Raw genomic sequence first — 72089 nt, forward strand, 5'->3', positions numbered from 1 at the left:
ACATTCACAGCACGCCTTGATTCAGACTTGGCACATGCCCAGTGCTCAACGGCCCTGGGGCCAGCGGTCTAGACCAGGATGGAGCCAGCGGGGCTGCAGAGGAAGGAAGGGCACATTCATACCTACTGTGTGATTGAGGAGGTGGATGCGGAGGGCAATGGAAAGGGAGGAATGGGACATGATCCCAACCTGAGAGATTTAGGAGGCATATTGACAGTCTTTTTGTGTAGGTAGTGGGTCCTGAAGATGGGATAGATATCCTGAACCTTCTGCCCTTCACTAGATACAAACCGTCAACGGCAGCAGTTTCCCAACCTGGGTGCACGGAGCCCCCTGAGGAGCTTTACAAAACTGCCTAACCCACCCCCAGAAAATCTGGTCCGATTGTGCATCAGGATTTACAATGCTCCTGGTGGTGATTACGTGCAGCTGAGTGTGAGAGCCTCGTGTCACAGCATCCATCGCCAGGAACAATCTTGGGGCATTGTCTCAGATCTCCCTGCCTGAACCTCTCTTCTGGAGACCGCCCTTTGTGCTTTGCCCATAACGCCCTGATTTAATTTATGATGTTTTCTCGTGTGTTCTTGGATTTAGGTGTCTATCTTACCCCACAATACATTTTGTTTTCTCTTCAAAAACCTGTTTATTATTTTAAAACCATAGGTATTAACAGATATCAGATATGGAAAATGAGAAGTCCCATTGCTGAGGGTCTTCAGTCTGTGGTACAAATATGATCTTGCTGGGGACACTTTAGATAGCATGGGATGTTGGAAGTGAGCGCAGAATAGGTGCTTAGTCAATGCTGAGTTGACACGGGGAGGTGCCCTCTGGTATCTCAGGACTGTTTATTGACGGGCTTTGCTGCTAAGTCAACTAGCAGGAAAGGTTAGGTACACTTTGGCAGAGGCATGAATTTCCATCTTCTGCTCTGGCCTCCAGCCCTTCCGCATCATGAAAAGGCATCTGTGCGTGTTGCAGCATAGTTTCCTTCACCTTCCTGGGAGTAGCTGCCTAGATGCTGGCAGTTTTGCGTCTTTTCAATCACCAGGCGTTCCCTCTCACAAGAGGTGTGTCCCTTCTAACTGCACTTCTGTTAACAAGCCCCTCTCACAGAAGGAAGGAGCTGAAGGAGGAGAGCAGCGTTCCAGGAATGTGTGGCCAGAGAGCACTCCCTCAGGTGTTGGAGAGCAGCTTTAGGGCACAGCCACCGGGTGGATGCAGGTGCGTGCACTCTGCATTCCCCTCCCCCGACCACAGGGCACATGCTAGCCCGGAGCGCGTGGGTCTGAGGGACCCTGCGGAATGGCAAACGCTGTCATCAGATCGCGACACACCCGGCTCAGATTCAGCCTTGTTCTGAGTGCCTCTGAAGAGCCTGGCGGGTTCCGAGTCTGATTTCTCAGCAGTGAGCACTGAGTGGAATCAGACATTCGAAGTAACTGCAAGATGAGGTGTCTGGAAGGCCTTTGAGGGGGCAGATCCTGTAATAACTAGGTTCTTCAGGTGCAGATTAGGGGCTGACATGCTGGAAAGCAGCTGTCTTTCTTGGTGCCAGAAGGCTTGCCAGCATTTCCCAGATGGTATGTTCTGGAACAGTCCAACGATATCCCGTTTCTGGAAACCTTGTCAGCCAGAGTTCTAGGTGGCGGGGGGAGGTCATGACAAGAGTGCAAAGAAAAGGCCACAAGCAGAAGCTGGAAGTGCTGCTAACCAGCTGGCAACTGGCTAGATCAAGACAGATCTGTGGATTCCGAGTCCTGAGGAAGAGTCCATATTCATTTATATCTCAGATTAGATTTGAAAACAGGTTGTTTAAAATTTAAAATGTAACGGGGCACATTTCCATGGTGATGTGAAAATTAATAAAACAGAAACCTCATTAATTTGGCGTCTCGCGGCCAGAAGGGGGAGCTCTCACGCCCTAGGAAGACGGGAGAGCCCAAGGGGAAGAAGAAAAACTTCCTCTTCTGCCCGGCAACAGCTCAGCCAATGACAAGCCACTACACTTGGAACTCCCCATCTCCTCCAATGGACTCTTTGTTTACCACCTCCCCCCCACCTTCCTCTTCCTCTCTACAAAAGGGTTTTTCCTCCCTTGCTGCTGGGACTTGCCCTGGTTGCAGACGTCAAGTTGCAATTGTTTCTCATCTGGAATAAACTCATTTTTGCTGGAGAAGTAACTGGCTACTTGTTTAAGGTCAACAGTGACAACTTTGATGTTTTTAACAATGACCCAGCCTGGCATTGCCTAATCTAGCCCAGAGTTTGAAGCAATTAAAAACATAGAGAAGGAGTGGAATTCTACCATGATCCCAGCAACAACCAAACCTGGGAAGAATTTCTGTTCACTATATGATTCAGCAGGCGGCCATGGGCCCCTCAGGAAGTGCCTCCTGCTGGTCACTCCCACCTCCCTGGACAAGTGAACCACTCAGAGTGCATGTGGCCTTTGCAACAAGAACTCTGTTCCCTTGTTTTAATTGTCAGCTAGAATGTAAATACTGTTCTTCTGGGAAGAGGCCTGCAGTGCAGCCTGTCCCACTACAGGGTAAATTGAGGAGAGATGGGGGAAAGTCCAGGCCCCAGCATCTGGCAGAGAGGCAATTCCTAAATACCCTAGCTGTAAGGACTTGACATCAACCATTTTGGGTCCCAACAGGATTTGCGATGAAGAAAAAGAAAATCCATGCTCAGACAGTGCCTTTCACTCCTCTTGTGCTTCACGCTTCTCTTCTGCCCAGACAACATGTGTAAACCTATACATGTACATAAACATGTATAGACTTCTACTTATTTGATTGTAATTGGTTGTTAATATGTTTGTCTGTCTAGGTTAAGAGTTGTGTCTGTTTCTTCTTTAGTAAGATAACAGTTGGACTAAATTGATAAATCAGTTGGTGCATTAGCTTTCATTGCTGCTGTGACAAATTACCACAAACTTAGTTTAAAACAACACAAGTTTATTACCTTACAGTTCTTCGGGTTGGAAATCTGAAAAGGGCCTCACTGGGCTAACAGCAGGATGTTGGTAGAGCTGCATTCCTTCTGGAGGGTCATAGGAAGAAGCTATTTCCTTGACTTCTCCAGCTTCTAAAGCCTGCCCATATCCCTTGGCTCATGGCCTCTCCCTCCAGCTTCAAAGCCAGCAGTGGCCAGTTAAGTCCTTCTCACGTTGCATAGCTCACGGTGGGGGTCTCACAGTGTCCCTTCTGGCTCCCTCTTCCACTTACAAGGACCTTATGATTAATTGGGCCCATCCAGTGGGTACAGGATCATCTCCTTAGTCACACAAGCTAGTTAGCAACCTTCATTCCATCTTCAGCCTAATACCCCTCGCCGTGGCAAGGTAATGGCATCACGGGTTCCGGGTATTAGGACATGGGTGTCTTTGAGAGCCATTATTCTGCTAACCACATCCACCTGTATCCTTGGCACATTGTAGGCACGAAAAGCAGATTTCTTAAATAAAATAAAGTAAAAAAAATATACCTTTATATTCAAACTCTATTGAATTGATCTAGTTTTTACTATATTGTCTCATTAACAATTGTGTCATTTTCTATCAGTGTTTAAGCCATCACTTTTTCCTCATCCTCTAAATTAAATCATTATAACAGTCGCTAAAGTTTCCAAATATACTGCTTGCTGTACAATAGGGGTTATTGTGTATCCTCAGCAGCAGCCTGCAGAAGGACAAAACAACACGCACTTAGTCTTAACATGATGACTCAGTGAGCAGAAGGCGGGCCGTGACCTCAGGGGCTGAGAGGCACCGGCTGTAATGAGACACTGGGACTCGTGTCTGCTTCCACTTACAGCTGACCAATTCTGAGTCCACTCCCTGCTTGGCAGATGAAGGTGAGCCTGAATCGGTTAAAACCGAATGGTGTTTATTGGCCACGTGGTGTATCATGATGCTGTTGGGGTGCCATGGCCTAGGAGATCTGCTTTCTCTTTAGACCAGATCTAGAAGTTGCTCCTCTTCCAGAGTACGTGGACTTCAAAACACTCCTGCTGCCACAGCATGGTAGAAAGTGCATCATGAGACCCTAAGTGCTTGCTTAGAGGAAAGAACCTGGAAGCTACACAAATAAAAAAAGAAAGCGTTCTTTGAGAACCAGGAGTCGATGGCAGGTGTCATGCAGTGCGTATTGGAAGGAAGAAAAGCTGCTTTGGGGCTTCCATTATTAAAGATGCATTTAAAGTGCACTCTGAACAGGTGCACGAGCACAGAGAGAACTTTCTCCACACAGCAGAAGAGCCCTGGTGCAGGAAAAGAACAGTGCGTGACACGTGGACAAGGGCTGGCCAAACCGTGATCACGTGAGAAAATGAGCAGTCGGAACAGAGCCATGACAGTATGTTCATGCTTAACACTTCTGGGGCATTTTCTACGTGCCAGGAACTGTGCCAGTGCTTTGCCTAGCTTATTGCATTACTGCAATGTGGTGAGGAGACTGATGCTCAGAGAGGTTAAGTAACTCTCCCCAGGACGTATAGCTGATGGACACTGAATTCAAATACAGGCGCCTGACTGCAAAGGCTATTATCCTAACCACTGCCCTGTTCTTCAACAGTCACTTAGGGAAGAAAAATTGGAAATCAGTAGTAGAAGCCACCGTATCAGTATCATTGGTTGTTGGATGTACTCATCTTAGAATTGATTCTCTAGTAAGCTGTTCCTGGTCCTGATTCTTTAAAGTAGGTCCAGCAATTCTCAGCTAATCTCTCTTTAACAACCCTTGTATTAAAGAACTGTTTGGTTATGTTTGTAGATTACAGCTGGCACAAGTGGACCCCACTAAAGATTGCATCCAGGAGTCTGCTGGGTAGACCAGTTGGCAGCACCCAGAACGTCAAGCTGCCCTGGCCAGCTTGGGGTGCTACGGAGCACGTACACACCTGTTTGGTGTTCACCAGGGATTTGGTAATGGATGGAATTCAGTTCACACCAAGGAGGAATTCTTCCATAATACCAGGAGGTGAGTCCTCCAGAAAGCGTGTCAGAAACTTTCCCTGTTCTGTGTGGTCTCATGAGAGCACGAGTCCCTGTAACTCCCTTGGTCCTGATGCAGAAGCAAGGGTCACTGTCTCAGCATCAGTAGGAACAGGAATCACTGTTTGGTGTTCCAGCCTCAGCCTTTCACTCACTCAAAGTCGCTGCTCACGTCCCCACAGGCTGTCCTCTGCTCTACTCCCCAAGACTGATTGGTGGAAGGGGTGCCCCCAGAGTGGTTCGGTGTCATGGCCCCTAACACGTAGTTACCTGCATCCCCAAGATGAGGGTGCAGCCCGTGGGGAGATTCACAGCTGACATACCTTCACCACAATGCAGATTTCTAAGTAACTGAGGTAATTAATGGACACTTTTGTTCCTTACTGCTCTAGAAGCTTTCAGTGCTGTGGACCACCCTCTCCTCCCTTGGCCTCCATAATTTTCTGTCCTGGTCTCTCTTCTCTTCTGCCCATCCCCTCACCCGCCTCGTGTCTCCAAGGGTCTGGTTCAGCCCACCTTTCCCCTCATTCAACAAGCTCCACCTACACGCTCTTGACTCTCAGATCTGCCTCACAAGCTGTGATCTCTCTTCTGAGCTTTACGCCTGAACTGGGAGTCAGCTGCACGGGCTTTCCCATCCTGGATGTTCCACTGCCGTTTCTAAGTCAGACGTTCAAACTCACCGTGGAAACCCACTTTCTGACCCGAGTTCCTCCACTCAACCCTCCTCCCTGAGCTGCATCTCCAATCACACAAGACCTCCGATTCTTTTCCTAAGTCATTTCTGAATCTGCCCCCCTCTCTTCCACTTGCAATGCCAATGCCCTCTGCAGGCTCACAGTCCCTCCCTGGGATGGTCGCTGTGACATCTGCACTGGTTGCCGCCCTGTCTTGTGTCTCTTCCACACGCCAACCTTCCACATTAGGTCATCGCGTTTCCACTGTTCCGTGTCTTTAGTAGCTCTCTAGCCAGAAGGGGGTCCTCCTCTCACCTGTCGGCTAGCCATCTGCCCTTGCTCCAGCCTCGTTGCCGGTACACCCAGGTGCACCCTGTGCCGGCACCGGTGAGTCACAGGCAGTGCCCTCAGTGTGGGGTGCCGCCTCGGCCTGCACACCTGGCACCTTCACACCTGCCTGGATGTCTGCACCTTGCTCAGCTCGTCTGCTTCTGCCCCCACCTCCAGGGTCGCCCCCAGGTCGGCTTTGTGGGGGAGGGGGCTTCCTGACCACGGCAGTCAGCTTCTCTTCCTTGCTGTTGTGCAGACGAGCCCAGATGTGCCTGGAGCAGGGCATCTGCGACTCACTGGCCTGCAGAAACCAAGTCATTGCAGGCCAGAGCCGTGTCACAGTCACTGGTTTCCCAGCCCCGAGGCTGTGCCCTGACACCCTGGGCACCGCGATGGGTGGTGGGTACATGTGTGTGTGATATATTACCCTCTGCATTTCCCTCTATTCATTTTCCTTTAAGGAAAACATAGAGAAAATGAAGGAACTGACTAAGGCTATGTGAGGGTGATGGTGACACTTATGTTCAATATCAGGTCACCTGATACTGAATTGGTTATTACCTGACCACCAGCCCTGCTCTGCTCCTTCCTCAACCTGTATTCCATTGGTGAGGCTGAGAATTCCTGCCACCAGCTGCTTGCTGCCATGACAGCTCCCACCCTTCTCATTGGCCTCTTCTCACTCTGAGAAATGCTGTTACTTGCTTTATGACGAATATCAACAAGGTCACTTTATCCATTTTCTTGGACTCAGAAGGTCAGGGTCATGTTGCTTATGGCTGAGTGTGAGAATTCAGAGATTGCATTGGCATTTGATGGGAGGCCACAAAGCAGTGTTTGAGACAACCGTGTGCACAGTCACTGCCCAAGCAGGCCATGAAAAGCTCAGGACCCTGTGTACACAAAGACGAGGGTTTTATTTGTTTGTTTTGGGGGAGGGGTGGATCAGGAGTGGAGTCCATGAACCTTCTGAGGTTGTTTGCAAAAATGTATGGGAATAAGCGTATATTCATTGTTCCCGGACAGAGTCTGTGGTTTCTCAAAGGGGTCTGTGATTCTAAAGACATTAATGTCCACTTGTTTAGAAGCCCAGGGAAGCCTAAGGGGTGAAACTAGTCGTCAGCATTAGTAGATTCAGAGAGGCATTCCCAGGTTTGCTCAGAGACTTCCAAGCCATCGTGAGACGATCCATTACTTGTACAAAGTACACACGAGCTAAGAATCGGTTGTTGAGAGTGTCAAATATTCTACACCCAGATCTGGTGTCAGCAAGTAGATAACAAAAGGAAAGAGGAGTAGGTGGCAGAAGAACAAGTGCGTGGTCACTGATCGCCCTTCTTTTTCTCCCTCCACAAATGTTGACCCATAAGTCCAAGTGTTGGAGAGAGCGCTTGGCTTTGCCCTTTCCGATGTTCTGCTGTGAGATGTGCCCCATCGCATCTGGTGTTTGTGCCATCTGCAGAGACCTGAGTGACAAGCCGTTGAGAGCATGCCGTGTCATTCTTATTCCATGAGCACAGGATTTCACACGGGGCTGGCAGACAGGATCTGCCGTAATTCTGTTGTTATGGAAGAAGGTCGTGCAGTGCTGACAGTAATAGAGTGCTCCATGGCGAAGGCTGAAAGGGCAAACGCCTGACTGCGTGGAAGGAGCTCCTGACTGCAAGAAACCTGCAGTCTGGTGAGGAGTCAGATGTGCTGGTTACAGCTTCACTTGCTGGGGGCTCAGGTCGAAATAGACCCCCAGCGCTGGGGAATGCAGGGTGGGAACAGCTCACACCACCTGGGTCTCAGGAGGGTGACATTAACTAGGCAGTTTGGGTGAATGCCCAGGGCCTTCCTTGCTCATTCAGCCCTCACTTAAACATACAGATATAACCTGCTTTTGGTTCGCATTTAACATCTTTCCCCTGCCCTAGCCACAGCCACATTGGTTTTCTTAGCTAAAACTGTACTCCTAGATATTATTATTTGCACACTATAGTTAAGAGCTCCCAGAAAGTTACATGGACTAGATTTTAACAGCTTAGTTCTCATAAGTAGCACATTATCTTCTGTTATCTCAAGCAAGCAGTGATACCATGAAGCTAACAAAAAAATACAATCTTCTGTGATTTGTGTCCTATTACGCATATTGGGGTATAAGAAAGTATTTCCAGTCCCTGTCAATCTGATCTATTGCTTGAAGTTAGGTGGGGTTCTCATCATAGCACATCATTTCTTTAATTCTAATAATTATAATAGGGGCAGATTGTGGCCAAAACCAAGATGATAGATCACAAAATATATGTAGCTTATTACAAAGCAGTGCTGGTGAGAAGTATGGTAGATTGATGACTTGATTGTGTTGTTGGCAAAAAGAGTGTTCCTAATAACAGTTTACTGTGATTACCAAATCTTGAATTTGTGTTTTCCTTATAGTTATGATGTAACAGCTTCCTAGGCAACAAATCTCAAGATTGCCATCAGAAAGGCTACAAGGTGCTCTGGCTATCTGTAGCATTCATTGTACTGTTTGCAACTTTGATGAGCTCCTCACAGACCAATTTTCCCAAAGTCTGTGAATGCCACTCCCACACAGGATGGGGACTCCTGGATGCCTCTAGAATATATCTGTGGCCATTTACCAGACTATGACCCAATGGGCCACCGCCAGGCTGACCGCAGCACATACTAATATGTGCATCTTGACTTTAAAGTTTCAGTATCTGAACTTTGTAAATTAGTAACTTTTAGCTGGGAAATTATAGCATGGAACCAGAGGTTCTCAGAATGTCTGTAAGAAGGGTGAATATTTTCTCCAAATGGTCCTTCGGACTAAGCCAGGCTTCTGGTAGCCACTGGTGCTGTATCAGCATCAAAACTCCAAAGGACGACCCTAACCAAGCACAACATCACATAAACTCCCAACATCTCAAACAGCTGACTCGTGGGGCAAACCAGATGGGAGAAAGGTCCTCGTGCGGGCAGAGGGTGGGGTTCCACACAGTTAATCAGACAGACACCTTTTGTGTGAAGGTCTGGCCGAGCTGGTTCGGAAGAGCAAACACCAACTGAATCACCAAACACTGTGACAAGGTACACGGGAGGGGCAGCTGGTCAAGGTCCCATGATGAGTGACTCAGCGGACACTTGGTAACCACACGGCACACTCTCACCAAACTGGGCCTTCCCTGGACAGCGGATGCGGGTTGAAGTGTTTCTGTGCGGGTTTGCCTCTTTCCTCATTAACTGTTCCTCCAGACCTTACAGAGTCCCAGAACTGCACCTTCCTAGGGAGCAGTGGAAGGGGAAAATTACACTCCGTTTCCTTGTCTACAAACTGGGAGTAACAAACCCTCCCTTGAAGGACTGCTGTGAGCATCAGACGTAGTGTATGTCAAGCAGAGTGCCGGCACATACACTAGTACCCTCACTCCTCGAGTGTGAAAGCAGGAACCAGGCCAGGTCACCAGGGAGCACTCCCATAGCCATTAGGCCGTGACTGTAATCTATTTTCCGTTTATAAAAGTACAAAAAGATACAATTCACCTCAACTTTAAAATATCATATTAACAGGTACCACAAGGGTTGTTGTAAAGATTGAGTTAATGCAGTAATACACTCCACACATAGCCGGGCAGGGTCAATAAACCTTAGCTGTTGTTGTTGTTATGCAAGCACATGAGGGGGACGGACCAGGAATTTGAGGACTCGCGGATCCAGTAGCTTTACTCGGATCCAGCAGCTTTCTGTGAGTGTGGTGCGAACTTGAGCAACTAAGCCCCCTGCTGGTTCCCTCCTTTGTCGGTGGTGATGGTCTTGCCACAGTTGACCCACCCAGCACACAGCAGTGTCTGTCTGTCGAATGAAACCATTTATGTAAAATACTGACATTTAAGCTGGAAACACGTGCAAATTATTTCTATGATTTTATAGGTTCCCAGCAGTCAGGGAAAAAATAGCAAATTTATTAATCGGAAAAGGTTACAACAGAGGTTTACAACAGAGTTGCTGGTTTATGTTTGTACTTATTTAAATTAAATCTCCTGACTTAATTGAATCGTTAGCATCCACCTGCCGCTGCCACTAGCGTGTGTGCTCTGGCGTCAGGAACGCTTTTGTCTCACTTTATTTACCGATGTCAATGTCTTCCACTTGCTCAGTGCAGTCTGTCAAACAGTTGGAATGTAATAAACATTTGTTGAATTGAAGTGATAATGTACTAATTTTCCTAAGAGTGAAACTCGTAGAACTTCACATACCTCGTTCCTTGCCCTGCCTCATGGGCACAGCCTTGCCTGGATTGTCACATACAAAGCTTTGGGTTTGAGGAAATGAAAGAAATTCTGTTTTCTTGTATATAATAAAGGAAGAACTTGGAGGGATTCTATCGAATGGTGAACAGTTTGAATGCACACAGATCGCAGCTCTTGAGGGTGGAGTAATGAAATCAAGGCTGTATGGTGAAGTATGCCACAGATGATGGCCGGGAACTCAGGACGTGTCTGCAGTTAGCTGAATTGAGGCTGTCGCTACATCTTTGCAGAACTCACTTTCTCATCTGCAAACTGAGATTCTTGAAGAATAGACCTTTGAGACGTGAACTTGGCCTACTGCTGACATTTAATGTCAGCATTTAATAGCTAGGAATAGTCTTAGAAACTTAGATTGATCAATGATAGGGTATTTGAATAACATTGAATTTCTTTCTTTTTTTCCCAACTTTATTGAGATATATAATTGACATATAACATTGTGTAAGTTTAAGGTGTACAAAGTGATGATTGTATATGTGTATGTGTATATTGTACATGTATATATTGTGAAATATTGACTATTTCTGTGGGTCTATATCTGGGCTTTCTATTCTGGAAATCTATTTGTCTATTCTTTTGCCAAAAGCACACTGTCTTGATAACTGTAGCTTTACAGTAAGTTTTTGGGTCAAGTAGTGTTAGTCCTCTGTCTTCTTCTCCTTCAATATCGTGTTGGGTGTTCTGGCTCTTTTGTCTCTCCATATAAAGTTTAGAATCGGTTTGCCAATATCCACAAAATAACTTGCTGGGATTTTGATTGGGATTGCACTGAATCTATAGATCAGTCTGGGAAGAACTGACATCTTCACAATATCGAGTGTTCCTATCCATGAACATAGAATATCTCTCCATTTATTTAGTTCTTTGATTTCCTTCATCAGAGTTTTTGTACTTTTCCTCATATAGATTTTGTACATATTTTGTTAGATTTATACCTAAATGTTTCAATTTTTTGATGCTAATATAAATGGTATTATCTCTTTAATCTTGTTTTATTTGTACTTTTTCTCTCTTTTCTTGATCAGTCTTGCCCTATGTTTGACAATTTGTAGTCTTTTCATTACCAACTTTTGTTTTGTTTTATACATCATTAATTTCTGCTCACTTCTTCATTTTATGTGTTCATTTATTTTGCGTTCTTTAAAAATAGGTAGAGAGGGATGCCTAGCTCATTAATTTTCAGTTTTCATGTAGAATTTTTATCATTCAGTTAAAAGTATTTCTTAATTTTTGTTGCAATTTCTTCTTCGATCCATGATGTATTTAGAAATGTGTTCTTATAATTTCCAAGCATATGTATATTTCTAGTATTCTATTTGTTATGATTTCTAGTTTTTTCTGTGTTCAAAGAATCAAATTTATGGTATAAATCCATAGAGATTTGTTGAGACCTGATTTACATGTGCTCAAGTTTCATAAATATTTCCTGTGTGCTTGAAAGAATGCATATTCTCCAAATCTAGGACGCAGTGACGTACACATCTCCATTAAGTTAATATTATTGTTTTGTTCAGATCTTCTGTTCCTTAATTATCTCATGTGTGCTTTATCTATCAGTTACTGAGACACACGCATTTCCCTCTATAGTTCTGTCAATTTTGCATTCTATATTTCAAGGTTATGCTATTAGATTCATACTCTAAAATTATCTTCATTGTGAATTAAACATTTGCTGTAATTACATATTTTGATTTATGTCTACTATATTATTTATGGTTTTCCATTTGTCTTGTTTTTTCTGTTTCTTTTTCCTCCTTTCTTGCCCTCATTTTATTAGCTTTTATGAAGCATTCTGGTTTTTCCTACTAAATTGGAAGTTATACATTCTATTTCTGTAGTTTTAATTGTTACTCTAGAAATTGTAACATGAATATTTACTTTATCAAGAAGCTCATCAGTACTTTTTTACCCTAATTCTGAAAATAGGACCTAGAACTCTAACTCTATTCCCTTTTTGATTCATAGGCTTTATTATGTGTTACAATGCAATAAAATATTATTATTATCATCATTGTTTATACACTTTCTTTGTTCTTCATTCTGATCACTTTGCTTCTGCTTCAAGGACATTCTTTAGACTTTCCTTTAGACCGTGTCTACTTACGGTAAGATTTCCCAGTTTTTCTTTTGTCTAGTCCATAAGAGATATTTTCTCTGGGCCTCGCATTCTAGTTTGGTCATATTGGTTGTTCCCCCTCGGGTTGAACATGTCGTCCTACTGTCTTCTGTCTTTTCATGTTACCATCTGACCAACTGTTGCTTTTTCAAGGTTGTCACACTTTTTCCTTCTGGTTGCTTTTATATTTTATATATATTTTATATATATATATATATACTTCATATATATATATAATTTATATTTTATATATATATATAGTATATTGTTCTCATCTTTGGTATTCTGCAACTTGACTTTGACTTCTTATTATTTAACCTCCTGGTATTGGTTGGTTTTCTTGAATATGTGGGTTGTCATCTTTCGTTGGCTCTGGGAAAATCATAGTTGTTGTTTCTTCAAATATTGCCTCCTCCCCTGGCTCCTTCTCAGGTCCATCTGGAACTCTTATTAGACAAACATTGGCTCTTCCCAACCCTACTGGTCTTCTCAATCTGTCTCCTTCATATCTCTGAACTTCTGTGTTGTGTGTTTTCCATTTGCCCCCAGATCCACTCTGTCTTTCTCTGCCCTGTGCTGTGTCCTGGGAAGCTGACCCCCACAGATGGGATCACCTGGCTCTCTCGAATTCTGCCATTGGGTTAGATCAAAGGGAGGCCCCAGCAGAAGTGAAGAGAGACTGCCCTGCGTGTTTACTTCCCTCACCCCGCTCTCCCAGCCTGAGGTTTTGGCATCACTGCATTCCCCTGCGTCTGCAGCAGCTGTCTGAGGGCCCTCCTACCGTGGTTAGTGCTGGAGGTTCTGTCATTGCCTCCCTCTCTCTCCTGGGGGCTGTGATGGCTTCCCAGAGCTTCCAGTTAACTGGTCCTTCACCGTCTTTTGTTGGTTCTTTTAACCCCACCCACATTCCTCTTCATAGTCTCTTTTTAAATCTCTATCCACTTAAACCTTTTGAGTGTGTCATCTATTTCCTGTCTGAAACAGGAACTTTAATAAATCTATCTTTCTATTTCCCACCACTGTTGGGGGTTGTGTTCTGGATAATTTCTTCACATCTACATTTCAGTTCTCTGACTTTCTTCAGCTATGTCTATTCTGCTGTTTAATCTGTCCACTCAGTTTTCATTTTCAATGATTACTTTTTTCAAATCAGAAAATTTTAGTTAAAATTTTCCAAGTCTTCTTAGTTGACCTTCCTCCTTCCCTCCCTCCCTCCCTCTCTCTCTCTCTTTCTTTCTCTGCATGTATTTAAAGCTCATGTATTACTTCTTTAAACATAAGAAAAAATATTGTTTTGTTTTCTGTGTCCAATAATTCCAGTGTCTGATGCCTTTGTGGCTTAATTTCTGTTATTTGTTGTTTCTGCTAGTTCTTGTTCCTAATGCCGTGTTTTCTTTTGGATTTAATGATATTTTACTGTGAGCTGCTCATTTTCTGTGGAACATTATTTGTAGGGCTTCTTTGAGGCCTGGCATGAAAATGAGCTCCTTCAGAGAGGACTCCGTTGGCTTTGCCAAGTCCTGTGAATTCTCCTGAGGCCCAGGTTACAACTTCTCAGGGTCTCCCTTTTCCCATTTTCTTACTATCCAGCGTGTGCCGTTTGGAGCCCAGCTTTATGGGGTGAATGCTCTATGTCTTCACTTTGGGTGGATCCAGGGCTTTATTTTAGTGCCCCTCGCAAAGGCTATAAACCACAAAGCTGGAGTTCTTCCAGGTCAACAGATGCTCTGCGCGTGGAGCCAATGCCAAGCTCCTCTGGGGACTCACCTCCCCTGAAAATGTCTGTCTAAGTAATCTTCAGATCATTTAAAGAGCATTTAATGTATTTTGGTTATCTTTTTTTTTTTTTTTTGTGAGGAAGATCAGCCCTGAGCTAACATCCGTGCTAATCCTCCTCTTTTTGCTGAGGAAGACCGGCTCTGAGCTAACATCTATTGCCAATCCTCCTCCTTTTTTTTCCCCAAAGCCCCAGTAGATAGTTGTATGTCATAGTTGCACATCCTTCTAGTTGCTGTATGTGGGGCGCGGCCTCAGCACGGCCGGAGAAGCGGTGCGTTGGTGCGCGCCTGGGATCTGAACCCAGGCTGCCAGTAGCAGAGCGTGCGCACTTAACCACTAAGCCACGGGGCGGGCCCTTGGGTATCTTTCATTGTTTTCTTTGCGCGCGCGCGTGCGTGCGTGCGTGCGTGCGTGTGTGTGTGGAAGATCAGCCCTGAGCTAACATCCATGCCAATCCTCCTCTTTTTGCTGAGGAAGACCGGCCCTGAGCTAACATCTATTGCCAATCCTCCTCTTCTTTTTCCCAAAGCCCTAGTAGATAGTTGTATGTCATAGCTGCACCATTTCATTATTTTCAATATGAGACTGATCTGGCTCCCTAGCTCACCACATGGAAGAAATGGAACTTCTTCGTTCTAAAATTTGTTATTGTGTGTGTCGCAGGTAAGGCCTGAAATTGCCTGACTCTCTTAACAGTAGGGTGAGCCTGAATTTAGTATACGTGTTAGCCAAAGCTATCCTAGATCTGCTACTTTTTCAACTTATAGCTTTTTATTTTATTTTTTCAATAATTTGGACTAGACCACATTTGCTCATACTAGCTATGGCAGAGTGGGCCAGTGAAATAAAAAGGCAAAAGAGAGCAAATTGTGCTGAGCCGATAAATGGAAACTACTATGTAGGTGAAGCCATACACACCGGGCAGCAATGTACTGCCTAAAATGTCAAATAATGGAGTTTTTATATCTTTCTGCTTTCTAGATTTGTTATTGAAAGTTATTAAAATTCTGTATGATTCAATTTTCTCCATCCAACACATAGTCATTCTAGTACTTTTCCATTTTGACTGTATTTTAACTTATGTTTACTGAATATTGACATCGTAGTCTGCCACAGAAATTTTGAAAATGAGAATAACTTAATAAAATAAAATAAGAAGCTGTCTGAATTAATCCCAATGGAAAGTGAGCAATGAAGATTGGTAACAACAGAAACAGACCATCAGGAGAAAGGAGGCAGGATGGCCTGAAACAGTAGGTGGGAGTCATTCACTAGAGTCCTCACATGTTTGCTGGAGAGTTAGGAAGGTTTACGTGTTGGTTCCCAGAGATACTGCTACATTTGTGAAGCTTTTGGTGAATAAATATTTGTGAAGAAAGTTTGTCCTGTATTAGCCAATAGGTGTGAGCCTGGGATGGAGGAACAGAAAAAGATTATTGTCTGTCCCCTGATGTGTTTGGTTATGAATTCAAATTTTCTAGTTAAATATCAGTATTTTGATATTATCTTTTATGTTGTACAATATTTGAATTATTGGTTGAACATACACTTATAGAGCAACCACTTTTGATGCCAATGTGGTGGGCATTAGTGCTGTTTGCAAATAACTCTGTTTCTCCCCCTTCCTTGTACATCCTGTCCCATGTGACTATTTCCGGCCAATGAATTGAGGCTGAAACATTTAATTGTCAAACTCTCTTTTCCCTGGCACAGCAATTGGCAACATTTGCTCTGGCGGTCTGGTTCCTTCAGTGACCATCCAGAACAGAGCCCCCTGTGGCTTATGGTGGGTGTAGAGCATACAAGAAAAATAACACGGCTGAGATCAGGGGACTACTTGTTACCACAATGTGACTTAGACTATATAGACTGATAAGTGAATATGATGTTTTTAATTCAAAATAAATAGCGGTGAAGGCACTTAACTTGCTAGTACTACAAAATTACTATTACTACTGAGGGCTGAGATGGAAACTTCAATCCTCCTCTCTCTGGAAAACTGAGAATGTTAGAATATCACGCTTTCCTTATGCAGAACTTCATAATCAATAATTAAACTTGTGACAATAACATTACATCATCAAAATCGATATTCTTGCTGTTTTTACACTGAGGGGTGGACAGTACAACCGCCTACTTAACCAGCTTTCATAAACACCAAGGGTTCAGATGTCTGTTGCAACATGAAACTTGTCATTGCTTATCTTGAGTCTCTTTTTGGGTATCGCACTGAATGTTAATCTTAAGAAATTCTGGGGGCCAGCCTGGTGGCACAAGCGGTTGGGTGCATGCACTCCGCTGCGGCCGCTGGGGGTTCACCGGTTCGGATCCCAGGCATGCACTGATACACTGCTTGTCGGGCTATGCTGTGGCGGCATCCCATATAAAGTGGAGGAAGATGGGCATGGATGTTAGCCCAGAGCCAGTCTTCCTCAGCAAAAAGAGGAGGATTGGCAGATGTTAGCTCAGGGCCAATCTTCCTCACAAAAAAAAAAAAGAAAGAAATTCTGCCTGTAGATATTTAAAATCATTTGGAAATTAACCATACAAACATAAGTACACAGATTACAAACCTTTTATTATCACCTTTTATTTTCTCTTAGAAAAGAGGTTGCAAGATTTTCATCAAACCTAAAGGTCCTGGGCCAGCCCCGTAGCTTAGCAGTTAAGTGCGCGCACTCCGCTACTGGCGGCCCCGGTTCAGATCCCAGGCACGCACCGATGCACCACTTCTCCGGCCATGCTGAGGCTGCGTCCCACATACAGCAACTAGAAGGATGTGCAGCTGTGACATACAACTATCTACTGGGGCTTTGGGGGAAAAAAAAAGGAGGCGGATTGGCAATAGACGTTAGCTCAGAGCCAGTCTTCCTCAGCATAAAAGAGGAGGATTAGCACGGATGTTAGCTCAGGGCTGATCTTCCTCACAAAAAAAATAAATAAATAAAATTAAAAAAAATAAAAGTATCTTTAAAAAGAAAAAAACCTAAAGGTCCTTCAGGGAACTGTAAAATGGAAAGAATATTTTCAACAGTGTGTTCATAAACTAGAATGATTCATACACTGGCGTTGTAATTAATGCATGAAAACATCCCTTGTCAATGGCTGCCAACAGAAGCAAGGGTGTCAGTGCAACAGCACAGGCAGCAGCAGTCCCGCCTGCCTGTCGTGTGCTAATGACAAGGACTGTGCCATCTCACAGTGTGTACACACAGTCAGATCTTCGGTGAGACACCTGTGCCATGGGACTATTTACGGCACATGACCCCAAGGGCATTCCATCACACATCTCCATTTGAATACCAAAAAAGGTAATAACTCTAAAGAGGTCAAGAACAAAGTTAGTCTTAGAAGGCAGCGCAATAGGAAAAGTGGCTTTGGATTCCATTTCCGACTGTGCCACTCAGCAGCTGTGTGACAATGAGCAAACCACTTACCCTCTCCAAAATCAGTGTTCTCATCTGTAAAACAGAGACAGTCATGCCCACTTCACTGAGCTATTGTGAGAAACACAACAGTTACGCAAGTAGTAGAGGTTTCCTGCATCGCAATTGCTATATAAGGTTCAAGGAGAATTTAACAAATAGAACAAAAATTTAGGGGATATTATTGTAACCAAGCATTTGATCAGTACATAGATAACACCCCTACTAATAACATAGGATCATTCTGCGTACTTACTATGTACCAAGCACGATGACAAACACTCTACACTTATTATCTTAGCTCCAGACTAACCCTATTCTGTAGGTTTTATTATTAACCCCGATTTACAGGTGAAGAAACTAAAGCTTAGTGAAGTTGAGAAATTTGCCAGAGATCACAGAGGGTGGAGACAGGTCTCAAAAACAGAGCCCACACTCTTAAACCATTACGTACCTCTGAAGAGAATGTTATGTTGCTACTTTTGAGGGTGGCTCTAATGCTGTCACTGCCTTCCATGGAAGGAGGGCATGTCCCTGTTGGATTCATACCTCTGTGAAGTTAAGATAACATCTGTCCTGTAGCTACATTTCAGATTCAACAAGACTCACAGAACTGGGTTGACAGACACTGTTTAAATTTAATGGTTACATTAACCAAACCCACTTGTCAAGTGTTACGGACTGAATGTTTGTGTCCCCCTCTCCAATTCATATGTTGAAGACCCAGTCCCCAATATGATGGTATTAGGCGTTGGGGCCTTTGGGAGGTGATTAGGATTAATTGAGGTCATGAAGGTGGAGCCTCCATGATGGGATTAGTGCCCTTATAAGAAGAAGAGACACCAAAGGTTCCTCTCTCCACCATGTGAGGACGCAGCAAGAAGGTGGCAATCTGCAAGTCAAGAAGAGAGTCCTCATCAGAAACCAACCATGCTGGCCCCCTGATCTCAGACTTCCCAGTCTCCAGACTATGAGAAATAATCATCTGTTGTTCAAGCTATCCAGTCTATGGTATTCTGTTATGGCAGCCCAAGCTAAGACACTAAGTAATGTCATTAAAGTGAAATTCCCCTTCTCTCAAGTTTTCAGTGTCATATTAAAGGAAAACTGTGATGAGTAAACCTTTCATTTCCTTATCCTTCAGTGAGTTGTCTTCATAACCAATCACTTCAACAACTGAAAGACACACATATGCAGACCTCCATTGTGTGGATCTGGCTTACATCCCCTTGTTCAGCATTGAGGCACCAGTGATTCATGCCAGGAGATGGTGGGTCAGCAGGCTGTAGGCCAGGAGATGGACGGAGGGTCCGGAGACTGAGGGCCAGGAGTTGAGAACGGTGCTGATGGGCAGAACTTGGCTGTGGTGGTGTGCACACCTTGTAGCCTAAGGAGGTGTCGTCCCGCCTGCTCCATGGGCTCCTCAGCTGCAGTTTTCACTTCAACATGGAATGAGCTGGATCAGCAGTTGGTTTGCTGGCTGCAGGCTCCTTTGGGGAGAGTTTGCCTCTCAGAATCCGGGCGTGCAGCCTCAGAACCTGAGACCCTCTTTGTCTCTCATCACTCCAGGGGACAGGAGTCTAAGTACCCAGGGCCTGAGGCATCTGCCCTGGCTGTCATTAAGCTAGAGGTCCAGTGCAGCTTTCTTCCCTGTGGTACAGCAGGAGTTGTGAAATGAGTGGGACTACCTGAGTAGGACAGAAGCCCGATTTCAAATGTCACAGCCCTGACTGCACCAGGAATTTACTTAGGCCAGCGTTCAATCAGTCGAGTTCCACAATCATCCCTGAATGCTCAGGGCCATGCTGCTTGCTGTGAGGAATGGGAAAAGGACGAGACACAGTCCCTGCCCTTGAAGAGGCTGTTTCTCTGGGAAATGGGACGGACCCAGGGGAACATCTAGGAAACAGCCCAAAGCAGCCAGTCATTCCTGCTAAATGAGTTGACCAGAACACAGCTTCGGTGGGCACCCAAGGAAGTGACCGACAGATGCACTGGAGTGGTCCTAACACCTTCGAATACCAGACAGCTACCTGTGGCTAAGTGACTAATCCCCACACAAAGGCTCCTTCTAGGCAAGAAGTTGGTCACATTTCCCTGGCACAGATTCTGCTGCATGATGTACTTTTCATTAATCAGAATTATAGCAACAGGAGAGTAAAACAGAGACCAATTCCACAACATAAAGAGGTCTGAAGAATAAGCCTTTTGGCTGTGAAGTGCTCTGACAGTCAGAAGTCACCAGAGAGCACTGCAGCACACCCTCGAGAATGTCCTGCACCATAGCCGAGGCTCACCTTCCTGTCACAAGGCTCACACTCTGACGAGTCCTGGTACCTGGACACCTGACAACATGGTCAAAATCAGCTCAAGAACCGGTGACTTGCCTTCTGCTGCAGGGGCTTTTCCAACTCTCCTCAAAAAGGGCCCCCAACAGCCTGGTTCCTCCAGAGTCCAGCAGCACATTCACAAACGAGTGGCTTCCTCTTGGTGGTCTGGGACACACACCTGCCCCCAGAAAGCTGCACTCAGCCAGGGAGCGCAAGTGGAAGAGGGAAGAATGTTGCTTCTCATCAACACGCAGGTGGCGGGGGATGCTTGGTACCTCATCATGAGTGTATAGCTCTGGGCTCGCGATGAGTCATGATGCTTATGCATTCACAGACATGCCTCGTGGCTGAGCAACTGAAAGCAGATAGCTCCCTGGAGTGGTCTTGTTTTCCCAGACCCCTTTTCCAATTTCACACCCTTAGATACACAATGAGGAGGGTGTTATATATCTCTTCTTTTCATGGGCTGATTCTTGTCGCTTGAAAAGCTAACAGATAAGTCAGGTTCTGCACAACCATGCTCTCTAAGGGATGATTTTACTGCCACACTTGGGAACTGAGAATTCCTGATAAGAAATTTGGCATTTAATACACTTTATGGCAATGCTCAGATCATTACCGTGTACTGACGCGATAACGTTTTCAAATAAAATTTTATTATTGATAGTCATTACATTAATACCTCTTACTGTATGCCTTATGCTTTTGCATAATTAGCCACCATAAACGATCCTCTGAAGGTAGGCATTATTTCCCCCATTTTGTACAGGAGCAAGCAGGGCTAGGGGGTGAGTCACTTGCTGCAGCTCACGTGCCGTGCCTTGTGAGGTGCAGAGCTGGAATGTGAACCCCGGCCTTTGACTCTTCACCAGGGCAAGCATTTATTAAGTGTTTTATGCAAATATGATTTCAAATTCTTGGGAGAATAGTAAAAATACCAAAGACGTGTCAGTTTTTCATTGATAGGATTTATAAAATCCTCTCACATTTATTCTCTAATATACTTTCTCTTTGTCAAGGGTTCTCTTTTTGGTTTTTTTAAATGAACGATTTCTCTTCTGCTCTGTATGAACAAGTAGATTTCAACTGTTCTGCATAAAATCAAGAAAATAGCATATGTTGATATTTTATGTTATTAGCATTTAAAAAAAATTCTGTCCCCTCCACAAACTATTTATATAAATAATTGTATTTATGGGATGGCTGAAAAGACCTGGTCCTCAGCTTGGTCTACTCCCATTTGCCATGTAGCGCTGTGTGACCTTGGAGAGAAGCAAGCCTCTAATCTTAGTTTAGCATCACATCAGAAAGTTGTTGGGAGGCCTGGCCCGGTGGTGCAGCGGTTAAGTTCGCACGTTCCACTTCAGCAGCCCGGGGTTCACTGGTTCGGATCCTGGGTGCAGACCTACTCACTGCTCATCGAGCCATGCTAAGGCAGCGTCCCACACAGAAGAACTAGAAAGACCTACAATTAGGATATACACCTATGTACTGTGGGCTTTGGGGAGAAAAAAGAAAAAAAAAGAGGAAGATTGGCAACAGATGTTAACTCAGGGCCAATCTTCCTCAAAAAAAAAGAAAGTTATTGGGAATATTATTGAGATACTAAAAAGTAAAGCACTTTGTAAATGTTAAAGTCCTATACAAATGTAAGAAATCGTTCAATTATTGCCTAGAGCTAAGAGCTAGAGAAAGAATAGTTGCCTGCCTGAAGCCAAGGATTGACTGGACTCATCTAAATACTGGATTGAAAGAAAAAGGAGGAGGACCTGGCCATATAAGAGGGAGGGGTGTGGGTGGGGTTGAAGGAGTGCACAGGTAGCTGAGGAAGAGTGATGACCATGAGCATAGCTTTGCAAATCTCCAGAACCGTGCACAGAGCTGTCCTGTGGTTTGGCAAACGATTGTAGCCAAGGAATGCTAATGATCCCAGAGGCTTCCTTTAGGAATGCTACATAGACATAGGAGGGATGCTTATTAACTTGCTGATGACACAAAAATGGGCAGTATAGTTAATCATAGATGAGAGAATCATGATTCAAGATTATTTTTGATATTGGAATGTTGGGAATTTGAGACATTTTCATGTAAGAATGATAGGACTTGTTAAAAGGAGTTGAGGGTGCATGCAAGATCACTGAGAAGCAGAAATAGCTAACAGTTAAGAGCAGAGACGCTGGGCAGGCCACCTAGGCTCAAACTCCAACTCGGCCACCTATTAGCTGTGTGACCATGGGCTGGTTACCAGCCCTGCTGTGCCTAGGCTTCCCCACCACTTCCTAGGGTCGTTGTAGGAATTAAATGAGTTAGTATTTGGTCAACTGCTTTGACCAGTGCTTGACTCTGCGCAGCAGGTCAGCCCTGCTCGTGGCTCCCTGCTGTTCTGGAGTCTCAGTGGCGGCCAGGGCCGCTGCCCTCTCCCACAGCACTCACACAGTGAGGAGGGTTTTTGCTTTTCAGAAATGCTGCATCTGACACATCTGACATCATGCTGGTGGGTATTTCAGAACTGACTGGAAATGTCAGGCTGGAATGGAGAGAGAAGTCAAGCTGGAAATGTGTATTTCATCAGAGTCATCCATGCAAGGCAACCAGCGAAGCTACCACAAAGAGAGAAGGACCCCGGAAAGGCTGAGCAAAATCTCCATAGAAAGTCTGGAGAGGTGGAGGGCACAGAGGAGGAGTAGCTCCAGTCAGGACGAGACAGTAGGAAGGTGAGTGAGCCAAGAACAGGGGATCCGACATATTAAGACCAGAGCCAGAACACCACCTCACGGGAGGGTTTGAAGGCGATGGGAACAAGGGAGAGCGACGACTGCGAAAACGCCAGAAGGTGTAAGGACTCGGTCCCAGGAAGGCTGACGGTTCAGACTGGGCGGGGAGCGGACGCCCCGATGTAGGGATCCGAAGACACAGCGCGGTGACTTTCGGGCGGCACTGGACAGGCCAGCGGGCTCTGCAGGGCCTGGCCTCACCCTGCGGCCGTCAAGCCTTGCCGGGCCGGTGGAGACGCAGTCCGGGGTCGGGGTCAGGGCCGGGCCGGTGGAGACGCAGTCCGGGGTCGGGGTCAGGGCCGGGCCGGTGGAGACGCAGTCCGGGGTCGGAGTCGGGGTCGGGGCCCGGCCGGTGGAGACGTGTCCCGCCGCGCTCCGCACTTGACCAAACTTGACCGCGTTAGCAGGTCAAGAGGCGGCGCGCGCGCTCCCGCACTTCCGCCCTTGCTTTACCCCGGGGCCGCGCGCGCCCCCGCCGGCCACGGCTCCCGGGCCCCTAAGACTCTGCGGGCCCCGAGACTGGAGGTCCCCGAGCTCCCCGAGCTTCCGTAACCCGCCGGGCCGGGCAGGGCGGGCAGCACAGGCCCCCAGGACGGCCCGCCGGGACCCCACCTATACCCGCACGGAGTGCCCGTCCGCGCCGCCCCTCCGCGTCCTCCCCACGCCCCGCGGGCCCCCAACCCACCCCGCCCAGACACCGCCCCGGGGGACCTCCGGGCCGGGCGGGGGCGCCGTGCGACGCGGAAGCCGTGCGCGGCGGCGCCGGGGCCGCCCGGAAGTGACGCGTATCCGGCGGAAGTCCGCCCGCCTGCTCCGCCGCTCCTCGTGTCTGACCGCCGGCATGGCGCACTACAACTTCAAAAAGATCACCGTGGTGCCGTCCGCCAAGGTAGGGGCTGAGGCGCCTTCCGCCCGAACCACCCTCGGCCGGTCGCGGGAGGGCCGGGCCTGTGATGCTGGGCTGGGAGAGGGGTCGCCGCCTCGCCAGCCCCGCCTCCCGGGCCGCGTCCCCCGGGGTTAGGGGTCCCCCCGGAGAGTGGGGGCTCCTTCCTCAGAGGCTAGGGCCCCCGGGATTAGAGTTCTTCCTCAGGTTTAGGTTCTTTCTCAGAGGATTGGGGCGTCCCCGTAGGAGAGGGGGTCCTTCTTCAGAAGTTGGCGCCCCCGTGGATGAGGGGTCTTTCCTCAGAGGTTAGGGTCCTTCCTCAGTGGTTAGGGTCCTTTCTCAGAGGTTAGGGTCCTTCCTCAGAGGTTAGGGTCCTTCCTCAGTGGTTAGGGTCCTTCCTCAGTGGTTAGGGTCCTTTCTCAGAGGTTAGGGTCCTTCCTCAGTGGTTAGGGTCCTTCCTCAGAGGTTAGGGTCCTTCCTCAGAGGTTAGGGTCCTTCCTCAGAGGTTAGGGTCCCCCGGGATGAGGGGTCCTTCCTCAGAGGTTAGGGTCCTTCTTCAGAGGTTAGGGCTCTGGGGGGTTAGGGGTCCTTCCTCCCGGGTTCGGTCACTCCTGAGGGAAGAGGGCGAGTCAGGGGAAGCTTGATGAAGTGGGTGACTTTTGAACTGAAGCCTTGAGGGTCCGTGGAGTCTGCCAGCTGGAGAGGGTGTGGAGATCTCGGGGCGTGATGTCTGTGCCCCTCCTAGTGCTGACAGTGTTGTAGGCGCTGTCTGCCAGTTTCTCTTGGCGCTGGGGAATTCACACAGAGATCCTGTACATCCTCAGACAGTCAGCTTACATATCTTAGAAGATTATAAGCAGTGGGTTTTAATTTTACCAATTATTTTGTATGCTTTGAAAGTCAAGGATATGCATATCAAAATTGTAGGATTGTTTCTTTTTTAATATTTCTTCTGATTTATGCTTGAGTTATCTGACTACTTAAGTTTCAAAGGTTCTTAGGTATTTAGAAAATAAGATAACATGAAGAACATATGGGATAAAATTTATTTCAGCAGCTATTTGCTAAATGTTTTTTAAAGTCCAGACAGTGTAAAAGATGAACAAAGTTGTATATAGAAGACTAAAGATTTAGTTAACAAAAGTGTTTGTAGTTTAAAATGTGTAGTAGTGTTAGATATTAGTCTTTTAAGATTTCAAGTAAGTGCATGGAAAGTAGATGTGTTTGATGTAACTGTGTCTTATTTTATTTGATCGCAGGACTTTATTGACCTGACATTGTCGAAGACTCAACGAAAGACTCCAACAGTTATTCATAAACATTACCAAATTCATCGCATTAGACATTTTTACATGAGAAAAGTCAAGTTTACTCAACAGAATTACCATGACAGACTCTCACAGATTCTAACGGATTTCCCCAAATTGGATGTAAGTGACTCCAAGGGATACAAATAGTTATGTAAATGTGAGCCTTCAGAAAATCGATGTTTAACCAGTTTGGTCTACTTATCTGACAGATAATGAAGGAAACAGAAAATAATTGACTTGTCAGAGTTTACTCAGTGAGTTAGTGGCAAAGCTGGGAACAGAACACGGGTTTTTTGATTCCTTAGTATTCTTCCTTTCCCCCAACTAAACCCCATCTAAGAGGGCCCAAAGCTATCTCCTCAAGCTTTCTTTGCAACCTCTAGGCTTGCGGGGCCAACCCAAGCTCTTTAGCTGAGGACTGTGAATCCAGGAGCCTGGGGTTCTGGTGGCTCACCAGCTCGTCTGGGCTTCCTCTCCTCCCTCTTTTCCAAGGCTCCTTTTCTTGTGGGCTCACATTGGATCAGTGGCCTGAGGTCCATACTGTTTGTGATCTTGTTGCTTTATCAGCCGTCGACAGTCAGTTCAGTACCAACCACTTTCTTCACTGCCAAGAAGAAATCAAGTGGGGAGCTGTGACTTATACATCAAGCTGAACAAGTTGAATTCCTCACTCTGCTGCATAGTGCAGTTTGCCCATTTATTGAGCTATGGAGGGCAGGAGCAGACACTGCTTATGAAGTCCCTGTGAGGGGTCACACAGTTGCAAGGTTCTTTGAGGTGGTGAAGGACATGGGGTCAGCAGTACAGTGTGAGAGCCTAAATTTGCCACTGCCCGGAAATAGTCCCTGAAGGTGGGTTAAGGCAGAGAGAAAAAGTTGGTTTATGTGACAAGAATTTCTTTTATATTTAAAAAGGTAATAATGGCTATTTAAAAAAATACAATAATAAGTCAGTTCTGCTAGCAGACAGGCACTTATCTTATGTATTTCTCTAGGACTTGACACAAGTGCTTGATAGCTGCTTATTGGATGAGTGAATAATTTTTTGGGAAAGGGCTAGTACCATAGAAAGTACCTGGGAATGAAAAAAGACGGAAGAATGAGGCTATTCTAAACTGATTTGGTATTAGGAAGCACCTGATTTGAGCAAACAGAAAATATCGTGACCTAATTAGTACCATATTTTTGTGGTTCTTTGTAAGAAATTTTACATTTTTCATTCTTGGTGTTTTTTTTTTTTATGTTAGAGGTTCAACTTTATAAACATTCTGTTTATTTATTTATTTTCAATTAGAGTTAGTTATATGAGGATCACTTTAGGGTAGAAGGTTAGGGTAAGTTACCATTCATTGAATGATTGTTGTGTCTCAGATACTGTTTTAGGCACTAGGAATACAGCAGTAATAAAAAAAAAAAAGGTTTCTATCCTTGTCTAGTAAACATGACATTATATAGTGTGTCAGATAAGAAAGGAGAATAGGGAGTGCCTGAGCAGGGCGATTGTAGCAGAGACCTGAAGGAACTGAGGTGGTGAGCCATGCAGTTATCTGGGGAAAGAGCACTGTAGGCACGAAAATAGCAAGTGCAGAGGCACTAAAGTCTAGAGTGTGAGGTCTCTGAGGAGCAGGCAGACCCAGGAGGGCTGAGCAGCGTGTGTGAGAGGGAGGGCACTAGGAGGTGGGTCAGAGAGGTAGTGGGTGGAGCCAGCGACTTGTCTAGGACTTGAATTCTGTTCCTGAGGGAGCAGTTGGAGTTGAGCATGGGACATGCTGTGCTTTGATTTAGCTTTAGAGGATGACTGGCCTGTCGGGGAAGAGACCATTGGGAGGTGAATGCCGTGACTTAGACCACTGGTGGTAGTGAAGGAGTGGAGAAGTGGTTGGCTTCGGAGTATCCTTTGAGGGAAGAGCTAATGGATTAGCTCATGTGGCAGGTATGGGCCTTAGTACCTTGGGCAGTGGTGTTGCCATTCACTGAGACGGGAAAGGGGAGCAGGTTTGAGAGGAGGAGAGCAGTTTGTACACGTTAATCATGAGATGTGGGTAAGATGTACAAGTAGAAGTGCCGAGCAGTCTGAGGTTCATGAGCAGTCTGGCCTGGAGATATAAAAATGGGACCTCTGAAAATGTAGACAATTCAGAACTGCGTGAGACCCCCAAGGAAGTGAGTATGGAAAGAAAAGTGCTCCAGGAACTGGAGTGTTGAGCGTTGCCGTGGGAGCACAAGCCAGCAGTGCAGTTTGAGGAGTGGCCAGTTAGAGAGAAGAGCCACAGTGGGTCCCGAGGTCGTGGTATAAAATGCATCAGGAAGGATAAGTGGCCAGCTGTCTAGTGCTGCAAAGTGGTCTAGTAAGGTAAATGAGGATTGGGAGGTGAGTGGTGATCTGATGAGCTGTTTTGATGGATTAGTAGAGACCTGACTAGATTGGGTTTATGCGAGTGGGAGGAAAGAAAAGACACAGTACCTCTCTTCGTGTCATTTGCCAAGAAGAGGAGCAAAGAAATGGAAGGATTGTGGGTACAAGGGACTTTTAAAACTTTTAAAGAATTTTTTGGGAAATAACAGCATGGTTGCAGCCTGTTGGGAATCACCAGGTGGAGAGGGAAGAATTAATGGAAAAAAGTGGGAAGAATTTCTGGAGCTCAGTTCTTGAGAAATAAGGGGGTGGGTCTAGTGTACAAATGGAAACGTCACCTTGGCTGGATCCAAGGACAGTTCTCCCACAGTAGCGGGGATGAAGGGAGCATTCTCAGGCACAGGTCAGGTGCAAGTGCAGGCAGAAGTGACTTCTGGGCCTGCTTCCCTGCTTACTGCTTCTTTTTTCTCAGACAACTAAACAGACAGTCATTAGCCAGGAGAGAGGACTGGGGAGAAGATGCTGGGGGTGTGAGGAGAGAGGAAAAGGTGTGACATACTTCCCTAGGAAATTACTCTTCAAGTATTATTTACACATAGGGATGAGAAACTGATAGCAAAATGACTGCCTTGTTTTTCTCGTTATAGGATATCCATCCATTTTATGCTGATTTGATGAATGTTCTGTATGACAAGGATCATTACAAGTTGGCTCTAGGACAAATAAATATTGCCAAAAATTTAGTGGACAAGTAAGGTATTTTCTTAACATAGTATCTTTTAAGTTATTGTCAGAAGTGAAAAAAATCTTATGTATTTGTTTTTATTTCTTTAAGTGTTGCTAAAGATTATGTGCGGCTTATGAAATATGGTGATTCTCTCTACCGCTGCAAGCAGCTGAAGCGTGCTGCCCTTGGGCGAATGTGTACCATTATCAAAAGACAGAAGCAGAGTTTGGAATATTTGGAACAAGGTATTCTTTATGTGTAAGCAAAAATGGTTTTTAGTGCATTCTCTTAAGGTACTTGATCCTTGTTGAGGCCTTATTTTTGAAATACTTATGTCTTATTTAAGACATGACAGGGTCAAATTATTTTTCCCAGCCTAGTTTATAAGAAATTCTAACAGGCTAATTGTTATTGAAAAAGTGGCTAACACATATAATGCTTACAAATTAATAGCACTATTAGGAAAATTTATTTTTTGTATTTAATAAGTAAAGCATATACGTTATAAATCACAGGAAAATACCATAAATATATATAAAAAAATAAAATGATTCATAGTTTTACCTATTATTGACACTTTAATTTTTTTTAGAAATACTTTTCTTTGTAATATGTGCTAGCATCAAACTGCCACTCTAGTTTTGTTACCTGATAGTTCTATTTAATAGGACAATTTCTGAATTAGTGTAGTAGGATTTTTATTGAAACAGTTATTTGCCTTTTTACATGCATATATTTTTACACTACAAATTTTTTTAATTCAGTTGGTTTTGTTCCCTCTCCCCCTGCATCTTATAAATAATTTATGACAAGATTGTAATACTTGGCTGCTTTGACAGTGCTTCAGCTGATCTGTTTGATCTTGAGGGTAGCCCAGTAGTGTACTGGAGCTGTGTGCATTGCAGACGAGGCACCTGATTGGTCATTACATGGAAAGAGCCCCTTGCTAGCCAGGAAGTGATGGCATGCATGCTCCCTTCAAAAATCGTTTTCCAAACATCACCTCACTTAGTAAGAATCATCTGGGCACTTCTTAGAGGTGTGTTTTTGGTCCCACCTTTGACGTTTTGGGTAGGGATGCCAAGTTGGTAGGGCCTAGGAACAGGATTCTTGGTACAGCCAGATTTGGAAAATACTCTTCTGTACCATGGTGCCTCTGCAACTAATCCTTTTTTCATTCATTTATATTTTCTCTGTCACTTATGTTATAAATGTTGGAGTGAGGGTGCCAGGCCAGTGGCATAGCAGTTAAGTGCACGCGCTCCACTGCGGGGGCCTGGGGTTCAGATCCTGGGTGCACACCGAACACAGCTTGACAAGCCATGCTGTGGCGGCGTCCCATATAAAGTGGAGGAAGATGGGTGTGGGAGTTAGCCCAGAGCCAGTCTTCCTCATCAAAAAGAGGAGGATTGCCGAGAGATGTTAGCTCAGGGTTAATCTTCCTCACACATGAAAAAAATAAAATAAAAAAATAAATGTTGTAGTGAGGTTAACATAACCATGGGCCTGGAGTATAAGTAAGTCAAGCAGATCTTAAACTTTGAGTTTCTTAATTTTTCTTATGAATAATTAAACACATTTAATTTAAACTTCTCATAGTGCGTCAGCATTTGTCCCGTCTGCCAACTATTGACCCGAATACAAGGACCCTGCTTCTGTGTGGGTATCCGAATGTCGGCAAATCCAGCTTCATCAATAAGGTTGGTGTGTCTCTGATGATAACACAGGTGACCAAGGACCTGAGACCAAAGCACTGCCATGTCCTGACCATGTTGGGTAGAGGACAGCTGACCAGTTAGTTGATACTGCCGTAGGCTTAAGACACTGTTTCCTTGAAGGGAGGATTGGCTTTGTCTGAACCTAGATTTATATTGCTATTACAGAAACCATTTTATTTTTGATTCTTGTAAGTGTCCTACAGATTTGTAAGGGATTTGAGACATTCAAGTGCATTTTTGTTAATACATGGAGAGCTTCTCATAGGATGTGTTGTCTCCACGTACTTTGGGAATGGTAGTATCAGGGAGTTACTCTTGACTGGCAGCCTGCACTTGCTAAATTGGACTTCCTAGTCTCTGAATGTATTTTTTGGGTGAATGTTACCTTGGTTGCTGTATCAACTTCACATAAACTATTTGTTCCAGGTAGCGGTAAGTGGCTGAGTCTCCTTTCCTGACTGAGGAGTTTTTTTTGTTTTGTTTTGTTTTTTGGTGAGGAAGACTGGCCCTGAGCTAACTTCTGTGCCCACCTTCCTCTATTTTGTATGTGGGACACTGCCATGCTGTGGCTTGATGAGTGGTGCTTAGGTCCGAGCCAGGGATCCGAACCTGTGAACCCTGGGCTGCCAAAGCGAAGCGCACAAACTTAACCATTGCGCCACCGGGCCAGCCCCTGACTGAGTTTAATATTTGGGACTCAAGGGTACTATTTAAGTAACTTGGTAACTTGGTGCTTCAGAACAATGTAGCTAAGCTTAAAGGACCTGAACAAAGTAGAAACAGTGTTTAAAATGTCAGTTCAGGGAGCCGGCCCTGTGGCATAGTGATTAAGTGCAAGTGCTCTGCTGCTGGCGGCCCGGGTTCGGATCCCAGGCGCGCACCGATGCACCACTTGCCAGGCCATGCTGTGGCGGCGTCCCATATAAAGGGGAGGAAGATGGGCACAGACGTTAGCCCAGGGCCAGTCTTTCTCAGCAAAAAGAGGAGGATTGGTGTGGATGTTAGCTCAGAGCTGATCTTCCTCACAAAAATATTAAAAAGTAAAATAAAACGTCAGTTCACAGCCAGCAACAGCTCAGGTGCCAAAAAACAATTGTTACATATGTTGTGGCTACTTGCTGCCCAAAACACTTTGGTTTTTAAGCAGATTTGTAGGTTTTTATTTAGTCCACAAATTGCAATGATATAGTGACAAGCCGAAGTTCTGCAGTGACCTAGCTGACGTCTCAAACACTTGTAAGCCAGTGCCGTGGGCTGTCAGCCACTTAATTAATTAAAATTAAACAATAAAAAAATTCAGTTCCTCAGTCGCACTGAGCACATTTCAAGAGTTCTTGGGGACACATGGCTAGCGGACCCTGTATTGGACAGTCCAGATATAGAACCTTTCTGTGGCCACAGAAAGTTCTTTTGGGCATTGCTGGGGCCGAGGAGGATGAGAGGAGAAGCTGATGGATGTCCTCCAAATACTGGGCCTTCCTTGCCTCCTAATACCTGATTTAGACTGTTCCTCCATGGGCCCAGTGATGTGAGGAAGTGGAGCCTGCCTGTCTGTCAAGGTGTGGTAGCTCCTGTCTTCAGGAGTTTAATTATGTGAGGGCTGTCTTTTTTTTTTCCTCTACCAAAAAAAATTAGTCTTGATAATATGTTTATATTATTTGAGAGGAAATAGGGTATAGAACTTCTGTGATTGTGAGAGTTTATTGTTTTGTTTTAGGTGACAAGAGCAGATGTGGATGTCCAGCCTTATGCATTCACGACCAAGTCTCTGTTTGTCGGGCACATGGATTATAAGTATCTGCGTTGGCAAGTGAGAGTTCTTATCTTTAAACATAGAATGGACATCTTGGTGGTTATGTTAATGGAGTTTGATTTTGATGATTCCTAAAGTCCATTTCTCAGTGTACTTAGAGTCATAGGGAAAACAGGAGGTGGGATAGATTCTCAGGGTCACCAGGAACATCCCCATGAAGAAAACTCATCTAAGCTTTGACGTTGCATGAGGGCAGTTCTTGCTTCTCTGATCGGTTTCTGGGGAAGTAGCTACCATTGTAGATTTATGCGTTATGTTATCAGTGGTGCTTCTGATGAAATGAAAGTCTCCTTGTCATTGTTCTGAGTCTGTCATTAGAAATGGCATTTGCTAACTATTTAAAGGGAAGCAACCTGTTTCCACAGTTGAATTTAATTTTATAAATGATGAAGTAATTCCTAACCTGTGGAAGTGTTTGCCAGTTCTTCCAGTTCTGTTTCATGATGTCCCTAATGAAAAGAAGAGTCATTCTCTGAAGGTCATTGGCTAATTCTTTAGTGAGCTCTCGGTCCCTCCACCCTTCCCATAAATATTTAAAGGATATGTACTTTTCCCTCACTGCTTTATTTTATTATGGTTGGTTGGGAGACCTACATTTTATTTACTGGTTTTCTCAGAACTAGTTTGGGTATGAGTGACCTCCAGGGTGTGCTGGATGGGAAGTTTGTGAATATGTGTGCTTTGGAGTAATGAATCTGACTGTTAGGTTGTAGATACTCCAGGGATTTTGGACCACCCTTTGGAGGATCGGAACACCATTGAAATGCAGGCCATCACGGCCCTAGCCCACCTGCGTGCTGCAGTTCTTTATGTGATGGATTTGTCTGAGCAGTGTGGGCACGGGCTGAAGGAGCAGCTGGAGCTCTTCCAGAATATCAGACCTCTCTTTATCAACAAGGTAAATGCGATAACCAGTATTTTCATTTATAACCTGCAATGTGAAGGTGGTAATTTCATTGTTTTTCTTCCTTGTTCTAGCCTCTTATAGTTGTAGCAAACAAATGTGATGTGAAGAGAATAGCTGAACTTGCTGAAGACGATCAGGTAAATCACCTTCATATTTTGAATATTTGCTACTTACCAATTCTGAATCTCGTCTCAGACAACGAAAGTTGAGGAGAAATTTTAGCAGTGCTAGTCCTGTTTTTTATTTTACAGTTGAGATAATATTCCTTGGTTTAGTCGACATAACATTCATTATAAAAACCTAGGTAGTGGCAAACTACAACTGAAATTTCTGAATTCTTGCTCTGTTTTAGAGGCTATGGAAGTGTCCATGCATTTGACAGATCAGTGCCTTGGAAGATGTGCTTACTTGGGAAGGGAGTGTTCTCTTAGATTGGTGCTGTACAGGAAGCAAAGCACCTTAAGATATGCTTTGCCTCTTGCAGGACTCAGGCTACCAGTGCACTGAAGCAGCCCTACGCAGAGTACGTTTCTAGGTAGGAAGGGTTTCATAGGTGTTCCTTAGTGTACCTGCTGCACAGGCTTTGTGGTGAAATGAGTTTGGGAATTGAGTGCGTGAATGAAGGAGAAGGAGCATCTGCAAACTTTCGAGAACCGTGAGTGTGTAGTGTCTACTGTAATTTTCCAAGAGGCAGGTGATATTGTTAGCCCTAGTTTTTCAAACTAATTTGACCCTGCAGCCCTTTTTAATAGGCATATTTCAGGTACAGTGGTTCTCATATCATGGTCCCCAGTCAGCAGCATCAGCATTGCTTTCCCATGGTAATGTGTCATAAATGCAAATTCTTGGTTACACCTCAGGCCTATGGAATCAGAAACTGGGGAGGCTCCCAGCAGCCTGGGTTTGAATGGGCCCCCCGGTATTAGATGCACACTGGAGTTTGAGAACCACTGCACTGGAATAATGAACTCGACCTGGCCGCATCTACTAGAGTATACTCACCACATCAAAGGAGAAGGTCTCTTGAGAGGGGTGTGCTGCTCTCTTCTCAGTCAGTGTGTCTCTCTTGTGATGTTTAGATGTTTAATGCTTGGTAAGAATTCAGTTCCTTGGGGCACTGCAGTGTATTTTTTAAATTACTAATCATATAAATACTGACGTCAGAGAATTTGCTTGTCTTTGAAAAGACCCAGATATCTATCGAGCAGTCTCAGGTTTCTAGGCTACAAGCATCATAGGGTGGGGAAGAAGGGAGGGTGGGAACACTGGGAAGGTTGAGGCGGGTGTTGCACCAGATGCTTAGGCTCTGCAGTTAGACCTGCTCCAGTCCCCACTTCACCCCCTGCCAGCCGTGATGGGCGAGGTCACCTTTCAGGAATCAGTGATAGTACCACCTGCATTATTGAGCTGTGTATCAGTGATGTTGTCGGGGAGATTTAATGGAATTGGAAAGCAAATGGGTAGTGGGCACTGTAACAGTATTACTGTTTGGTTAACACTGTGTTGCAGCCTGCCTTGTATTTATTGGTGCTTGCGACTTCATCAGAGCAGCAGTGTAGGTTATTACCCCATATTGCATGTAATGAACGCTGTCACCGTGAGCTCAGGCAGGTGTAGTGTCTTAGTCGGGATCATGTGCCAGTCATTGGTGGGATTGGCTCTCAGACCCCGATGTTCTCCAAGACCATTGCTCTTTCCAGGGGAGGAGGGAGTCTTAACTGCTAAGTTGGACTCTAGTGAGGAGGGAGGTAGATCTTGTTCATGAGAAGCTTGGCTATCATGGGCGTGGTCACCTGCGTCTGAACGTGGCCACGTCTGCAGTGAGGTATCAGCATGGCATTGGTGGAGGGGTGCACAAATGAAGTCCTTTCTCTTAGAGTCTTAGTGATTTATATGTAGCTAGCTTTGTAAACGTTTTTGTGTTTTCTAAGGAATTCTCCTAGGCTGGGGAGACCAAATATTTTATAAAAAATAGCATTGAAAACATCCATATCTTGGTCTTCCCAAGTTTCATTTTGGAAGGTGAGGTCTCACAGCATGTTCTGGAGAGCCTCTAGTTTGCTTGCTATAGTCTGGTTTGATCCTCCCAGTAATTTGTATTTTCTTAATCACAGAAGGATATGTGGGAAGATTACACAACTGTTTAAGTTCAAATAACAAACCACACATGTTGTGCTAGTTAGCATTTGTAACACCCATTTGAGGAATAGTAAGATTCGTTCATGGGGAACTGGAAATAAATGCATCTCTCATTTTTCATTTGTATTCCCAGAAAATATTTACAGATTTGCAGGCTGAAGGATTTCCTGTGGTAGAGACCAGCACGCTGACGGAGGAAGGGGTTATTAAAGTGAAAACAGAGGTCAGTGCTTCCTTACAAGCAGATGTTGACCCCTTTATTGTCTTTCTTTTGTTTTAGAAAAGTCAGTTGTTGGGGGAAAGAAGTTTTCTTTCTAGGTGGTATTGACATTGAGCACTGGTAGTAACTAGGCCGGAGAAATGAGTGTAAGTGCCCTCACTGAACCCGAGGCCCCCACCTGCCGGAGTGAATGTGGGAATTTGAAGAGATACTTACACTCCTACTGTGGGTAATTTTAACTTGGATCACTGTCTGCTGTGTCTCTTGACCTGCCAATATTTCCACGAGAGCTGTAGTGAAAAGTACTTTCATGGAACCTGTTTAGAAACAGAAGGGAAAAAAGTAGTGTGAAAAGTAGGAACAGTTTGAGGAGGCATTTCCTGTTAGATTCCATATGCAATTCTAATTATTTTTACTTCATTGTTATTTTTACCTAAAATAAAAAGAAAGGGCATGATGCTGTTGGTTTTACTCAGGTCTCAGTTGCTCCAGTTAGAGTCCTGAGGTGGAACGTGAATCTAGTTACGGAGGACTGTCTAATTAGCTAGCTCAAGGGTCGCCAGTGGTGGGAGACAGGCCTGGAATGGGACATGGGGGTGCTTGGGCGAGCTTTGCAGCAGCACTACCTCAGGGTTCTGCCTCAGATTAGGCCTGGCCTAGAAAGGGAGAAAGATGCCTCCTCCCTCTCTGGAGAGTGTGGTCTGCCCCAGAGTAGTTCCCTTAGGGTAGTCCCAAGGACTTAGCCACCAGATGTCGCTACCGAAGAAAAATGCATAGCGTGTTCCAAACCTTTGGAACATAATCTGCTGGTTAGTGGGGCTCTGGTTCCTGGTTCCTCCTGGAAAGGTGCAACAGGAGGCTGCTGCAGGATGCCTTGCAACTTGGTGCCTTGTTTTCTCACCTTCTTAGGCTTGTGACAGGCTTTTGGCTCATCGAGTTGAAACCAAAATGAAAGGAAATAAAGTGAATGAGGTGCTGAACAGATTGCATTTAGCTATACCAAACAAAAGAGATGATAAGGTAAGGCTGCCTTTCTAGAGAGCCTTTGAGATAAGATTGTGTTACTGATATGGTCAGTGGACACCACTGCATCCCTTCTTCCAGGGGTGCAGATTCAAATGGATCTCGTGAGTGGTCTTGAGTTTCTTACTAAGAATGAAAATTATGCCATGTGTATCATAAACAATTGAAAAGGTTAAAAAAAAAGTATAAAGTGCCAAGTTAAAACCTGCTTCTCACTCCACCAGAGGCAGTTACTGTTAACTCTGTTGTTTGTCATTCCAGAAATATTTTTGGCATATAAGCATATTTTTAAAAAATTTTTAACAGAAATATATTAGGTTCTTTAAAAATTTTCCTTTTTTTTACCATTGTGAACAGTACTCAAGAGCACGTCTTTATACATAGGTCTTTGTTTTTAATTGGAGTAAATTTTAAGGTATAGCATTGAAAATGTCATTGTCCTCCAAAAATGCCTTACTAGTTTATACTCCACTGACAGTTTGAGAATGCATGTTTTCCTGCATCATTGATGGGTTAGCTTCTGTCAGTCTAATAGATTGAAGATGGTTAAAGATGGTTTTATTGTGATATATTTCTTTAATAATTAGTGCAGTTGAGCATTTTTAATGTGCTTATTGGCTTCTTCAGTTCTCTAGGTCATTTATCTTTTACTCATTGATTTGTAATTTTTATATTAAGGAAATCAGACTTTTTGTATGTTTTGTAAATATGTTTTATTTTTTTTGGTGAGGAAGGTTAGTCTTGAGCTAACATCCGTTGCCAATCCTCCTCTTTTTGCTGAGGAAGATTGGCCCTGGGCTAACATCCGTGCCCATCTTCCTCTACTTTATATGTGGGGCACCTGCCACAGCGTGGCTTGATAAGCAGTGCGTACGTCCGTCCCTGGGATCCAAACTTGTGAACCTCCGGGCCACCAAAGCAGAGCATGCGAACTTAACCACTGAGCCGCCAGGCTGGCCCCTGTTCTGTAAATATTGTTTTTCTTTTTGTCATTTGCTTTTTGATTTGGGGGATTTTTTTTTATCTCAAAGAAATTACACATTTTTAAACTATTAGAATATTTTCTTTATGGCTGCTGGGTTTTGTGTCATGTATAGAAAGGCCTACCATCCATTCTAAAAATATTCTTTAAAAAGTATTTTTTCTTCTATATTGTGATGGTTTAATTTTTTTTTAATTTTGCCTGTTTTGACTGGAAGTCTTCAATCAGTCTTGAGTTTATTTTGTTCTTAGGAAGCAAGTGGAGGTAGTTACCCACCTCTATTTTCAACTGGCTAGTCATTTATCTCACAACTAATTGATTAATGCATCTTTCCATTGAATTTCTCATATGTACTTGGGTTTATGTCTAAATTTCTCATTCATTGATCTGCTTTATTTCTCCTGTATCACTTTCTTTGTCTATAATTTTTCTTGATAATCTTGATGTGTATTTTTTCTAAGTAAACTTTAGAATTGGCGTGTGAAGTCCTCCTGGCTTCCTTGCCCAAACTGGCCCTGCATTCTCCCCTCTACTCCTGAGTCACCTATTGGTTTTTAATTGGTTTGAGTATAGTTTTATATTTTCCTTGCAGATGAAGAATTTGCTTCTAGTTTTTCTTTTTTTTTGTTTCTTTCACATTCAGCAAGGTGTTTCACATAAATATTTCCAATAATATCTTCTCAGGAGAGGCCTCCTTTCATCCCAGAAGGAGTGGTGGCACGCAAAAAGAGAATGGAGATTGAGGAGCCAAAGAAGAAAAGGGTAAGTTGCTGTAGGTTTCCTTTTAGAGAGGGGTAGAAGGGCTGTGCGTGCAGTCAGGGTGGAGACTTAGAGCAAGAATGTGCTTAGAGCACCTGGTGCCCACTCTGTCAGTCTCTGAGAACATGGCTGTGGAAGCTGATGAAGGTCCCTACCCTCGTGGATGGGAGGTGGCAGTGAACAAAGTACATATGTAACAGATATGGTCCACTGGATGGTCCAAACAGCTTTCCTGCCAGAAACAGGAGCTGAGCCTCATGGGGTTGGAAGGGTTGGCAGTTAGATTGGAGAACAGATGATTTCACAGGGACAGGGAGAGGCTCAGCATTTCTGGACCTGAAAGGTCAAATAGAGCTGATTATAATTGTTTTGTTTTTTTCATTGCAGGAACGAGATATTGAACTGGAAATGGGAGATGATTATATTTTGGATCTTCAGAGTAAGGGCTAGAATGTAATCTAATGTAAAATGCCAGTTGCTTGTAAAGTGTTTCAGAAAAGTGTGGAAAGACTTTAATGAGTGAAAGTCTTCCAGCATTTTGTTAATTTAGTTTCTTAAAGATGAAAGGTCACATACTGACAGGGCTCTGTGAGATTTCTTCCAGGTAAATTTCTCTTGTTTTTGGATAACCGGGATTATTTTTTTAGCTTTCTTAGCATATAAATGCTGAAACATTTGATATTGTTAATAATCTGTTATTCGTGCCTGTCGTTTCCCTTCAGGTATGTCTTACTTTTTTATTTTTGTTTTCCTTCTCTGGTCACTTAATCCTGAGATACTGATATGCCTTGGGAAACGTTTGGAGTAATTCTTTCATAAGGATGTTACTTTGCTTATGTGATGTCGAATGCAAATGTTCTCTTGTCTTTGTAGAGTGACATGACTTGTGTAAGTCACAACTCATTTTGGGCACATAGTTGAAGGTATTAAAAACTATAAGTGTAACTTTTTTTTTTTTTCAACTTTAGAGTACTGGGATATAATGAATTCATCTGAAAAATATGATAAGATACCTGAGATCTGGGAAGGCCACAATATAGCTGATTATATTGATCCTGACATCCTGCAGGTTTGTGTCACTCATTAAATTATGTGATTTTTATTCTTTTTTAATGCGACCACTAGAAGATACGGGCATAACCTTGGGCTCACCTTGTCTGTTCCCCTCGCTCCTTCTACCTCCACCAAGCCTCTAGTCCCCAGTCACCAACAGCCTGCTCCTGCCGAGTGTCCTGAGACTCCAGGGCCCTGCCAACTGGGTTGCCACAGGCACAGCACCATTAATCCTCTTCCTCTTGGCTCACATTCTTCCATCAAGGCCCCTTCCAGACTCCTCCTCTTCTCAAACCTGCCCATACTTCCCTCTGCTGGTCTCAGCAGATGGCCCCCTTTTATAAAGAAAATGGAGTCATGGGGTGTGAATTTCCTAATCTCTCAACACTCCGTCCTTCCTCATGTAGGGCCTTCTCTTTGCAGAAGTTTAGCCCTTGGGGCAGGCTCTACTTGCTCTCTGACCTGGCCCGTTCTTGTCTCCTCTGGAGTTTTCTCATGTCTTCCTCCTGTTCAGTCCCCTCCTCATTTGTTACTTTGTAGTATGTGTCTCCACAAGTTTCTCTCATCTTTTGTGAAAAACAAAAACTTTCTTAAACCCTGTGTCCTCCTTTAGTTGCTATTCTGTCTTCATCTCCTCAGTCAAGCTTTTTGAGAAAATAGTTTATAAAATATTTGCAGTCTATATTTCCTCATTTTCCAGTCCTCAATTCCCAAATGCTGTCCTGAATTTATACTTCAGTCTGGTTGTCATTGTCTGCAAGCTCTTCACACCCTACATTTTAGACTCATTTCTGCTTCAGAAGCTGACCTGGTTGATAACATGATTTATCTGGGTATCCAAGGAGTAAACTTAATGTAAGCCTCCTTCACTTTTCTGTTCCTCTTTACTCCCCTTTTGAAATATTTGTTGTTCTCTCATCTCATTTCATTCTCAGCTTTTGCTTTCATTGGTCTTCCTCCTTTTCATTCTGTTGTCCACACTCCCACACGAGAGAAATCATGTCATTCTCCTTTAAGCTCTTGGGTATGCCTCCTGCTTCGTCTCTTGTGTAGTGTCCAGTTTCCTTAGCGTGGGTTCAAAGCAGCCTGTGATCGGCCTGGCCTGTCCCCTTCCCAGCCTCCCTCCATCTGTGCAGTTTTCACATAAGTAGTCACGTGGGCACATTGGACTGTCAGATTTCTGTAAAGGTTTATTTGTTAGGTTGTGATATACATACATGTATTTTTTTTTGTTTGTTTTTTTAACTGTAAAGCCAGTGAGGTGGTGTTTTGGGATGGCATTAGGATGGATAAATAGGCTATTGTAGTGTTAGACCAGTTCAGATTGATGTTCTAAGTTTTTCAAGAACCAGGGTTCTTTCACGTATCTGCTGGGACTGGTGGGGAATGAGGGAGGGGACATCTGCACGTTTTTAACCTTAGTGTTTGGCATAATTGTTGTTAAATAAGAAAAAGAAATGGCATGGAACAGTTAAAACAGCTTAGTGTTTGTGCAGTCTTCATTTTCTCACAGAATCTGTTTGCTGGGAGGTAAGCCCTGGCATGTCAGACGAGGCCCACCTGAGACTGGACCCTGGCATTCATCACATCCTGAAAGACTTAGTGGAAACCTTATTCCTATATAAACGTTGCTACACTTGTTTATGAGTTTTTCATTATTGATTTTAATTACAACTCTTTTTAAAGAAATTGGAAGAGTTGGAAAAAGAAGAAGAGCTAAGAACAGCTGCTGGCGAGTATGACAGTGAATCTGAAAGTGAAGACGAAGAAATGGTGGAAATCCGACAGCTTGCAAAAGAAATTAGAGAAAAAAAGAAGTTGAAAATTCTGCAATCCAAAGAGAAGAATACACAGGGACCCAGAATGCCTCGAACTGCAAAGAAGGCAAGTTTTATTTCTCTTCACAAAGGTCTGACCTATTTCCTTGTGTATTGGGTTCTTGTATAGTTATTGCTAAATACATTTCAACCCATATGTGTCCATAAGATTGATTGTACTTACTTTGTTTTGTTGGTATATATTGACTTTTGAGCTCGCTTGAGTCTTGATCTTTATATTCTGATTGTTATACATTTTCTTGGTGACTTCCACGTTCAACACGATTATATTCAAGTACTTTGCAGTTGTACAAATTAAGATCATACTTCATGATTTGTAGAAGTAAAGCCATCAATTCACGTTTTTATTCTTTAATTTCTGTATCGCTCAGGACTCATCTTTTGCAATTTACAGAAACCTCAGCCAATCTAACTTAAATCCAAAGGCGATTTATTGGCTCCTATGACTGGTTAGGATGGGAAGAATCGCACTTTAGGCACGAATGGATCAAATGATGTCAAGATTATTTCCACTTCCCAGCTCCATCTTTGTTAGGCATCTTTCTCTCCTGCTCCACACTCTTGTCAGGGCGGCCAGTGAGGTTAGGTCCTGTGGTTGCCCCCAAACCACAGAACATGGCAGAAAGGGAGGGCCAGCTCCCCAGAGAAAGAGGGTGATGTGCGGGGCAGTTAAAGTGTAATGGGTGAGGAAGAATAATGACAACATTCCAGACACCTCTTGATGTATATTCATGTGTTTGAAATACTGTTTTGATGTGATGGCAAATGACCAGTTCTTGACAGACGTAGACATCACTGTATTGCCCCAGTGGTGCTCAGTGGGCTTGGGAGGAGGTGTTGGCCTCTGGAGTCGGCATCTTTGGGCACATCGCCTGGCCTCAGCTTTAGTGACCTCCTCTGCATGCGGAGAATCCCCTGCAGAGTTGTGCAGAATCACAGACGTGAAGTGTACATCATCTTACACATAGCAATTATCCAGGAAATGTTAGTTTTCATGCAATTTAATGAGCTGTCCAAAAACTTGAACATAAACCCATTTCATCGAACTAATTTTGCTTAAAACAAGTATCCTTTTTCCCACCATTTCAGGTTCAGCGGAAAGTCTTGGAGAATGAGATGCGCAGTCTTGGTGTTGACATGGATGATAAAGACAATGTGAGTGTGCAGAGATGGTCTCAGATGCTTGCATAGTTGGATGTAGGTTTGTCTTAGAAAACTGGGGTCTTAGAAACCTGTAGGATTACAGAGTTGACTAAAAGAGAAATTAGAATTTCAGTATTTCCATTGAGGAGCTTCATTAGCATGAGATCTTGATTGGAAGTGGCTGGTTAAGTACTGAACAATTGTGTTAGTCACACTGTTTTGTCCTTTGCCCTCAGGGAATGGTTCAGGGGCGTTTGGCTCAAAGGACCATGCTGTTGGTGCAGGATGGTGTTTCCAAACTTAGTTCTTATTGTGGATAGACCTTGTATCCTCCATCATCCTTAATTAAAACTCATCCCTGGGGTTGGGGAAGGTTTCTCTGGGTGTTACTCCGGTGTTCTGCTTCAGTTAACCTTAGTTATGTAACATGGCCCCAGTGCATTTTCTTTTTCTTTGTTTTGTTGCTTCATGTCACTGTTTCATTGTGTATGTATATATATTATTTTCCATTCCAGGTTAATGGAAAATTTGGAATATACCGAAAACTTTTTAGAAAAAAACCACTTGTGGTTACAGCACACAAAAATAAACTAGGTTGACGTGTGGTACATTTTTGCATCTACTTTTCATTGTGATATAAGCATTTTTCATTTTAGGATAATTTTCTCACATTTTTAATTGAGTAAATAGATTTAAGTTCTTTATTTAGGCTTTTTGGATTGTTTGTAGTTTAAAAATTCATTTGCTGTCCCCTCAAAGAATGTAAGATGACATATAGGAAATATACAATAAAATAGAAGAATTTGCATAGGGAAAAATATGAATTGGAATAGAGTGTCAAAGAGAACAAAAGAGATAAATTTATCTGTCCTACACAGTTTTTGTACTTGAACTATGACTTCGATTTTGGTGACTAGTCTTTACATAGAGCTTTCATTAGCTTCAATTCAATTACCAAATAAATATGAGGTATCATTGAACCTCTCAATGTGAGCGGAACTTTGGCTGTGAATACCTCAGAACTGTTTTCCTTGGAGCCCAGAAATTAGAAGCATTTCAGATATGTATTAGAATTCTAATTTTTTTTGCTGGATGAATTATGCCAGAGCATAGTATACATCTTCATATAAAAGAACTTTTTCATATTCTGGATTATTTTCTCAAAACAGCTTTCCAGAAATGGAATTACTCAAATCAAAGGATAATGTTCTGTCAAAGTTTTTTTCCAAGAGGGGTAGACTAATTTGGGTTTTAATCAGCAGTGTACGAGAGGATCCTGCTCGCATGGAGTACTATTTTAAGGTAGATACATAGCTTCTGACTTCCAGTTGTTTATTAAGTGCTGGGCTTACTGCCTACATGCCTTTCAGAGTAGTAGTATTATCCTTATTTCCTCATTGTTTATCTCAATTTACATCGTTATTTCAGTAATGAGGGTGAGCAAGGCACCCACGACCAGCGTGAGCAGAGCTGACTTGCCGAGGGGCTGACCGCAGAGCCCGTCCTTAGCAGTCTGCGTGTCTTTGCTTAACTCAAGGCTTAGCTTTCTGATGGCTGTCACTCTGTGTTCAGATAGATAACCCCAAAATGGAGGAGTGAAGGAGAGAGAACTCTTTGTATCTGAAATAGAAATTGTGATGCTAACCTGATGATTTAGGGTAAGGGAAAACATTGTTGAATGGGCAGCTCTAAGTAAATTTATTTAAATGGAGTTAAAATCAGCTTTGTAACGTAAAGTAGTTATGTTAAGTGAAACAGAATATTTGACCAATAATCTAACGTGAGATTAGTTGTCTTTTAAAGATCTTTAGCTTATTTTATAATGGTTCTAAGAACTCCTAACTGTCCTTTCCCCTCTTCGGGGTAGCTTCGTTTCACATTTGCCACTAAGCCTGGAAGCCAGGCTGGGGGCCTGAGGCACTGAAGTTTGCTTTCCAGGCCCATTATGCAGTCCAGGCCAGGCGATCTCGGAGTGTTACTAGGAAAAGAAAGCGGGAAGACTCTGTTCCACCCTCTTCCGTAGCCCGGAGTCGCAGTTGTTCTCGAGCTCCACGTGATGTCTCTGGTCTTCGGGACGTCAAGGTTAGTCTCTGTAATGTGTAATTAATAAAACAGTGGCCTCTGCTGTTTGTTACATGAGGCTTAGGGCAAACACCAACAGTTGTCATTTGGAATGGCAGGGACTGCAGATGGGAGATTAGCTGTGTGCTGCACTCCAAAAAGCAAGCTTGGGCCAGGGTACAGTGGGTGTCCCTGGACCTTTGTCCTAGGTGCACCATTCCCTAGTGGTGTCTTTTCTCAGGAGTGGACAGAAGCATGGTGTGATATGGCACCAGACGGTCTGAACCTAAGTCCCAGCCATTTAGGGTCGTGGTAAGAAATGGATGGATGCTGCCCAGAACCTGGAGGCCAGGGACCTTCACCCCCAGCAAGCCCATGCGGGGAACCAACCCAGAGGGAGCTGTTTTGACCAGTCTTTTGGATGTCCACAGTCTCTTTTGCTGAAGCTTCTGTTTATTAAGAAACACAAAAATTATTAGTTTCAGCATTTTGAAAGTTTAGATGTAGGAGAAAGTCTGTATATAAACTGGCACGCAGTCTACTTGATGGAAGCCTGAGTTTTCCATTCCACCATGACATCTCCATCTAGAAATCTAGATTTTAATATCAGTATTGCCACTCGTCAGTCATATGTAAGCAGTACAGTTTTATGGGCCAGAATCGCAATTTCTTCATTTGTGTAAGAGGGAGTTGGAACAGGTGTATCTAATCTTCCAGGTCTAAAATGTGTCTGGTCTTTCTAGGTACAAAACTTATCTAGATATAATTTTACCCCTGTCTTCATACACAAATATTTTACCCCTGCAGGTACTGTGGTGGGTCTGAGGGAAAACAGCAGTGAGTGAGACTTAGCAGGGCTTCTCTTCACAGAACAGACCTGGATCATTGAGACAGGTAATGAAAATACATGTGGAAGGTTAGTTTTCAGTAGCTAACGTGTTCATGTTTTCTTGTCTTTTATAGATGGTGAAGAAAGCCAAAACCATGATGAAGAATGCTCAGAAGAAGATGAATCGCTTGGGGAAGAAAGGCGAGGCAGACAGACATGTGTTTGATATGAAGCCCAAGCACTTGCTCTCTGGAAAGAGGAAAGCTGGTAAAAAGGACAGGAGATAGTGTCCGTGGCAGCTGGGACAGTGGCTAGACCACTGTGTGTTTCTTGGTTTGCTATCATATGGTTTCATAAAATTGGAGTCATGATCTATAAACTGAAAATAACAATGGAAATAACGAAAGCAGTTGTTGCTTTCCTGAAAACTGTGGTTAATCCTTAACTGTACAGGTGTGGGACATTTTTATCACTGCGTAGTATTACAGATATTTTGAGCAGACAGTGGTTTCTGCATTTAATGGAGTTTTGATTGCTTCGCATTTGCAGAACTGGAAAGATTTATTGATTTGACTATGTTGTTTTTGATGGAGAAAAATCTTTTCTTCTGCAAGAGGGAACTTTGGTTCACTGCGCACAAATAGTCCTTTTTTGCAAAGAAAACATCTTCACTTGTGGACATGGCCAGAAGTCTGCCAGCCCTGTCCAGCAGACACAGCTACAAACACAAGTTTATAGGTGTTTTGGAACACAGGGCTAAATTATTTTCTAGTCTTTTTGTACAGTGTACCATTTTAATCTGTCTTCAACTGTTTTATCCAAGATAAATTTCCAAAAGAAAGTAGTTTTGATTTATTTAGGATTTTTTTGTTTTGTTTTGTTTGCTTAGTTACACATCACTGTCAGTTTGGCCAAATGAAAAGGGGGAAAAATAAATGACAATGTTTTTAAAGCAAAAAATACTTTTTTTGTGGAATAAAATGTTGCCTAAGGCCCTACAACAATTAAATGTGGGCATCTTCTTCAGTAGTCCCTTGCTGATGTTCGATAAAACACACAAACATTCCCAACACTACCACAAAAACACCTCCTGGGAGTCTGTTTTTAATTATTTTAAGTGGAAATGATTTTGAAATACATGTCAACTTAAAATTTCCAAGCACATTAAAATGTAGCAAGCTAACATATTGGAATATTGAGTGCGTAAAACATTCCTTGACCACAACACAGTACCATTGTTACCACATACCTTGTGTGCAGTTTCAAATGCAGGTGCTTCGCTTAGCAGGTCCCCCTTGTGACTCTTAGAACATTTTCAAAGCTCTCCTTTGTGTGACAGTTGTAGTGTTTTGGAATATAATTTCAGACTTTTTGTCTTGCACATAGGTGTAAAAGTTGTATTGCATTTTGTGGATATAAAGTAACATTGTCGTGTGTGTGTGTATGTGTGTATATATATATATATATATATATATATATATATTCTGGAAAAGGTTGTATTAAGAGAAACTCGAAGTCAAGTGATGTCAGAAGATGGTGGAGTAGAGAGCACCAGGAATCCATGTCTTCATCTGATCACAATTGCATAGCAGAATCAGTCTCTTGTAACTATTTTGGAATTCTGGAGTCTCTTTGAAGGCTTGTGTCTTCTGGGGAAAGGCTTGGCTGGTAAATCAGTAAATTTTGGTCAATTTTAGCCCTTGTACCTTAGTGTCTACCCATCCCCCACCCCCCAGCCCCATGTCAGTTAACTATGCCTGTATTCCTGATGCTGCTTTGGGAGTCAGAGTGGATGCTAAGGATCTTGTCCTTCAAATGTTAGGATTCTGTGATTTGATTGCCAATTACTGCTGCTTTTGATGGCAGAGGTGTAGACACAGAGATGGACCTCCATTGTTGCAAACCCATCAGCTGAATTAGATTCAGGAAATTTAAAGGGCCAATGCCTGTGTTTTTTCCCCTTGCATTTTTCCTTTTTTATCCCATTTGGGAGCCAGACATTTAAGGATTAGGACTTTAAAAAGTAACTGCGTGTTCAGGGGAATTTAGAAAGTCAGCACACATGCCCAGGAAAAGACACGTACTCAGCAAAGAACTGAGAGGACTTTTTAAGTTTTTACCTCAGGCTGCACAGAGATATCCTATAACAACCAAAAACAAAAAAAACCCAGCTGCCCTGGGGAAGAGGGAGAATCTGATCTCCAGAGTTACCACATTATAAGATTCAAATGTCCAATTTTCAGCAACAAAAAAATCACAGAGCAGACAAAGAAATAGGAAAGTGTGGCCCATTAAAGGAAAAAATAGAAAGTGTCCCTAAAGAAGGCCAGATGGTGGACTTACTAGACAAAAACTTTAAAACAAATGTCTTAAAGATGCTCCAAGAGCTAAAGGAAGATGTGAGAAAAGTCAGGAAAAGTATGAAGAAAATAGAAATATCAATAAAGAGAGAAAACAAAAAGTTACCAAAAAAATTCTGGAGCTGGGAAGTATAGGCAACAAAGGCAAAAAGAGACAAATGGGACTACATCAACCTTAGAATTTCTGCGCATCAAAAGAACAGTGAAGAGACAGCATACAGAATGGGAGAAAATATTTACAAATATATATACAGTAGTCCCCCCTTCAGGGGTACATTCCAAGACCCCCAGTGGATGCCTGAAACTGTAAATAGTACTGAATCCTATATATACTGTTTTTTCCTGTACATACATACCTATGATAAAATTTATAAATTAGGCACAGTAAGAGATTAACAACAGTAACTAATAATAAAATAGAATAATTATAACAATATACTGTAATAAAAGTTACCGTAGCGTTTAGCAACCTCAGCATACGATTTTTTTTCGTTCCTTGTTAAGTTGAGAACTTTCACCTTTTTACTTAAAGGAAGCACTTTATGGCTTCTCTTTGGTTATCTGAATTGCCAGCATCACTACTCTTGTGCTTTGGGGCCATTATTGAGTGAAATAAGGGTTACTTGAACACAAGCACCATGATACTGCTGACAGTCGATCTCATAACCAAGATAGCTACTAAGTGACTAACGGGCAGGTAGTGTCTATAGCGTGGATATGTGCACAAAGGGGTGATACACATCCCAGGTGGGTTAGACTGGGATGGCTCGAGATTTCATCACCCTATTCAGGATGGTGTGCAATTTAAAACTTTTGAACTATTTCTGGAATTTTCCATTTAATGTTTTCAGACTGCGAATAACTGAAACTGCCGAAAGCAAAACTGCAAGTAAGGGGAGATTACTGTGTCTGGTATGAGATTAATATCTAGAATATATAAGAAACTCCTACTACTCAACTGCAAAATAAACAACCTGATTAAAAAATGGACAAAAGACTTGATAGACAGTTCTCCAAAGAAGATATTCAGATGGCCAACAAGCATATGAAAAGATGCTGAACATGACTAATAAGAGAAGTGAAAATCAAAACCACACTGCCTTTAGGATGGCCACTATCAAAAGAACAGAAAATAAGTGTTGGTGAGGATGTGAAGTTGGAACCCTTGTGCGCTATTGGTGGGAATGTAAAATGGTGCAGCCACTATGGAAAACAGTATAGAAGTCCCTCAAAAAATTAAAAATAGAATTACTGTATGATTCAGCAATACTACTTCTAGGGATATATCCAGAAGAATTCAAGGCGGCATCTTGAAGAGGTGTCTGCATTCTCATGTTCATTGTAGGATTGTTCAAAATAACCACGAGGTGGAAGCAATGTCCGTGGATGAATGAATGAATAAAGAAAATGTGGTAAATGTATACGTTGGAATATTTTGCAGCCTTAAAAAAAAAATCCTGTTAACATGCTACAACTTGGTTGAACCTGGAGGACATTGTGTTAAGTGAAATAAGGCAGTCACATAAGGACAAATGCTATATGACTCCACTCTACAGACATATATAAAGTAGTCAAAATGATAGAAACAGAAAGTTATAAAGTGGTTGCCAAGGGCTGGGGAGAATGAGGGAAAAAGTGTGTAATAGTACAGAGTTTCAGTTTTACAAGATGAGTAAGTTCTAGAGATCTGTTGCACGGCAATGTGAATATACTTAATACTACTTAATTGTACACTTAAAAATGGTTAAGGTGGTAAATTTAGTGTTGTGTTTTTTTACCACAAGTGAAAAAAAAAACTTCCCAACAAAGAAAAGCCCTGGACCAGATGGCTTCACTGGTGAATTCTGCCAAACGTTTAAAGAACAGCTAACACCAGTCTTCTCAAACTTTTCCCCCAAAAAATGAAGAGGAGGGTATGCTCCCTAACTTATTCTGTGACGCCAGCATTGCCCTAATGTCAAAGCCAGAGAAAGACACTACAAGAAAAGAAAACTACAGGCCAATACCTCTGATGAATATTGATGCAAAAATCCTCAACAAAATACTAGCAAACAATTCAGCATCATATTAAAAGGACTATTCACCATGACAAAGATTCCTGGAAGGCAAGGATGTATCAGTCAATGTAATATCACATTTACAGAATAAAGGATGAAAACCGCATGATCATCTCAATTGATGCAGAAAAAACGTTTGACAAAATTCAACCTCCAATTATAGAAGGACTCAAACTAGGAGTAGAAGGAAACTACAACACAATAAAGGCGGCATATGAAAACCCCACAGCAAACATCATAGTCAAGGGCGAAGACTGAAAGCTGTTCCTCTAAGAGTAGGAACAAGGCAAACATGCCCACTCTTGCCACTTCTATGTAATATAGTACTGGAAGTCCTAGCCAGAGCAGTTAGACAAGAAAGGGAAATAAAAGACATATAAATTGATAAAAGGTATATAAATTGAGAAGGACAAAGTAAAATTATTTCTGGAGAACCCTAAATATTTAATACCAAAAAAAAAAAATAGAACTAATAAATGGACTCAGCGAAGTTGCAGGATACAAAATCAAGCTACAAAAATCACTTTCAGTTACGTTTCTCTACACTAACAATGAAAAGTCCAAAAAGCAAATTAAGAAAATAATTCCATTTACATTAAGGTCAAAAAGAAAATATTAGCAGTTAACCAAGGAGGTGAAAGACTTGTACATTGAAAATGACAAAACATTGCTGAAAGATATTTAAAGATAAATAAATGGAAAGACATCCTGTGTTCAAGCATTGGAAGGTTTAATATTGTTAAGATGTCAGTACCACCCAGAGTAGTCTACAGAGTCAGTGCAATCCATATTAAAATCTCAGTGACATTTTTTGTAGAAATAAAATTTGTCCTAAAATTCACACGGAATCTTAAGGGACCCAAATAGCTAAAATAATCTTGGAAAAGAAAAACAAAACCAGAGGACTTAACACTTCCTGATTTCAAAACTTACTACAAAGCTACGGTAATCAAATGAGTGTGGTACTGGCTTAAAGACAGTTATATACACCAATGGAATAGAATAGAGAACCCAGATAAACTGTCAGATATGGTCAAATTATTTTCAAGAAGGATGCCAAGACAATTCAGTGGATAAAGGACATTTGGAGAAACAACGAGAAATGGTGTTGGGGAAACTGGGTATCCACGAAGAAAAGAATGAAGTTGGTCTCCTCCTATCTTACAGCATATATAAAAATTAACTCAAAATTCATCAAAGGCCTAAACATAAGAGCTAAAACCATAAAACTAGAAGTAAACAGACAAAAATCTTCAGGACATTGGATTTGTGGCAATGACACTAAAAGCCCAGAGAACAAAAGAAAATTTGAAGAATTTTGTTTTATCTTGAGGATTTGGGGGTTGGAGAGCACCGAAAGAGTTTTAGATGAGAAAGGGAAGGTGAAATGATCAAATTTGTATTTAAAGAGATCCCTTTTCTGGGGGGGAGGGTGAATAGGAGGGGCCAGGGCAGGAGGCAGGAGACCAGCAGATCTGTTGAAGCCGCCAAGCAAAAGAAGGCAGTGACTTGAACCTCAGAGGTGGAGGCGAGCGGGGCGCAGGGGAAGGCTCTGGGGCTGTTTCAGGAAGTGGAATCAGAACGTCTGGTGATTGGGGTCAGAAGTCAGGGCTAAGGAGAGCAGCGTGTCGGGGAGGCCCCCTTCAGGTTGAGCGCTGGCGTGGACGGTGTGGGTGTTTGCTGGGGAAACACGCGGGAGGGGGAGCTTGAGGGAAGGTGCTGGTTTGGGAAGTGTCGGGTGGGAAGTGCCCGTGGGGGTGTTGAGGGGAGACAGAGGCGGGTCCGGAGTCCTCCGCACCTCAGTCCTCAGGTCCTGGAGGTGGTCATGTCGCCCCGCGGAGTGGGCAGAATGAGAAGGGGAGGCTCCGGGCGGCCCCGCGCGGGACGAGAAGCGGTCCTGGAGGGCCGGGGCGCCCACAGCAGGCGACCACAGGGACACGCTCCTCGGTGGGCCGCCACGCTGACCGCGGCAGGGGACGCCCCCCGCCGCCTGGGTCTCAGAGACGTGGAGGCCGAGGCCCTGGCGCTGCCGGCGGGGCCTGGGGGGGCGCGGCGCTGCAGGGGCGGCCGCAGGGCTCGGTCGGAGCGGAGCCCCGCCCCGCGGCCCACCCGCGCGACCGCCGGCCTGAGGGCGGGCGGAGCCTGTGCTCCCACGGCCGCGGGGGCGAGCTGACCGCGGCGGCGGAGGAGGGGGCTGCTCCCGGCAGCCTCGCTCGGAGGGACCGAGGGCAGCCGAGTCCAGACGCGGGAGCGCCGACGAGGAAGCCCGCCAGGCGCGGGCGAGCGCTCCTCTCAAGGAACGTCGTTTCCGTGGCGCGGGAGGGACTGCGGAACTCGAGACGCGGCAGGCGAGTTCGGAAGGACACTTACACGGTTTCATGTAAGTGTTCTCGCTGTAGTTCTCGGAGTGAAAAACCCAACAACACACATTCTTATCAGCCACCTGTCTTGTGATTGAAAATCATAACCGTGAAAAATGCATGCAGTTATACGTGAAATGGCATAGAACAGTTTCTGAGAACAACAGTTTCCCACCCTTTCCCACTCACAGTCCAAGTTTCCGAGGGAAATCTCTTCCAAGACTTTGAATGTTCAGTCTTCATTTGCGTCCGTAATGCCAGGTAACATGCTTTTACCTTCCCGCCTTCTTTCGTTCAGTGACACTCTCTACTGATATCCTGGGAAGATAAGGATTCAGCTCTGCAAACTGCCCCTCCTAAGTAGTTAATACTTGTGCATTTTAGACATCTTCTTCTTAGTTCTATTTATAGTTTTAAATTACTTCTGCATCAATTCCACTTTTCCTCTCCACTCTCACTCCAAGTTCTGCTTTCTATTGGGAAATTAGGAAACCAGAGTCAAGAAAATTTGCCCGAGTGTCAAGCAAAAGGACAAAGAAAGAAAAAACATGGGGAAAAGGTCCATCATTCAACTAATTCAAATTTTGGTAATGAAGAACATAGAAAATCACAGAGATGAAATTGTCAAAGAAATGGTATGACAGAATTTCAGAGAGTTGGGAAAAGCACTGGTGTTGAAACAGCCCAGAGAGTGCCCAACAAAATAAATAACGTATACTGAGGCATATCATCCTGAAATTTCAAAATATCTGAAGGTCAAGGGAATAAAAGATATCCTAAAATTTTCAAGGAGAATAAACAACTCTTCCAGGTGCAGTGAGAATCAGGACTAATAACCTGATTATTGTTATATAATAACCACAGCAGAGCAATATCTTCTAGGTTTTAAATGAAAATGATATTTTATTCAAAATGGGATACACTGCCAAATACTCGGGGGAGGTATTTCCTGACACAGAAAGACTCAAAATAGTTCTAATTTACATTTTCCTAGATAGTTCCTTGAGGATGCACTGCAGCAAAATAGGGTATTAAGCCAAGAAAAAACATGAGATGCAGGAAACAGTGGAACGTGATCCAAGAGAGCAATTGTGGTGAACCCAAAGGTGAGCGCTGTGTGTCAGTCCTAAAGAGAAACGAGTCCAGATTGGAGTGGAATGAGGACGGACTCTGGAGGTCTCTGAAAAATCACAAAACTAAAATAAAACCAAACCAGAAACCCCCAGTACAATAGAGCCAATAGTAATATTGAAGTTTTAAAAATTGAGAATGTGATAAACAGAGCAATTTCCATAGAACAGCGGTTAGCAAATCGAGTAATTTTTGTATAAAAAATAATCACCTAATATGTGGCTAACTATAATATTACACTGTTTTATTCAATCAAATGAAGGTAAGGAAAGAAAATCCATTTACTTTCAATGTGCTGTGTGTTCCTTCAATTCACCGAGAGTCGTGACAATGTACTCATGAAGAAATACAATTCTTGCTCCCAAATGGGCAATTTTTACAGATATTCTCATTGTATAGAATGCAGTTCACTGGTTTTTAAATTTTAGTTTCAATTTTTTTATCGAAGAAAAAAATATTGGTTCTAATGAAAGACAGAATGTAAATGTTAAGAACTTAAAATAAAACTACATCTACTATTACAGTATTAACTTGTATTTCCCTGATGATTAATAAGGTTGTGCATTTTTTTCATGTATTTATAGCCATTATATTTCTTCTCTTTTTGTGTGTGCAAAATGCTTGTCGTTTGACCACTTTTATTTTGCAGAACTAAAGTTCTTAGTTTTAATGTAATTAAATTTATCAATCTTTTCCTTTGTGATTTGTGTTCTGTTTTTAAAAACAATCTTTCCCTACCCAAAGTTAGGAAGATATTCTCCGATATTATTTTCTCGATATTTTATGGTTTTGCTTTTCATATTTACATCTATAATCCATCTGGTTGATTTTTTTTATTATGGGCACATTATTGTTCAACAGTCATTTCTTCCACATGGATGTCCAGTCACTGCTCTGCAGTGAGACGTTTGTTATGAGTCCAGGTGCATATGTGCACGAGCTTAGTTTTATACTCTATTTTAATCCATTTAATCCATTATGTAACTTCATAAGTAAATAAACCCCACTTGGTCATATGTCTGTATGTATACTTATGTAGTTTTAATATATAGTATAAAATATTAATATAAATATAGTAATATTTCATGCTAATATGAAATATTATTTTAATAATATAATATAAATTTACAATACAATTTATTTATTACTAATACACAAATGAATATTCATTAACGTTATTGACATTAGTATAAACTAGATATTCTTTATATATAGAATATATATCTTCTATTTGCTAATATTTTGCTAAGGATTATTTGCATTTGTATTCATACAAGATGTTGGTCTGTAGTTTTCTGTACTTTTTTGTCTGGTTTGGGTTTCAAGATAATACTAGCTTCATAAAATTAATTGGGAAGTGTCCCTTCTCTTCCATTTTCCAAAGAGATTGTGTAGAATTGGTATTCCTTCTTTAAAAATTTGGTAGAATTTTCCAGTGAAACCATCAGCCTGGAATTTCTTTTTTCTGGAGTTTTAAATTAAGGTTTCGATTTCCTTAACAACATTGGGCTGTTCAAACTATCTGTTTCATAATGAGTGAGTTATGGTCGTTTGTGCTTTTTGAGGAATTGGTCCATTTCACCTAAGTTGTCAGATTTGTGTGATTTTTGTATATTGGCCTGTGTTCACCAACCTTCCTATCTCACATTAATTCTAATTGTTTATCCAAAGGCCGCATAGCCATATTGTGTGAAAATAATTATAGTTGCTTTACTTCTTTCTGATCTGTATAGTTGTTGATTCTCCATTAGATTTCTTCCTCGCTGCTAGGCGAAAGCAAAATATAAAAATGAGGTAAAAGAAAAAAGTTAAGGGGCCAGCTCTGTGGAGTAGCAGTTAAGTGTGCGCGCTCCCCTTCGGCGGCCCAGGGTTCACAGTTTTGGATTCCGGGCGAACACCAATGCGACGTGCTGCGTGTCAAGCCATGCTGTGGCGGCGTCCCACATAAAGTAGAGGAAGATGGGCATGGATGTTAGCCCAGGGCCAATCTTCCTCAGCAAAAAAAGAGAGGAGGATTGGCATTGGATGTTAGCTCAGGGCTGATCTTTCTCACAAAAAAAAAAAAAAAAAGAAAAGAAAAAAGTTAAGATAAAGCAAAGGGGCTGTCCCCATGGCCTAGTGGTTAAGTTCGGCATGCTCCGCTTCGACAGCCCAGGTTTGGTTCCTGGTCGCAGACCGACACCACTCGTCGGCGGCCATGCTGTGGTGGTGATCCATATAAAAAGCAGAGGAAGATTGGCGCAGGTGTTAGCTCAGGGACAATCTTCCTCAAGCAAAAAGAGGAAGATTAGTAAGAGATGGTGGCTCAGGACGAACCTTCCTCAGCAAAGAAAAAAACAAAAACAGATAAAGTAGATTAAAAGGTTAAAATAGTGATTTATAGAGTATTAGCAACCAAGTGCTTTCTTTCCACCTTTTTTGGTAAAGGACTATAATCACAAGTGAACTGTGCCTCGTGCCTGCCTGTAGACACAGCATTTCTGTCCTTTCCTTCACCCTCTCTCCTTCTCTCTCTTTCATAATCCAAAATCCAAAAACAAAAAATTTACATTTGATTTGTGGGTTGGCAGCTTATTACTGAGATAAATAAAAGAAAACTAAGATTTTAAATCTAGGTCAGATTTTTGGTCTTGTTATAAATCAGGTCTTGAAGATGAGCTATGACGATCATATTTAAATTCACAGTATTAGTGAGTAGGAAGATGTTTTGACCTGACTGCAGACCCTCACAAGAGTAGAAGAGGCACAGGGGTTGCCTGGCTGTCCTGGCCCTCATCGCTGGCACTAATTGTGTGTGTTGGGGGGAAGGGGTGCGGGATGCACTGTTAAGTGCTCGTTTCTGGAGATAACCATGTCTCGGCTGAACTCAAGGGGATAAGTCTTGTGGAGACATCAGTTCCTTCCAAGTGAGTTGCGTGTTTGGTAAGCTTTTATTAATCATTGTAATATTTTACAAAATACTAAATATATATTAATAATAATATTTATTGGAACAATGGGAAAAAATTCCATTCATGACTAAAGCAAATGATATATTGTGCTCTGGAAATATAGTTAAGAATAAACGTGCATGTCCTCCTAGAAGAAAAATGTCATAATAAAACATGAAAAATGGGGCAAAATAAAATATCTACAGGGAACAGGAATCCGTGTTCAAAGGTGGCAGGTATTCCAAAATTATTCTATAAATTTGATTTAATTACATTCTCAATCACATTGGCATTTTAAAAAATAAAATTTTATTTTCTCTTGAGAATATCTCTCTCTCTCTCTCTCACACACACACACACACACACAAATGTGCAAAAATAGTCTAAATGTTTTGAAAGTAAGAGTAATAGACGTTGCTCAACCCAACATTGCAATGTGAAAACTATAATGATGAACTCAACGTGCTGCTGGAATCTGAGTGTTTGGAAATAATGACAGAACATAATAAACAGGCACAACATAGATCTAATTACAGTCTTTAGAATATTATTTAATTCTTGAAGTAAAAATAAGAATTTGCAAAACATACCCATTCGTTTAATGTTGGCCAAAAAAATTCTTGCAATAATTAAAAAGTACGTGGTGAGCCTTTACTGATCTGTGCTTGGGAGTATGGCCATGGGCCCTAAAAAGATTTGTTGTAACAGGTTCTGCAGAAAGCCTTGAAGAGAGTGATGCAACAGCCCCTTGGAAGAGAGGTCCCTTTAGACATCTGCTTGCTTTTGCTCCACATTTTCTTCTCAGAGGTTTTATTCACCCGTGAATCTCCCAGGGCATCCTGCATTTTCACAGCTGGAAGATCTCACATTTCCAGGCACCGCAGAATGTTAACAAACCATCTTCAGTTATTCAATGGCTCATTTCACAAATTGGATGATCATAGAATATTATTTTGACACAACTACACTCATTTAGTCTTTCAGTTTTTAAACCTGGGGAGAATTATGTTCTACTGTGTAAGATTTTAGTATATGATTAAGGTGACATTTCAAAGACATATGGAAAAGAGAATTATTCAAGCACTGATGGACTAAATGGCTAGTTTTTTGGAAAGGAATAAAGTCATATCCTTACTTCTAATGTCATATTAAAGACATCTATGTGAATTTAAGATTTCATTGGAAAAAATGAAGCCATAGAAGTATTAGAAAAAGTAGATGGGTGAAGAGTTACATGACATTCCATGAGGAAAAGCCTTTCTAGGTGTCACACCAAGAGCAAAAATCTGGACACAAAAAAAACGGTAGATTGAAATACACTCAAATAATCCTTCCGTATGTCAGGAATGTGATGACCAAGAAAAAGAGAAATCATAAATGTTTTATCTTGATAACATATTACAGATAAAATTTAATATCCTTAAGCTACGAAGAGTTCTTACTTTACAATTTAAAAGACGTGCTTGCCATGGAAAATGATATAAAAGCATCAATAAATACTTCAGAAATGAAGAAACCTATTGCATGAAGAAAATAGCATTTGAAGATCAAATCTACTCCTGAGGGATATATGAGCTGTATCTGTTTGTTTGTCATTATGAAGGATGTTCGTGAACATGAACCACAGTTTCTTCAGTTTTGATTTTAACCTGTAGGTAACATCTGCCTTCAAGTGATGTTTCCCAACCTTGGGTAGGCTCCCTTGGCTCCATCTAAGCTGAGGTCTATCCAACATCAGTTCTGGGAAAGGACAGCTCCTCTGGGTGAAGAGGCCAGGATCTCTTGGCCTTACTCAATGTACCTCGAGCAGGTTCAGGCCTTCCCTTAAGAATATTTTCATTTAGGAATGTTTCCATCTGGGTATCTCTTCTGCATCATAGCTCCTATCTCAACAGACATTTATCCTGTGTCTCAATCGCCCTTTCACCTTGGACAGGATGTGTACCTGGAGAGATGATGGACACTTCAAAATGAGGACTGTTTCTTTTTTGCCCCTTTCCTGAGGCTCCAGGGGCAAAAACCTCCCTAATTAAAAATCTTTGAAAATATAAATTTTTGCTCTGTTGAATTGTCTATTTAATATTTTGCCAACTTTCCTTGCTCTGAAGTTTGCTCTGTCTGGAACTAATATAACTAGACCAGCCTTCTTTTGATTCGTGTCAGCATGGTATGTCTTTCTCCATCTCTTTACTTTGAATCTGTGTGCATCCTTGTATTTAAAGTGGGTTTCCTGTAGACAACATAGAGTTGGGTCTTGTTTTTTGATCCCTCTGACAATCTCTCTCTTTAAGTTGATTCACTGAGACCACTGACGCTCAAAGCCATTGGATTTGGACTGAGTTCGATCGAGTTGGATTGATGTCCACCATATTCCTGACTGTTTTCTTTTCGTTGCCCAGTTCTTTGTTCTTGTTTTCATCTTCCACTCTTTCTCTGCCTTTTGTGGTTTTCACTGAGCATTTTATATGATTCCATTATCTTTCCTTTCTTAGCATATCAGTTATACTCCTTTTTTTATTATGCTGAGGAAGATTTGCCCTGAGCTAACATCTGTGCCGATCTTCCTCTACTTTACATGTGGGACACCGCCACAGCATGACTGGTGAGTGGAGTAGGTTCACTCCAGGATCCGAACCCGAGAACCCGGGCCACAGAAGCAGAGCACGTGGAACTTTAAACCACTCAGCCACAGAGCCGGGCCCTATACTACTCTTAAACGTTTTTCAGTGGTTGCCCTAGACTTTGCAACATACATTTACGACTAATCTAAGTCCACTTTCTAATAACACTGACCACTTCACAGGTAGTGCAAACACGTTATAAAAACAAAATATTCCAAATTCCTCCCTCTCATCCCTTATATCATGCTGTCATTCATTTCACTTCTACGTTGGCTGTAATCAACAAATACATAGTTGCTATTATTATTTTGAACAAATTTTTTTGTTATATCAATTAAGAATAAGAAAATTAAAAGTTTTTATTTTACCTTCAGTTATTCCTTCTCTCTAATGATCTTCCTTTCTTCATGTGTATCCAAGATTCTGACCTGAATTTTTGTCTGAGGAAGTCTTTATTTCTCCTTCACTTTTTTTTTTATAATTTTATTTATTTATTTTTCCCCCAAAGCCCCAGTAGATAGTTGTATGTCATAGCTGCACATCCTTCTAGTTGCTGTATGTGGGATGCCGCCCCAGCATGGCCAGAAAAGTGGTGCTTCGGTGTGCGTCCGGGATCCGAACCCGGGCCTCCAGCAGCGGAGCGTGCGCACTTAACCGCTAAGCCACGGGGCCGGCCCCTCTCCTTCACTTTTGAAGGATAATTTTGCAAGAGAAAGAATTTTAGATTGGTACGGTTTTCTCTCAACAGTGTAAATATTTCACTCTACTCTCTTCTTGCTTGCATGATTTGTGAAGAGAGATCAGATGGATTCTTTTCTTTGCTCTTCTCTAGTGAGGTATTCTTTTTCCTCTGGCTTCTTTCAGGATATTTTCTTTATCTTTGATTTGCTGGAGTTTGAAACTGATACACACCAAGGTCTAGGTTTTGTCTAGGGTGGGGGGTTGGGGCATTTATCCTTCCTGGTATTCTCTGAGCTTCCTGGATCTGAGGTTTGGTGTCTGACATTAACGTGGGGAAATTCTCAAATATTTCTTCCATTCCTTTCTCTCTTTCTTCTCCTTCTGGTATTCCCATTACATGTATGTTACATCTCTTGTACTTATTCCACAATTCTTGGATATTCTGGTTTTCTTTTTAAGTCTTTTTTCTCCTTGCTTGTCAGTTTTGGAGTTCTCTATTGTCATATGCTCAAGCTCAGAGTCTCTCCTCAGGTGTGTCCAGTGTACTAATGAGCCCATCAAAGGCATTCTTCATTTCCTTTACAGTGTTTTTGATCTCAGGCATTTCTTTTTGGTTCTGTCTTAGAACTTCCATCTGTCTGCTCACATGCCCATCTGTGGTTTCATGCTGTCTGCTTTACCCGTTAGAGCCCTTAGCATATTAATCATTGTGTTCTTAAATCCCCAGTCTCATAATTCCAACATCTCTGCCATGTGTGGCTCTGAAGATTGCTCTGTCTCTTCTAACTGTGTTTTTTGCCTTTTAGTATGGCTTGTGATGTTTTGTTGACGGCCAGACACGATGTACCGGGTAAAAGGAACTCCAGTAAATAGGCCTTTAGTGATGTGGTGGTGAGGCGGACGGGAAGTGCTCTGTCATCCTCTGATTAGGTCTCAGGCTGTTACTGAGCCTGTGCCTCTGAACCGTGAAATGCACAAGTGCTTCTCCGTTTTCTTCACCTCTTGGCTGGCACAGGATGGCTAGAGTGTGCTGGAGCTGGGTATTTCCCTTCTGCCACATGGAAGGCTAGAGAGAGCTAGAATTAGGTATTTCCCTTTCCCCAGGTCGGTTAGGCTCTGGTAAAACCCCAATAGGTTAGCCTCTGTTCTCTTGAGGTCAGGCCTTGTTAAGAAGAACAGAATGCTCTGGAATATTTCCAAATGGTTCCCTTCCCCTCTTGCTGCTGGAAGGGTGATTGGTTTTTCTCTCTGGTATTTACTGTGTGATCCTGGTGGAGCTCCTGGAGATAAAACTCATAATATTGTTTCCCCTCTACAACTGGGTCCCCCAGAGATTTTAACTCTCAGACTTGCCCACACTAAGCTTCCTGCAATTTCTCAATCACAGTTCAGGTTTTCCTACCCAGCTCTGGTTCCCACGGAGGTTTTTGCTCCAGCAAGTCGTGGTTCTCTGTATCCGTCTCTCTGCCTCTCCAACTTTGAGGGCAGCTCTCTGCCCTCTGCTCTCACTTCTCATGGATCTAATAAGAATTATTGATTTCCAGTTCAGCTTTCCACTGGTTGTTAGGATGGAGTGATACCTTACAAGCCCCATATTGCCAGACTGGCACCAAAACTTGAATGTATTTTTTACATGTCTGTATTATTTTTCTGTTAATGCTATTTAACACATTACCATAAACTAATTCAGTGTCTTAAAACAACAGAAATTTATTTTCTTATACTTGTGGAGTTCAGAAGCCAAAATGGGTCCTAATGGGCTCAAATGAAGGTGCTGGCAGGGCTGCATTCCTTCTGGAGGCTCCAGGGAGAATCTGTTTCCTTGCCTTTTCCAGCTTCGGAGGCTGCCTGCATCCACTGGCTTGTGGCCCCTTCCTCCATCTTCAGAGCCAGCAGTATATCACCTTCAAGTCTGACCCTGACCCCTCTTCCACATCTTCTTCCTCGTTAAAGGCCCTTGTGATTACACTGGGCCCATCGGGATAAACCAGGGTATTCTCCTTATTGTAAGGTCAGCTGACTCGGAACCTTGATTCCATCTGCAGGGTGACGGCCCCCTTGCCGTGTAATGTAACATCGTCACAGGTTCTGAGGATGAGGGCATGGACATCTTTGGGGGCCATCACTCTGCCAACCACAGTGCCTGTGCAGGCCTTTTGCCCAGTTTTTAATTGGCTTGTCTTTTTTTAATTGAAAGGAAAGCGTTTTTATGTATTTTGGATGTGAGGCCTTAGTTACATATATAAATAATTTAAATATGTTCTCCTAGTCTGAGATTTGACTTTCCATTTCTTTCTGGTATCTTTTCATGAATAAATGTTCTTAAGTTCATGAAGTCCAATTTATCAACTTTTTGCCCTATCTGCTTTATCTCTCCTCCTGTCTTTACACACGCACACACACGCACATGTACACAAAGACACACACATTTTACTGAACCGTCTGAAACTCAATGTCAGATATCATGACACTTCTTCTCTAAATACATCAGCATTTACCTCCTAAGAACAAGGACATCATCCTACCCTTATTTCAGTCAACAAATTTACTGTTGACACCAAAATAGTAAGTAATACGCTGTTCATATACAAGTTTCCTCAAACATCCCCCAATGTCATGTACAGCTTTGCTTTTCCAATTCAGGATGTGATCGAGGACAACACCCTGCATTTGGTCGACAGGTTCTTTAGCCTCTTTACTCTAGAGCCGTGACTCTGCTTTTATCTGTCTCCTGTATGACTCTAAAACTTCTGAAAATTCCAGGCTAATTGTCCCATCGAAAGTGCAAAAGTCTGGACATCTATAGTTGTTTCCTCATGAGAGGACTGAGGCAAACACCATGGGGGTGTTGTGTGTTTCTTACTGCATGATCCCAAGAGGCACATGATGTGAGCTGGTCTCAATGTTGGTGACGCCAATATTGATCACTTGAGGAAGTAGGTATCTACCAGATTTTTCCATTGCAAAGGTAGCTTTTACCTTTGTTAATTGGTAAGTTATCCGTAGAGTGATATTTGAGAGTGTGGATATATCTTTTCACACAGTACTCTTTTACTAAGAGGCTTTAATGCCATGGTGACTCTTGCATGAATGAATTATTACTTGGGTTTGAAAAATGCTGTCTTTGAGGTCACTTATCCCGTCCTCTACTGTGTCCAATCTGTTGTTAAACTCATCCAGTGGGTTTTTAAGTTATTGCACTTTGCATTTCAAGAAAGTCCATTTGATTTTTTTGGTATATTCTAATTCCTAGTGAAATTCTCTGTGTGTTCATTGTGTCCATCTTGTCTTTTATTTTTTAATCTTTTTTTTTTAATAATTTTATTTATTTATTTTTCCCCCCAAAGCCCCAGTAGATAGTTGTATGCCGTAGTTGCACATCCTTCTAGTTACTGTATGTGGGATGCGGCCTCAGCATAGCTGGAGAAGCAGTGCGTCAGTGTGTGCCTGGGACCCGAACCCGGGCCGCCAGCAGCGGAGCGCGTGCACTTAACTGCTAAGCCACGGGGCCAGCCCATAATCTTTTTAATCATAGTTGTTCTGAAGTCCTTCTCTACTTCTATTGTCTCCTTTATTTTATTTTATTTCTTTTATTGTTTTGGTGAGGAAGAGTGGCCCTGAGCTAACATCTGCGCCCACCTTCCTTTATATTGTATGTGGGATGCCAACATAGCATGGCTTAAGTGTGGTGTAGGTCCCTTCCCAGGATCCAAACCTGCAAACCCCGGGCTGCCGAAGCAGAATGCGTGAAACTTAACCACTGTGCCACCTGGCTGGCCCCATCTGCTGTATTTTAAAATAACTTTTTGGTTACTTTTTCCTCCTTTGCATTTGTGGCAATTTTTTATTATGTGCTGGACATTGTGGAGGCTCTGATTACGTTATCTATCTCTAAATTGCTTTGAATGTTATTTGAGGGAATTAAATTACCAGTGGGAAGCTCTCTTCCATCGAGACTGGGCTGTACGGCGAGTCTGTTTCAGTTTTACTCCTGCTCCTAGAGGACAGCATTTACTCCTGGGGCATGGCCCTTCCTCTTAAGTCCTGCCTGAGTTCCCTGCAGTCTTGCTGGGCAGCTGGATGCAATGGTCTTCAAGGTGGGGTGTGACCATGCAAATCTCTGTGCAGCTTTCAGACTCCAGGAGCCGTTCTCTCCCGGACCAGCTATGTCTCACCGGGAGCCGACACAGCTGGGAGCTGGCCAGGGCCTCAAGGGGAATTTCTCAGCAGATTTTTAGCTCTCCCCTGTGGCTCATTCCTCTCCAGCACTCTGTCCCTAAATCCTCATAGCTTTGGCAACTATGAGCTCTGTCCTCTGACTAGTGATGTTATGTCTCTGCTGTGCTCTTTCCCCACCTGGGTCTGGAAATGTCCTCAGGGAGAAAGTGAGTGTGGGTGTGGACTCAGCGCTTTCTCTCATGATCGTAGTCCAGTTGGCTGCTTCCAGTACTTGCAAGCAGTTTGTTTTATCTATTTTGTCCAGGTTATATACTTGTTTGTGGAAGAAAGGTAAGTCTTTTGTCTACTACTCTATGGCCAGAATGACACATGATTCTACAAGTTTTGATGTCATATTTTCATTATCATTCAGGTTAAATATTTTTTAACTTGTGTGATTTCTTCCTTAACCCATTGGTTATTTAATATATTGCTTAGTTTTCACACATTTGATTATTTTCTAATTATCTTTTTTTATTAAGAGATTTTATTTTATAGAGCAGTTTTAAGTTCATAACAAAATTGAAAGGAAGGTACAGAGATTCCCACATACCCCTTCCCCCCTCCCCCACATACAGCCTCTCCCACTACTAATACCCCCCAGCAGATGGCACATTTGTTACAACTGATGAACCTACATGGACACATCATCATCTCCCCACCTTTATAGTTTACATCAGGCTTCACTCTTGGTGTTGTACAGTCTAGGGTGTTGACAAGTGTTTATGTCTAGTTATCTTCTAGGTGATTGATTTCTAGCTTAGTCTCATTGTGCTTAGAAAATAAAATCTCAATGATTTCAATCTTTTGAAATATGATTAAACTATTTTTATGGTCAAGCATGTCAATTGTCACTAATGTAACATGTCACTTGAAAGGATGTGTTTTCAACAGTTGTTGGGTGCAGGTGTACTGTCCCATACATGCCAATGAAGTCAATGTTGTTAATTTTCTTCAGATCTTTTAAACTTTTACCTTTTTTTCTGCTTGTCCTATCTGTGAAAGGAAGAGGTATGTTAAAGTCTCCATTCTTATTGTGGCACTTTTTTTTCAGTTCTGTCATTTTTTTTTTGCTTTATTTCTTTTGAAGCTATATTATTAACTGCTTTCCAATATAGAATTTTTATATTATTCTGGTACATTGGCCCTTTTTGCATTTTGAAATCCTTTATAGCTTTTTGTTGTCATTGTTGTTTTGCCTTACAGTCTACTTAGTATAGCTACACCAGCTATGCAGTGGTTTATAATGTAATATAAATATCAGGTATGCATCATTATATTTCAACTTCTGTATAGAGTGCATCTTATTTACCACCAAAAGTCTAGTTCCCATCCGTCACCGTACACATGTACCCCTTTACCACTCTGCCCTCCTCTCACCCCCTGCCCTTCTGGTAACCACCAATCTGTTCTCTGTGTCTATGTGTTTGTTTTTGATGTTTTATTTTCCACATATGAGTGAAATCATATGGTATTTGTTTTTCTCCACCTGACTTATCTCACTTAGCATAATATCTTCAAGGTCCAACCATGTTGTTGCAAATGGCAAGATTTGTTTTTTTTTATGACTGAGTAGTATTCCACTGTATACAGATACCACATCTTCTTTATGCATTCATCCATTGATGGGCACTTGGGTTGCTTCCAAGTCTTGAATAATGTGAATAATGCTACAATGAACATAGCCGTGCATATATCTTTTTGAATTAGTGTTTTCGTGTTCTTCGGATAAATACCCAGAAGTGGATTAGCTGGATCATATGGTACTTCTATTTTTAATTTTTTGAGGAACCTCCATGCTGTTTTCCATAGTGGCTGCACCAATTTTCATTGCCACCAGCAGTGTATGAGGGTTCCTCTTTCTCTGCATCCTTGCCAACACGAGTTACCTCTTGTTGGCTTGTTAATAATAGCCATTCTGACAGGTGTGAGTACACCAGCTTTCTTTCGGTTAGCACTTACGTAGCCAATCTTCTTCCATTTTATGTTCTTAACCTTAAGGTCTATCTATTATAAATGACGCATAAATGAGTCTTTCTTTCTTATAAAGAACGATCTGTGTTTAATGGTAGTACTTAATCCATTTTATTTAATGATTTTGTGTTTATTTTTCCCACCTGATTTGTAATCCCTTTTCCTATCCTTTCATACCTTCTTTATATTAATCAATAATTTGCATTGTGCTAGTTCCAGCTCTATTGGTATACATACTTTCACTATTCTTTTAGTTATAGTATAGTATAGCTTATATGGTGTAGTATGGTTAGAGTATAGTATAGCTTAGTATAGTGACTCTAGATGTTACAAATCAGCTCTTTTACCACGTCAAAGACAATGCCAAGAAGCTAAGACTTAAAGTCTGTTTACCTCCCACTTACCTTCTGTAATTGTGGCCAGGCATTTTGTTTCTACATATATTTTAAATCCCACAAGTCATTATTATTACTATTTTGTATTTATGTATAATTGTTCACATGCTTATATTTCCATTATTATTTCTTGCCTTTGTTTAAGTTTCCCTCTGGGATAATTTTCTTTTTGAGTAAAGAAATACATAGTATTTCTGTCAGCACAGGTCTGCTGGTGACCAGTTCTGCAATGTTGATGCCCAGAAGTGTGTTTATTATACATTAATATTTGAAGTATGTTTTTGGTGGACGCAATATCCTCAGTTGCAATTTCTTTTGTTTACCACTTCAAAGATATTTCATTGTCTTTTGGTTCTGTCACTTCTTTTGAGAAAGTAGTTGTCAGTCTTATTATTATCAGATTGTCGATATGCTTGAATTTAAAAGCACTATACTTTTAATTTGTCCTTATATGTATTCATATCTCTCTCGTCTTGCCTTCTTCAAAATAATTATTTTTCTCTGACATTAGTACCTCTACTGATTTGAAAGTAATTCCACCTGTTTCTATACTGGTTACTCTAGAAATTATGATGTATGACCTTATGAAACACTAATATTAACTGATAAGATTAGCCTCTTCCCAGATGTCACATTTCTCCATCTTAATTATATGTAACTAAGCTTCCTCAGGATCAGGAGGTCTTTAAGGCAAATCATTTCCCAGATTAAATGAAATTAATTGTATTAAACTATCAATGTATATCTTCTTAGGATGTCCTTCTTTCCCCCCAGTGGCAGCACCAGTAAGTGTAGACAGACTTCAAACCAGCTATGAATGTGGCTTCATCAAGTCCACGCTTCCCTTCACTCACTTTGGTCATCTTTCTATCCTTGGAACTTGGTGGGCTTCCTCTCAGGGCCTCTGCTCATGCCCTTCGCTCTGCCTGAGATGCACTTCCCCACACCCAGCCTCTCCCAGTGCCCTCCCTCGGTTACCCTCCCCCAGCCCCTTTGCCTAACGTTCTAGTGACCAGGACTTCATAACAAATTATCCCAAACTCATCCCAATATTCTAAACCTACTCCAACTCCCTAAATTATTATGCTCACATATTCTGTAGGTCAGGGATTTAGACAGGGCCTAGCAGGGATGACTTGTCTCTGCCCCATAACTCTGGGACCTCAGCTGGACAATTCAGAGGCTGGAATCATCTGAAGGCTCCTTCACTAACAGGTCTGGCCATTGGTGTTGGCTGTCGGCTTGGACCTCGGCTCTTCTTGACATGGGTCTTTCTTATCGTCCTTCCATATGGGCTAGCTTGGGCTTCTTCCTGGCTTGGTGGCAGGTTCCAAAGGTGAAGCATCCCAAGAGTCCCAGATGGAAGCCACTCAACGTTTATGCCCAGCCTTGGAAGTCACACAGTTTCCTCTGCTGCACTCTGTTCATCAGGCAGTCACAAAGTCCCGCCTATGTGCCAGGAGAGCAGAAGTAGACTCTCCCTCTGCTGGGGAGTGGCAACGTTCTGGAAGACATTGTAGGGCTTGCTGTGGCCATTCCTAGAAAATACAATCTGCCCCATGTAAGTAACTCCTATTCGTCTTTCATATTTCTGCTTAAAGGTCACTTCTTCCAGAAACTCTACCCTAACCTGCTTCCCTCCAGACCAGGTCAGGTGCCCCTGTGCAGGCTCTCAGCACCACCATGGGGTGGCATGACTGCTTTTTCCCTCCCTGTGCTCCCCGCCAGAGCGGGAGCTCCATGAGGCAGGGCCCCTGTCTGTCTGGCTCACTGCTGTATCCCAAGAACCCAGCACAATGCCCAGAAAAGTGTGGATGCACCTTGAGCACCTTCTGCATGAAGGCAGGAAGGAACGAAGGAAGGGCTATAGTTTCAGCTGCATCCCCAGTGAATGTGTCAGCCCACTGTGTTCCAAGTCTCCAGGTAGCCAACCTCACTGCCTTGTGCAAAGGTTTTACCCCAAAGGCATACGAATCATCTGGCTGGTAAGGAAGGGATGCTTCAAGACCTGTGAGGCCCTCGCCCCCATCAAGAACCCCGATGGCACATTCAGCCATGACAGCCATCTCCTGGTCAACACCTCAGAGGGAAAAAGGTTGTTCACCTGCCAAGTCTGAGTGTGAGGCTCAGACACGGGTCCAGGCCAGCGGGCAGCTGGGCGAGTTTAGAGAAGAGCAAGCGAGTTGGGGTGAGCAGGGCTGGAAAACCAAGCCGTTCAAGGCTCGGACCTGGAGACAGACAGGCCACGTTCAAATGCTGGCTCTGCAAGTTCCTCATGTGTGACCTAGGAAACTCCGTTTCTTCATCTTCTATAAAATGGGATGGCAATGACAGCCACCTCTTCAGAGTGTGATGCCTTAGGTACCAAATAGCTGTAGGCACTGCTCTCATCACACAGCTGCATCCTGACAACACACCGTTTACCAGATATCACTGTGAATAGCTAAGTTAACAGGAAATATCTTTCCCCAATTCCCACCCATCCTCCCAAAAGCCGTTCAGACTCAACAATTACTGAGAACCCATGAGGTCCTTTGCTTGGGTGCTCTCATTTGATACAAAAACATTCTAAAGTACACGTTAACATCCCCATTTTAAAGATTAGGAAACTGAGGCTTGGAGAGGTGGGTGACTCCCTCCAAGACTAAGGTGTAGTCCTGGTGCCTGAGTCTGCGGGGGGGCGCTGAGCCTGCCTGGGGGTTGAGTGACGGAAGCAGGAGGCCAAGCTCTTCCTGATATCTTTCTGTCACAGGTGCCAGAGCATCCAGCTCCCTCTTTGGGTCCCTCTTCCTGCTTGGATGGAAGTTGTTTCCCCTAACTGCACTTTCCATCGTCTATGTCCTCAGGAGGAGCCTCCCTTCCTGGTAAAGAGGGACCCACATAGGGATTGGGATCCCAGGTGTGGGACTCCAGGCCAACAGACGGCGCTGTGCAGAGAAGCCACGGGGCGCTCCCTTTTCATCTCTACCCGAAGGCTTGTCAAATCCTGAGAGTTCTTGAGAGTTGCAGCCCAAAACCTTCAACCTTCCCCTCTGCTGCTCATAGCTCCAGCCTGAGGATCCACAAAGATGCAGGCTCACCAGGTTGGGTAGTGGGAGCATTTAAGGAGGGAAACAGAGAAGGAGCTAGAAGGTGAGAACACGCTTGAGGTGGTCTCTGAGGAGAGGGCTGAGAAGAACAAGGGTTCACCCCAGCTCCCTGCTTCCTCGCAGGTCACGGGCACCACAAGGCCCTCCTTGGTCACATAGGACCCTCAGTCCCCTCTGGTCTTTTCCAGGTGGACTGACCTAGAGAGGACACTTGCCGTGATGCCTGTAGCCACTTCCCTGTCATCTCCTCCTTCATCAGCCTTCTGAGACCTGTCCAGCACTGGCTGCCCTTCTCTCTCTGCTGCAGCCCCCAGAGTAGGGGACAGCCTGGACCTGGAAGGTCAATAGTGAGAGGTGGGCTCTCACATCCTGTGCAGGAAAGAAGCTTCTCTGGAGATTCTCTGCACGGAGTCCATGATCCTGAGCAAGAATCCTGGCAGAGGCAGGACAGGCTCCTGCCCAGAGGCAGAGAGATACCTGCAGTTCTGAAAGCCCCTTCCTGGCTCCTCAAGGAAAGCCCATTCTGGGCACCAAGCTCTGCCACAAAACCTTTATAGCCCCATCATTAAAATGGGATTAAAGGAAACACTTACGGCCAATAAACATATGAAGAGACGTCCAATCTCATTAGTAATCAAGAAAAGCCAAAGCCAAACCACACTGAGATGCCATTTTGTCCCTATTCACACAGCAGAGATGATGAAGCACCAGCTCTTTCTCACCTTGATGATGAGTGGCACAGCCACTTTGGAAAAGAGTCTGGAAAATATTAAGTTGAACATTCACAGACCCCACAACCTGGCATTTCCACTCTTGAGTTACATCCAAAAGAAACTCTTGCACATATGCACCAGGAGATACATACAAATGTGTACATGGTAGCATGGTTTAAAATTAGCAAAACCTGAGAACAATCCAAATGTGCATCTACAGGATGATGGGCACATAATTTATTACAACCGCAGGATGAGATATTGTACAGCAGGACAAATCAATGAACTACAGCTACACACAAAAATATGGACAAATCTGAGCAAAACAATATTAGGGGTGAGTAAGCCCCAAAGGATTGCATGCGGAATGATATTCTCTTCATAAAGCTAAATATAGCTAACAAGTAGCTTTTAGGAATATATATAAATATGACAAAACCATATTTTTTCAAAAAGAAACAACGAACCCAAGATTTAAAATAGTAGCTGTCTGAGGTGGGGGGAGGGAGAGGGATGAGAAAGGTGAGTACATATAGGTAGATGGCAGTTGATATGAGGATTCTAGCTTCCTTGCTGGGTGGTGGCTTCATGAATGTTTATATCATTATAATCAAAAACGAAAGAGACAGAATAACAATGTAAGATTGACAAATAGGTGTGTAAGTAGGTAGGTAGATAGATGGATAAAAGATTGGAAGGCAGCGAGGGAGACAGGGAGTGAGGGAGGCAGGGAGAGAGGGAGAATGAATGAACCAATGGATGGATGGATGGATGGATGGATGGATGGAAAGTAGATTGATAGAAGAGGGTCATACATGGAACAATGACGAGAGTGCCATGAAGCAAGATTTAGGATAGGTGCAATTCTATGTACTTAAAATCCAAAGAAAGAAAATAAATGGAAAGACTACCTAAAGAGTCCCGAGTTCCCTTCCTGTTATGACAGCCGACAGCTCCACATAAGGAGGAAGACGTAGTTAATGGGTGCACATGGGTCTGGCGCTCACGTGCAGTATCTTATTTCTTCCTCCTATCAGTGCCTCAGGTGGGCAGCATTCCCCAATTTACAGGTGAGGGATCTGAAGGAACCTACTCAGTGTTACTCAGATAACAAGGGGTGGAAAAAGAAACCCGGATTCAAACCCAACTCTGCTCAGTGCTTTCCAAGGAGCCACACTGTCTGTGGTTCTAGAGGCAGATGGGGACACCTTGACCTGTCCTCACTCCACTGCTTCCTGCTCTCTCAGGCCAGCTGTTCTACACTAAAGCCCACTCCAGGCCTCTGAGTGGGGAGGAGAGGAGAAGAACACATGCACCTTTCCAGGTCTGAAAGTTGTTCCTGGAGCGGGTTTATGGTTAGTCCTGAGCCCCAAATGGCCCTGGTGAAGATCTGGTGGAGGCAGTGTAGTCCCAGTTCTGGAGAAAGGCTCTTGGTGAAAGGAGAAACATGCTAGGGAAACAGGCAGCCTTCCGTGTTTGTGTCACCGTGGTCTTGAACCTCTGCAGTCACAGAGATGCAGGAGCTACCCCCACCTCCATTACCCCTCAGACAGGAATCTCCTCTTCAATATTTCTGCTCACAATAAAGCAGCTTCCATGTCAACATCCCCAAATCCAGCCTCCAGTGCTGAGAAACTTGAGGATGTCGGCCTCCTTCCCCATCTCCTCTGCCAAGAAGCAGGGCCAGGACTAGGATGAGGCAAGCAAAGGGCCCAGGGAGAAAAATTTAAAGAGACACTCTCGGGGTTGAGCAAGGACAGCATTGGCACCTGTACAACCTTGCCACCTTGCACGCTGAGTCCTCGATGCCCTAGGTCTCCAAGTCCCAGGAATTCTGTTCCCTCCCATTCATTTTTACGGTTGCTCAGACCCTCACTGGCACTTACCCAGATCACTCCAATATCCTCATCACAAGTCTCCCTCTGGAGTCTCCAATCCATACACCACACAGACGTCAGAATGCTCTTTTAAAAATAGTTGCTCATAAGCTTTAGATAGTTTCTCATTCCCTACTCACACCTCACCAAGGTGATAAGGAATGTCCCAGGTGTGAAACCACAAAAAAATGAAGCAGCCGGAAGAGTCCCTTGGACATGAAGATTCCTCAACCCCTTAAAGAAATAGCTCATGTCCCAAGCAAACCCAGTCCAGAACTTCCACACAAATATTGCTCATCGCAAAGGAGGGTATGCCTTCATTTATTCCACAAATACCACTGAGCCTATACTATGTAACAAGCACTGTGTTAGACACAGAGAAAATATTGGTGAACATTGGTACATATGGTCCCTACCCTTGTGGAGTTTACACTCTGATGAAGACAGATAGAAAAAAAAAAAGGTGGAGAGAGAGAGGGAAGGTAGGCGAGAGAGAGGAGAAAAGAAAGAGAATGTGATGAGTGCTCTAAAGAAAATAAAAAGGTGCACAAAATAATGTGGATTCCAATAACAGAGATCTACACAAGGATCGGGAATTAAGTGGCTATTATCTAGAAAGAATAGTAGAGACAGCCTTTCTGAAGAGGGAACATTTGAGCTGATATCTGAAAGTCACAAGAGCCCGGGGAAACACACTTTCATCACAAGGAACCCTCTGTGCCAAGACCTAAGGTAAAAGGAATTTGGGACATCCAGAAAGAGGAAGGGGCCACTGGGGCTGGAACTTGAGAGTGATGGGACATGGCACAATGCTGAAGGGATGGGCAGGAGCCAAGTCACACGGGGCTATGGTGCATGGTAGGGAGTTGGGATTTTATTCAGAGAAGAACGGAAAGACATTAGAGAGTTTTAATCCACAGAGTAAATGACAAGACAGGATACACATTTTTAGAAATCACCATGCCTCTTGTGAGGTAAGCAGATTAGAGGAGAGCAAGTAATCAGAAACTCAGATGTGAGGTTACTGCAGCAGAGCAGGGGCAATGAGGGTGGCTTGAGCTATGGCAGTGCCAGTGGAGAGAGAGAGCAATTGACTAATGGGAGGTGTGTTTGTGAGTAGAAATCCTGGGACATGTTTGGGGACTGAAGGTGAAAGGTAATGAAGAGAGAGGAATTGGGGATGGCTTCCTGGCCA

At 43.1% G+C, this 72089-nt stretch overlaps 1 protein-coding gene across 1 annotated transcript; it reads left to right on the forward strand.

Annotated features, from left to right (window-relative positions):
* The first annotated feature begins 23515 nt into the window (after positions 1-23515).
* Positions 23516-45926, forward strand: GTPBP4 (GTP binding protein 4). Its single transcript, XM_058532334.1, has 17 exons — positions 23516-23617; positions 24871-25041; positions 27924-28027; positions 28112-28248; positions 29603-29703; positions 31439-31531; positions 32241-32432; positions 32513-32578; positions 34714-34803; positions 35710-35820; positions 37490-37567; positions 37952-38003; positions 38533-38633; positions 40304-40501; positions 41545-41610; positions 43537-43680; positions 44623-45926. Exons 1-17 carry the CDS (start codon positions 23570-23572, stop codon positions 44773-44775), a joined length of 1905 nt encoding a protein of 634 aa, XP_058388317.1. The 5' UTR covers positions 23516-23569; the 3' UTR covers positions 44776-45926.
* Positions 45927-72089: the final 26163 nt, after the last annotated feature.

The sequence above is a fragment of the Diceros bicornis genome, chromosome 36 (genome assembly GCF_020826845.1).
Source record: "Diceros bicornis minor isolate mBicDic1 chromosome 36, mDicBic1.mat.cur, whole genome shotgun sequence".
Classification (NCBI taxonomy): domain Eukaryota; kingdom Metazoa; phylum Chordata; class Mammalia; order Perissodactyla; family Rhinocerotidae; genus Diceros; species Diceros bicornis.

Excerpts from the sequence above, each read along its gene's own strand:
- GTPBP4 (XM_058532334.1), top strand. The coding sequence starts at position 23,570 with ATGGCGCACTACAACTTCAAAAAGATCACCGTGGTGCCGTCCGCCAAG. Across the intron at positions 29,704-31,438 it reads AATCCAGCTTCATCAATAAG|GTGACAAGAGCAGATGTGGA; the intron begins GTTGGTGTGTCT and ends GTTTTGTTTTAG. Across the intron at positions 38,004-38,532 it reads TTATATTTTGGATCTTCAGA|AGTACTGGGATATAATGAAT; the intron begins GTAAGGGCTAGA and ends TTTCAACTTTAG.